This window comes from Diceros bicornis, chromosome 4 (assembly GCF_020826845.1).
Source record: "Diceros bicornis minor isolate mBicDic1 chromosome 4, mDicBic1.mat.cur, whole genome shotgun sequence".
Taxonomy (NCBI): domain Eukaryota; kingdom Metazoa; phylum Chordata; class Mammalia; order Perissodactyla; family Rhinocerotidae; genus Diceros; species Diceros bicornis.
In genome coordinates this window covers 21,380,387-21,439,495 of record NC_080743.1, presented here as the reverse complement: position 1 = coordinate 21,439,495, position 59,109 = coordinate 21,380,387, and the positions used below count along the sequence as shown (strand labels likewise).

The 59,109-nt window shown below is 42.5% G+C and overlaps 1 protein-coding gene across 3 annotated transcripts; it reads left to right on the top strand.

Moving 5' to 3' along the window:
* The first annotated feature begins 7,117 nt into the window (after positions 1–7,117).
* Positions 7,118–58,571, top strand: MCOLN2 (mucolipin TRP cation channel 2). Of its 3 annotated transcripts, none has more exons than XM_058538405.1 (14): positions 7,118–7,157; positions 22,202–22,361; positions 28,073–28,246; positions 29,987–30,140; positions 37,463–37,547; positions 37,652–37,748; positions 39,419–39,518; positions 44,175–44,287; positions 45,452–45,601; positions 47,052–47,153; positions 47,260–47,382; positions 54,442–54,648; positions 56,015–56,136; positions 57,745–58,571. In XM_058538405.1, the coding sequence occupies exons 2-14, from the start codon at positions 22,209–22,211 to the stop codon at positions 57,779–57,781; spliced, it is 1,617 nt and encodes a 538-aa protein (XP_058394388.1). In that variant the 5' UTR covers positions 7,118–7,157; positions 22,202–22,208; the 3' UTR covers positions 57,782–58,571. The 3 variants fall into 3 exon arrangements, with proteins under 3 accessions (XP_058394388.1, XP_058394387.1, XP_058394389.1); XM_058538404.1 differs by lacking the exon at positions 7,118–7,157 and adding an exon at positions 7,281–7,370; XM_058538406.1 differs by lacking the exons at positions 7,118–7,157; positions 56,015–56,136 and adding an exon at positions 7,281–7,370.
* Positions 58,572–59,109: the final 538 nt, after the last annotated feature.

Here is a 59,109-nt window from a genome sequence, read left to right as displayed (position 1 = left end):
GTTTTAATCTTTTTGTCCCAGAACACCACTTTCAAATTAAATTAATACATGCAAATAGTTGATGGATTAGAAGAAAAAAGATAAAATTCTCATTATTTGATGATATGATGATCTACATAGAAAACTTAATAGAAGTAACAAATTCTCAAAACTAATTAGAGGATTTGGCAAGGTTGTTGGATGTAAGATCAATTTAACAACTCTCTAAGCTTCCTCTCCACTATTAATCATCTAGAAAATATAAGAGAAATAATTCACAATAGAAACAAAAATTATAAATTATCCAGCAATTATCCTAAACTAGAAAGTACAAGGCCTTCCCAGAGAAAATTTCAAAAAACTCCATTACAGGACATAAAAGAAGATCCACATGATTGCAGAGATAACAATTCACAAATGGGGGCAACTTAGCTCAGAAAAGATTCAATTCTCTTCAAATTAATCTATAAATTCAGTGTAACAGTAACATAAATTCCACGTGCTTTTGTTGAAACTCAAAAACTGAATTCTAAAATTCACATCACAAGATCTATGTGAGGAAAACTACAAAACTCTTATGAAAGAAATAAAAGAAGAACTAAGTAATTAGAGAAATATTCCATGTTCATGGATAAGAAGACTCAATATTGTCAAGATATCAGTTCTTCCCAACTTGATTTATAGATTCAACACAATCTCAATCAAAATCCCGGTCTTATCTTTTGTGAATATTGACAAACTGATTCTAAAGTTTATATGGAGAGGCAAAAGACCCAGAATAACCAAGACAATATTGAAGAAGAACAAAGTTGAAACACTGACACTACCTAACATTAAGACTTACTATAAAGCTACAGTAATCAAGAAAGTGAAAGAGTAGTTAAACAGATAAATGGAATAGAATAGAGAACCCACAATTATACCCACACAAATATAGTCAAGTGATCTTTGACAAAGGAGCAAAGGCAGTACAATAAAGCAAAGATAGTCTTTTCAACAAATGATGCTGGAACAACTGGATATCTTCATGAAAAAAAAGAGAATCTAGACATAGACCTTACACCTGTCACAAAAATTAACTCAAAATGTGTCATAAATATATGCATAAAATGCAAAACTATAAAACTCCTAGAAGATAACATAGGAGAAAATCTAGATGACCTTGGGTTTGGTGACAACTTTTTAGATACAACACCAAATGCACAATCCATGAAAGACAAAGTTGTTAAGTTAGACTTTATTAAAGTAAGAACTTCTGCTCTGCAAAAGACACCATCACGAGAATGAGAAGACAAGCCACAGACTGGAAGAAAATATTTGCAAAAGACAAATCTGATGAGGACTGTTATACAAAATATACAAAGAACTCTTCAAAGTCAACAATAAGAAAACAAACAACCTGATTAAAATATAGGCCAAAGACTTCAATAGACACCTCACTAAAGAAGATATACAGATGGCAACTAAGCATATGAAAGGGTGTTCAACACCATACATCATTAAAGAATTGCAAATTAAAACAACAATGAGATACCACTACACACCTAGGAGAATGGCCCAAATCCAAAACGCTGACAACACCAAATGCTGCTGAGGATGTGGAGCAACAGGAACTCGCATTTGTTTCTGGTGGGAATGCAAAAGGGTAGAGCCACTTTAGAAGAGAGTTTGGCAGTTTCTTACAAAACTATCCCTTTAACCATACAATCCAGCTATTGTGCTCCTTGGTATTTATTAAAATGAGTTGAAAACTTATGTCCACACAAAGACCTGCACATGGATATGTATAGCAGCTTTATTCATAATTGCCAAAATTTGGAAGCAACCAAGATGTCCTTCAGTAGGTGAATGGATAAATAAACTGTGGTACATTCAGATAATAAAATATTATTTAGCACTAAAAAGAAATGAGCTATCAAGTCATGAAGAGACATGGAGGAAACTTAAATGCATATTATTAAGTGAAAGGAGCCAATCTGAAAAGGCTACACACTGTGTGATTTCAACTACATGACATTCTGGAAAAGGCAAAACTATGGAGACAGTAAAAAGATCAGTGGTTGTGAGGGGGTGGGGGAGGGGAAGAATGAATAGGCAGAGCACAGAGCATTATTAGTGCAGTGTCTTAATCCTTTTGGGCTGCTATAACAGAATACCATAAACTAGGTGGCTTATAAACAACAGAAATTTATTTCTTACAGTTGTGGAGGCGCCAGCAGTTTGGTGACTGGTGAGAGCCCACTTTCAGGTTCATAGACAGCTGTCTTTTTGCTGTGTTCTCACATGGTGACAGGGGGCAAGGGAGCTCTCTGGGACCTCTTCTATAAGGACACTAATCCCATTCATGAGGGCTCAACCATTGTGACCTAATCATCTCCCAAAGGTTCCACTTCCAAATACCATCACATTGGGCATAAGGATTTAACATATGAATTTGGGGGGAACACAAACATTCAGTCTATAGCAGGTAGTGAAACTATTTTATATGATACTATAATGGTAGATATACACATCATTATACATTTGTCAAAACCCATAGACTGCACAGCAACCCATTAGGAGTGAACCCTAATGTAAAGTATGGACTTTGGGTGATGATATGACAATGTAGGTTCAGCAACTGGAACAAATGTTACCACTCTCGTGTGGGATGGTGATATTAGGGGAGACTGTGTATGTGTGGGGCAGGGAGGATATGGGAACTCGCTGTACTTTCTGCTCAATTTTGCTGTGAACCTAAAATTGCGCTAAAAAATAAAGTCTATTAATAAAAATTAAAGTATGAATAATATTTCATGACATGTAACACAATCACTCTTTTTTGTTTACATATTGTCTGCAACTGCCTTCACACTACAATGGTGGAGTTAAGTAGTTGCAACAGAGAGAGCACAGCCTCCAAAGCCCAAAATACTTACTATCTGGCCCTTTACAGAGAAGGCTTGCCAACTCCTGATTCATAAGATAGTTCGCTGAAAACTGACTTAGATATGTAGAAAAACTGAGCTGCCTTCCTATCTCCCGCCATATGTAAGTTCAAGGTACAATGGACTTTGATATGCAGGATCAAAGTAAAATACTATAGAAAACACAGAAGAATATTTGTGACCTAGGGGTAGAGAAAGACTTCTTAAGATCAGAAAAGCACAAGCCAGAAGGTTTAATATCCTTAATTTTGTTTCACAAGATCAAAATTAAGGTCTTCTATCCAAGGAAGAACACCATGGACAAAGTTAAGAGGTAGGTGAAGACTGGAAGAAGACATTGATAATGTCTAAAACTGGGACTGATATCTAGAATATACAAAGACGACCTGCACATTAATAAAACCTACAAAGGATGTCAACAGTAAGTAAATAAAAGGCTCTATATTTTTTTTTTTTTGTGAGGAAGACCAGCCCTGAGCTAACATCTGATGCCAATCCTCCTCTTTTTTCTGAGGAAGACTGGCCCTGAGCTAACATCTGTACCCATCTTCCTCTGCTTTATATGGGATGCCCCCACAGCATGGCTCGGCAAGCAGTTCGTTGGTGTGCGCCCAGGATCCTACCGGGGAACCCCAGGCTGCCGCATTGGAGCGCACGCACTTAACCGCTTGCGCCACCCGGCTGGCCCCCAAGCCTCCATTTTTTTTATCCTATTTTATTCTGTTCTTCCTCCACATAAACTTCACAGTGAATACTGTTCTTGCCCACCTATCCCAGAAAATTGTTGCATGTTTACTATTAGCCTGTCTTACATTTTCTAGTCTTTTTTTTTAAGTCCCCTTTAACACCGTAAATCACTGAAACTTTCATATGAAGGGAACCTGCTAGAGAAATTCAAGGCTTCTGGTGTGTAAATTTAAAATGCCATGTTATAGTATACTATTGAGCAAAAGATTCTTGTGTTATTTGGTTACTGGTCATTACAAATTTGAGCCAGGGCACATAACTTTTTGTTATGATAAACAGATAAACTATGATAAACAGAGCAGAACACAGACGTTTGAAAGGAACAAAGCATAGCACAAAACAATGACCATTACTGCCCAGTGAGAAATGAGCCAGGATCTTTACTATAAACAAGTGGCTTTCTGAAACTGAAAAATTGAATGCCCACTGTGAACTATTTACTAATTTAGAATGGTTAGATTAGGTGCCTAGAAACTGTAATTCATATCTCTTAGCACGTGTGATATTCACAGCTTACAGCCATCTAACTCCACTGGTTTTCCATTCTCACTCTCCTCTCCTCTTCCCCACCCTCAATTCTCTCACACACTCAGATTAAATATTTTCTAGAAACTTGCTACTTAAAGAGTGGTGCATGGACCAGCAGCATCAGCAACACTTTCTGGTTAGAAATGCAAAACCTCAAGTCCTATTCCAGACCTACTGAACCAGAGTCTGCTTCAATAAGATCCCCTGGTGTTTCATTTGCACATTAAAATTTGACACTTGCAGCTCTCTTTTGCAACTATTTCTCCCTCTACAGTGTTCTATAGGAATTTACTTACTGTTTATTTTTTAAATGATACTTTTATACCTATTGATAATATATGCATCACCAACTACAGCTATTTATATACATGTACCTCTTCTCCATTTAGTGAAACTGTTTATAGATTGTTACAGATGTGAAACTTTGCAGAAACTTCTCCAGATCCGTAAAGCTACTGCAGGGCAGCAACTGTTAATCACCTCTCGATCAGTGTATCTGTGTGGTGAGAATAAAGATTTTGGAGACTCAAAGACCTGAATAGAAATCTTGGACCTACTGAAATTCTGTGGGTGACCTCAGGGAAGCAACTTAAACCTCTCTGAACCCATTTCCTCTTTTCAAAAGGGAGACAACATACACAGAGTACTGAGCCTTCACTGAGATAACATCTAAATCAACCTTCCTACCTAGTAGGCTCTCAGTGTTACTTCTGGCCCCTTTGAAGCACAGAGACCTGGCACATGGCAGATGTTATTAATAAACGCAATGGCAACTATGAATTTTCTTTTTAACTACCCACTGGTAAGCTATTCAGTAGAATTGCCCTGGCTTCAGAAAACACTTAAAATGGGAAGTTTACTGATAACGGAAAACGTTATCCCAGTTTACAATCCCCTTCTAAAGGGGTTGTTGCCCTTAGTGGAGTCCTAGCATTTTGAGGTTGATAGGGTTGTCCCTTCATGGTGGCTTTTCTTCGAATTAAAAGGCTTTAAAATTCTTTAGCATAAACTTTGTGCATGCTAAAGAATTTTAAATACATATAATTTCTTACAATATACCTCGTCAAACACTCTCCAGTCAAGCCACAGTCTGCTTCCTTGACCAGAGTCTACATTCTCCCCACAAGAACGGCGCTGTAACGTTTCCTCTTTTCTCTAAAAAGGAACCTGACCACAACACTGTTGCACCCACCTGCGGAGACTGACTACACGAACCAGATCTTCCAAGCCTGTCTCTACCCAGTGGACACCTCTGAGGAAAGGGGCTCTAAAATAAGGCATTTTTGCCTAATAGCCTATTGGAAGTGACTTTCAAAAGAGGGTCAATTATGCTCTGTCCAACTGCTTTTGCCTGGAGATGCATATTAAAACAATTACCTGGCAGAATATTCTTTACCCTAGCTAAACCCAGAGACCTTTTAAACACTTGCTGATCCAAACAGCTTGGAACTCGGGTCTTTCTCTGATGCTGTTGCTGCTACCACGTGAGTAGGAGGGATATGACTCCCTCAGAAAGAGGCTGTCGGCCGGGTCCAAACTGCCAAGTCGACATCATCCTCAGCTGAACATGGCATTTGCGCATGTGCCCACGACCCTCATCTCTAAGATTCATGGTGGGTGACCGATGGTCTTGTCCAGTTTCCCACAGGCGTCTTGCTTTCGTGCACCAGGAGGGCAGAGCAGCGGCGCGGCAGCTGGGCGCGTGGGCTTACCGAGTCCCGCGGGTCTGCGCCATCCCTCTTCGCGGCCCCGGCCACCCGGACACTCTCTTCCCGCACGGGAGGCCTGCTCCAGCTTCCGACGCGAGCGAAAGGCGACTCATGTTTCTTTTCCTTTTGCGCCAGTAGCACTTTTAACATCTCCGAAACATGAGACTTGTCACAGAGTTTAGTGATCGTGCACTTCAGAATAAAAATAAGCCAGAATGAATCAACTTGTCCGAATGAACTTGTCAGTTTAACGTGAAGTCCTAGAGGGAAAGGACCATGCCTTTCTTGTCCCGGTGTCCACGGTACCCAGCTCTTGGCTTGGCACTCAGCGAATGTGTCCTGAACACGTCCAAATAGAAACGACTAAGGAAATGGACAAATGAACGGAGGTAGAAAACAAGGGAAGAATGGAGAAATCAAGGAAGGAACGAAGAAAATCCGGAGCCCCGGAGGGAGGGGAGTGCGCAGCCCTGCCGCCCGGGGGCGGTGTAGAGGGCGCGCGCCCGCACCAGCGCCCCACGGCCCTGTTCCCTTTAAAGGGCGCTTCCCCGCAGCCCTACCTCCCCGCAGACACCCAGGAGCCGGCCGCAGCGCTGGGCACCCGAGACGTGAGCGCGGGAGCCCCCAGCCGGTACCCCGGGGCGAGGCAGGTGCAGCTGTCCCGCCTTCGGCCTCCTCCTCCTCCTGCACCCGGGGCCGCGCCATGCCTCGCGGCGTGGAGGCGCTGGACCTGCCGGTGCGGAACGGAGCCTCAGGCCCGTCCCGGGGGCCCTACCGCAGGTCGGTACCCAGGGGCTCTCGGCTCCGCCTACTGGGCCTCCGTGGGGCCCCCTCCATCCACAGTCCCTCCCCGGGGCCCCACCGCGCCCCCTCCCAGGGCTGCTTTCCTCCCTGGGTCTTCTCGCGTACCCCCTCCGCTCCATCTGCCACCGCCCCCACCTGGCTCCGCTTCGCTAGCTCCCTCCTCCAGCCTCCCGGGGCTTGGAGAGGCCAGCTCGCTGACACGTGGAAAAAGTCCCCCAGGACACCAATTTAAGAAGCTCTCCTCCGGCTCCCGGCTCACCCAGCCGGGCGGGAGGCGACGGGGCGGAGGTGGGGACTCGGGGGCGGGGCGGGAACGCCTGGCCACGCGCCGCTTCCCGCCTGGCGCCCGCAGATCCGCCGTGCAGCCCGGCCCGACGCCGCCCGAGCCGTGCCCGCCGCACCCGGGACCCGCCGCGCCTGGTCTCGGCCGCGGTCTGCGCGCACCGGGCGGCTGGCAGGAAGGGTAAGAGAAGGGGGGCCCGGCTGGAAGGGCTCCAGCTGCCGGGGAGGCGTTCCCGGCCACGCCAAAATGCGTGTGCACTGAATCGTTTTTCCTGCCCGGAATCCCGGGAGCCGTGGAAAGTTTCGAAGGCGGAGGCATGGCCCGGCAGCCTTGTCGTCTCCCCCAGAACAGCAAGCCAGAGAGAGGATCAGGGGTTTTCAGGTTAACGGTCAGGTGAGGCGCCTGAGCTGCATCTTTCTGAATGTGGGACTCGGGAGAAATCCTCATCAAGTGGATGGCTTTACTGTTCTAGACTAGAGCTTTCTTGCTGCCTTGAGAATGCTTATATTAACTGCTTGCATTTAGTTAAATAAGGCTGGGCTTCGCCTTCCGGAACAAACAGGCCTTTTCCTCAGGTGGGGGCGTTATAGTGTGGTTAACCCCGATTCTCTGCCTTTATGAAAAGGCGTACAGTTCAGCCTGATGGTGCTGCCAAGGGGCGCCACCTCCGTGCTCAAAGGCCCAACCACCCAGCTGCGCCGCGGAGCCGGGGTGGGGAGTACAAGCAGGCCTTGGCTCCCCCTTCCCTGCTCAAAAACAAATATAGAGGTGGGCCGTTAAACCTTCTTAAAATAGTGTAGAGACTTTCCTTCCTTTCCTGCATGGCGCTCTCAACATTATAAATGGACTTAATGCTAGCAAGGAAAGCCAGAATTCTAGAGGAGAATTTACTTGATCTCTAAGTGTGCCATATATTTTTTTAGACCAATTTTGAATTAGCAGACATAACTTTGGTGCAAATTTTTTGACAACTGGATACATGTTAATGTTACACCAAAATGACTATGTATCATGCAACTTATAAACCATCTCTCTTATTGGTAGGTGTCTGTTTTTAATGGAGCAGATGGGTAGAAGGTATACATTCCTTCCATCTGCCTTAGCCCTAAAAGGTAGGCGCAAATTGACTCTGGGTTTATTTACTGTCTTCTGCTTGGATTGATAAATAGGCATGTGTTCATGATGGGTGTGGTGTATAATCTTTCTGTTATTTATCTTGACTCCAGTATTTTTCTTAGCACATTTCCTTTAGGACTTAAATGGTTTTTATCCTATCCAGTGAGTGTCTTCAGAAGCTCCCTTTCTTACAGTAGAGGACGCACATTTGTGTGCACACATAATAGCTTTTGAAGAGAAACTGATTTGAAATATATATGTCTGGTTGTACGATACCATTGGGAAACAGAGGATTGTGTCTTTGTAAACTGAGAACAGAAGAAAGGGTCAGTAAGAGAGAGGTGGGAGATGTCCGTGGATGTCAGGATGCGAATGCTGGTATTTTATACTGAAGGGAACAACTACATCGTTGTCCCCAGATGAGGGATGTGGACTTCACACTTTCAGGAACTGTTCACCACCTCTCTGATGCACTAACATGAGGTTTGGGGAATCCGGTGGTTTCTTCCTGCTGAGTCACCAGTGTTGAGATTTTTTGGCTCATCTTCCTCTTCATACTTTAAGACGAGTCAAACTATTACTGTGAACTTTCCACAGACACACCCTTCTCCATAAACCAGCTTCTGTGGCCTGGACCCTGGAAACAAGCACGTTTCCCACATGTCCCTTGACCATTCCCATGCAGAGGCCATCATAATAGTGCCAATTTTATTTTGTCTCCTGCACCTAAAAACTGGTAAATCCTGGTGAAGTGTTTGAGGAGGCCATGTTCTTTTCTCCCAAGGAGGAACAGATCAAAAGTGTTGTTTTTAACAATAGAATAATACCTATAAATATTTTAAGCAAGTAGGAAGAGTAGGGAGATAAATTTTGAACACCGTGGCGGAGAATACAGAACTAAGTCAGGGATGATCCTATTCACAAGCTAATCTCTGGCTAGGTCTCTATGAGTGAGGTGAAACCCAGAGAAAGAGAATTTTTGAAACTTAGTGGAAAAACAGGTGGCTTCTTGTGGCTACAATTTTCAAAGTAGAAATAGTGGCCAAGGAAATCCCTTTTGGCTATGAAATTCAAAAGAAGGATCTTCCCTGAGGCTGGGCTGTTCTCTTGAGCTGAGGCCTGCGGTCCCGCTTCCCGGTATCAGTTGTGAAGAATGAAACCACCTTAGTGAGCTCTCACGTCACGCATTATGGGTTTCATAGAGAAGAGCAATTTTATTTCCAAACCGCAATTCTTTTTTCAATATCAAATGTTTAAAGCCATGTTTTAGTTTATTTTTTGTTTGCACTGGCAGTCGTCTGAGGTTTTTTCTTCCCACGTTCCTCAGCCTACCTCTGTCTGAGCTTTCCCTTCCATTTTGAGCTTGGGCCCCTGGCCCGTTCTCACTGGTGTGGCAAGACAGCTTTGGGGGTATGTTGCTGGTATTTCTTTCCCCTCAGCTGGGGGGACTGTTTCCTTTCTTCTCTTCTGAAGGTTACATTTTGTTATCTCCCCTTGAATACATCTGGTGGTTTCAGCCTAAAATATCTGTCAGGCAATAATTGGTGACTAGTGAGGCTAAACATTCTGGAAAATTGTCCTTGCTGTAATTCCAGAAGACCCACAATTAAAAAAAAAAAATCATATCACCTCTAGCATCTGGAGGGAATTGCTAGAGATAGGGTAAATCTAGGGATTCCCCAACTGACATTGAGGTGGTCTTGTCCAAAAATAAGGTAAACTCATTCAATAGTTTGAGGAAAAAATTGTTAATTATAACTTTGTAACTTCTTTTAATTTTCCTGTTCCTTAGGAAGAGTCATCAGCATGACCCTGTTAACTTGGGCACATATTGAAAATGTTAGAGAAAGCAAAATATAAGGAATGCCATAATTCCCGTCGTCTTCTCCAGCTTTTGGAATCCTGTATTGCTGAAATATGGACTTTTTCTTTACTTGTCTCTGCCCCAGAGAGCTGAGTCTTCAGGATGTGTTTTCCAAGGGGGTATGGCTTGTTCAGAACAAGCACTTTTAAAATGTGCAGCCCTAGTTCTGCTTTCCTGCTGGCCTGAGGCAGCAAAGTGGTGATGGGAGATGATTTTATAGGAACTTGGTGGCACGGTTGTCTTTAGGGAAATTCCTGAAAGTTGTAGCATGCTCATCTTTTATGAGTGGCTCTAGTAGAAAATGAAAACCCCCTTTACAGTCTTTTCTCCGGGGGATGCTTCTCAGGATTAGAATGACCGTGTCATTTAGATTCCGAGAGCTGTGCTGAGAAGGTACCCAAGATTTCCTTCTTTGACTTTTTATTTCTTAACTTCCTTTAGTTGGGGCCCAACTACCCCAGAGCTAAATGTTCAGCTATCTGGACATTTTTTTCTCTCTCTCTTTTGTGAAATTAGCAAATCATGAGAAAATCAGTTTGTTGTAGGAATTGGAGTGAAAAAAAAAAACTAATGTGGGAGTTGTTGGGCTTGGTCTAAAGTCTTCCATCTGCCAGATTGTCCTGTGACGCTCACCCTGGGGCCAACGTGGTTACTGCTGTAGAAACACTGAATTTTACTCTCTGCATTTGCTTGATTACCTGATACGTATTCTTAGATCCTTTCTTTTTGAAATAGCTTGTTTTAACTCATAAAGATACCTCAGGAATTCATATATTAATCACCAGAAATCAAAAAAATATGGAAAACTTGAAGGAAAAAATTAAGATTATCTATAATACTACTTCACAGAGATTACCAAGATTTTTTTTTTCTCGTTTATGCACTTCCAGACTCCTAAAATGTCTACATACAGATGTAAATGTCAACATTTTTGGAAAAATGGAATCTCAATATATTTACTTTATAACTTAAAAAAAGTTTAACAGGGGGCTGGCCCGGTGCCATAGTGGGTACATTTGCGTGCTCTTTTCCTTTGGCCCAGGGTTCGAGGGTTTGCATCCTGGGGTCAAGCCGTGCTGTGAGGGCGTCCCATATATAAAGTGGAGGAGGATGTTAGCTCAGGGCCAATCTTCCTCAACAAAAAACGTTTAACAGTATGTCATAGGCATCCTTAAGTCAATACAAAGTTAGAAATAGGGTTGCAATGAACATTTTTGTAACCATCTTACTAACTGGTTATTTAAACATTTGTGGTATAAATCCATAGAGGTGTGATTCCTAGATCATAGATATTCTTAGATACTGCCAAAGTGCCCTTCAAAAATTTACATTTCCTTCAATAAGGTTTTTTCATTATTGATAAATAAAAATTAAGATAGCTCTCACCAATATGATTGTTAGTAAATTTTTGTTGTTGTTGTTAAGTATTCACTGGCCTGTTCAGATCCTTTGCTGATTATAATATTGGTTTTTTGTTTTTGTTTTTGTTTTTTTTTGTTTTTGCTGAGCGAGATTACTCCCTAACCAACATCTGTTGCCAATTTTCCTCTTTTTTTGCTTGAGGAAGATTAGCCCCAAGCTAACATCTGTGCCGGTCTTCTTCCACTTTATATGTGGGTCGCTGCCACAGTGTGGCTGACTAGTGGTGTAGGTCCACACCAGGGATCCAAATCCACAAACCCCAGGCCGCTGAAGCGGAGTATGTCGAACCTAATCGCTATACCACAGGGCTGGCCCGTTGGGTTGTTTTTTCTTATTAATAATTTGGAGCTCTTTACAGGTAATAGATAGTAACTTTTTTTGGCTTTTTAAGTATATTGCAGACCCTTTTTTACCCAGTCTCTGTTTTAACTTTTTGAAGTTTTAAATTTTTGTAAGATCTGTCAGTCATTTTCATGGCTTCTGAATTTTGACATACTTAGAAAGGCATGTTAAATCATATTTTAAAAAATTCTGTGTCTTATGCTTCAATCAGCTTTTTTAATGTGTCTAAATTTTATTTGCATTTGGTTTGAGAGAGGACTCTAACTTTTTCTCTCCCCATTGGATTACAAGTTTTCGTGAAAACAATTCACTGAATAACTCATTCTTTGCAAAGACTTTGGGAATAGTGAATGAAACAGAATAGGGTTTCTATCAGCAAACCAAGCAACTAAATTACCTAAAACCCTCTAATGTATCTTGCCTAAGTAAGACTTTTTAGTATGTTTTTAATTCAGTTTTTCATATCAAAATTTAGGCTATTATTATTGTTATTGTTATTATTTTTAATATTATTAAAAATTAGTAATTAGAAAGTAATTACTTTCTATTATTATTATTGTTTTTGTTTTTATTATATTTGTTGTTGTCGTTATTATCTGATCTTAACAGTTACTGGCCAAGGAAAAGTTCATGTAATCAGGGTTGTTATCTCATTTCTTTTTTCCACAAATATTTATTGAATACCTATTATGTGTTAGGTACTGTGCTATATGCTGGGGGATATAGTGATAAACAAAACCGGACCTTCATTGTGATCTCAGTTATGAAGGAAGTTAAGTGGTGAGAGAGGCAGTGGGGAAGGCCACATTTGATGGAATGGTCCAGGAACCCTTTCTAAAGAGGTGACACTTGATCTGAAAGGTGAAGGACAATAAGGAGCAAGACATGCAGAGAGTTGGGGAAATCGCAGCAGAGCAGATCAAACAAGCAGATCAAGCAAGTGCAAATGCCCAGAGCAGGGAATGTTCCAGGGCCAGGAAGGAGGTGTGAGGGAGTGAGGAAGGGGAAGAGAAGGGCTAGGAAGGAGTGGACAGGAGACTCTTAGGCAATGGTAGGAGAAATGGATTTTAGTCTGAGAGCAGGGGAAAGCCACTAATGGGTTTTAAGCAGGGAAGTGATAACTGATTTACCCTTTAAAATTACCCCTCTGGCTATTGTGTAGAGAATTGGGAGGTGAGCGATTATGCTTGGATCAGGGAGGCTGCTGTTGATATAGAGAGATGGGGACCACTCCATGATGTGGTTTTTTTTTTTTTTTTTGGTGAGGAAGATCAGCCCTGAGCTAACATCCATGCCAATCCTCCTCTTTTTGCTGAGGAAGACTGGCCCTGAGCTAACAGCTATTGCCAATCTTCCTCCTTTTTTTCCCCCCCTTTTTCTCCCCAAAGCCCCAGTAGATAGTTGTATGCCATAGTTGCACATCCTTCTAGTAGCTGTATGTGGGACGCGGCCTCAGCATGGCTGGACAAGCGGTGTGTGGGTGCACGCCCCGGATCCGAACCTGGGCTGCCAGTAGCGGAGAGCGCGCACTTAACTGCTAAGCCACGGGGCCGGTCCCCCCATGATGTGTTTTGAAGGAAGACTTGATCTATTGGTTGTGAGGGTTGAGGAAGAGGAGAAATCAAAGCATGACTCTGGAGCAAAAGTTCTTGTACTTTGCTACACGTTAGAATCACCTGGAAAGTTTTATCAGAATCTCAATGCTCAGCTCATACCTGGGCACCAATTAAATCAGAATGTCTAGGGGCTGGAAGCCAGATGCTGAAACCTTTAAAAAATCTCCAGGTGATTCTGTTGTGCAGCCAAGGTGGAAAGCCACTGACAGGATGAGGAATTACAGCTGAAACATCTGGAAGAACGTGTGTGATCACTGTGTTGAGCAGGTGGCTGGAGGGTTGTTTTCAGAAACCTATTAGACACATGGGTAGAGTTTCAAGCAAGAGGTTAGAGAAGGAAGTCTGTTTAAGAAAGAGATTTGCTGGAGATGCAGGTGTGAAAGTCCACATCACATGGGTAGTATTTAAAGCCACAGGAATGGACGAACTCTTCTAGAAGGGAGGATAGAGGATAGAAGAGCCCTGGACTGTGTCCCGAGGCACTCTGGCATCTGAGTCAGATGGAAGAGGGGCCAGCAAAGGAGACTGAGAGATGCCCAGTGAGGTAGAAAGAAAACCAAGGGATGGGGTGTCCTAGAAGCAGAGAGACGAGATTGTCCCGGGGCTGTAGTGGTCAGCTGTACCAAATGCTACTGGGCCACTAAGCGGAGGCCTGAGAAGTGGCCGTTGGAATCTGCAGCAGGAGATGGTTCACTCTGAGCAGTTTCAGTGGAGGTGAACGAATGGAAACCCAGCATTTGCTCTAGAGAATCGGAAGCACAAAGTTACTGTGAGGAAGGTAAATGTTGGGTTCATTCCGTCAGATGGCTCTACTTGCTTTTTCCTTGTCACATCAATAACGTGACCATTTAGAAGACTGCTGAATTTATGGGCTAGAATGCTGTTGCCTGCCAAATTATCATACGTTTTTAAATATGAGAAATTATGTTTGAAATATTAGTTTATTTGAACATAACATCTTTTTATTCCTTCGTGACCATCTTACAGGCCATTATTCCTTAAGAAGTATTAACTCAGGGATCAAGAAGGAACTTTGGACAAGGGGGTCAGTAAAATTGGATTCTTATAGTTGGGGGCAAGTTGCAACCTCAGAGTATCAGTTGCCTCACTGGTAAAATGAGGAATTCCGAACAGGTAACCTCTAAGGTGGTGGACTTCAAACTTGAGTGCATATTAGAATCACCTGGGGATCTTTTTTAAAACCCCAGTTCCCAGGCTGCGTCCAGACCAATTAGGCCAGAATCTCTGAGGGTGGAATCTGAGCATCGGTATTCTTGAAGCTTCCCCGGTGATCCAATGTGCAGCCACGTTTGAAAACAACGGCCCTGCATTCTTGTCTAGCTCTAGTATGGAATTTTTCTATCCTTGGGTATTAATATATTCCTTGCCTTCAACAAAATTGGGAAGAAGGGAGGAATGGATACTGGGCAGGCAACTAGCAGTGTCTGCCATGGGAGGTCTCAGAATTTACCTTCTAGGCTTCCTTTCACAGGAAGAGATTGAAGGACACTCTCCACAAAATGAGGAAGCAAAGAAAGAGGTGGAGATGGGATCAGGAAACTCAGAATCCAATTTAAGAAGGAGGTGAAGGGAATTCCCAAACTGATGGCCTGAAGAGGGATTAGAAAGCAACCAGTGTAGGTTGGAGCAGGGGGATGAGGGCTCCAGGAATGATGTCTCTGGAAAAGAAAGGAATGGACAGGATATACAACTCGTTTGTATTGAAGGGAGCTGGCAGATTCAGCCAGAGTGTGGCGATAAAATCCTGGTTGGTAGGTAGAAAACTAAGCAAACAGGAAAAAAGGCAATTAACTCCAGAAAAAATTTTTCTTACTGGAAAGAATATGAGATCACGATGTACTATTGGCTCAACTGTGAAGAGTATTTGCATATTCACTTTGTAAATTCTGAATGTTAATTTATCCAAAATTTTTATTAAAACTTTATTGGGAAGATGAGTGGGGAGGTGAAATGTGTACGTTTGTTGGTGGGGGCAGATGTATGACCTAAATCTATGTTTTCCAAAGGAGGACATAAATTGATAATGCCTAAAAAAGGGAAAAAAGTAGTGGGATACTATTATTTAGAAATATTAAAGTAAATATCTGGAAAAAAAGATAAAAATAGTTGCCTATAAGGAACAGAAATCAGGGGTGGGGTTGGTTATAGTCCATTTAAAATTGTGTACACAATTAAGTTTGAGGGAAAAAATGATGGTAGTGGGGAGGCAGGTGGGACCAGATGATGCGGAGCTACAGGAATGCAGGTTCCTGATTTGGGTTCTGGAAAGCTAGTGGTACCGTTCACTACGATAAGAGACAGGAAGAAGGACAGATTTGGAAAGTGGTTTGTCCTCCCTCCCCTGCCCCATCTTCTGTGACTAGTAAGAGAGAGTCATGAATTCGAAAAAACATTCTGTTCCAGTGTGGCTACATCAATACGAGATACCTCAACAGTTCTGATAGGGAAAGGAGCTGGGGGAACAAACATCCCTTTCTCCCAGGCTAAGGAGTTTAGTATCAGCTGGGATAACCAAAGAACAACCACATCTAAGGTGTGGTTGGAGCTCTTGAATACTAGAGAAGTAGTCCCGAATATTTTTGATAACATATTCCCAACAGTTAAAAGAATATCCACCTTCTCTGAATGTATATTTATTTATATATTGTATGCAGAACCATCTATACTGTAAAACAGGTAAAATGAACATTTTAAGGGATGAGGTAGATGAGGATGTTAAAATGAATTGCTAAATGCAATAACTTTATAATGTCATTATAACTTCATAGTATCATTACCTTATGTCTTAGGGTACTACGTATACACTTAGGGCCAGGCTCGTTATTTAACAATAGTAGATTTAACCAATATTTTAAATAATTTTCTTGATACATCTTTTTTTTTTTTCCATCTTCTTTTCAAATCGAGTTCGCTTTTCATCTTTTTTTAGCTCATGGCCAACCAAGTTAATATTAGGAGAATGTTAGCTTTCCCAGTTTCCTGATATTATTTTAGGCTTTAGGCTTTAGGTTTTATGATGTCTCATTTTTTAAAAAGATCTTTATGTCCCTTGCGCATTTGGTGAGGGTTAGCTAAACTGGATAATATACTCTAAAAAATGCTTAAATGGGCCCACCTAAATCCTAAGTGGTGGGAGTATGCTGAAACCCAGTGAGGGCATCACCATCAACCCCCTACTTTGGGGAGCTGCATTCTTCTCCCTGGATGCCTTGCATACTGAAGTGAAACAGGCATCTGGCATTCTGACCAAGTGAGGGCATCTTAGGTGTGATATATAATAACGCATACATTAAAACTTGCAAATCTTAACTTCTCTCTTTGCTAGGTTAAATACAGTTAGAAGCCCTAACCCTTTCTTCTTGCAAAGCAGCAAATGATCTTGTATACCCCCTTGCGTGCACGCACCCACTTTGGAGGCCACAGGAATGGAAAGCAAAGTTTCATGCCTCTTTTTGAGTAAATTAAGGGTCACGCAAGCTGAAAAGCAATAGCAGCCTGGGCTGGTTAGCTTACTTGCTGAGCAGATTGTGCTAACAGGAACAAGGTACCATCGTTGAAACTGGTGTGTGCATTTTTCTGAAGCAAAGGTCAAAAGCCTTCACACATTCTCATAGGAGTTTATGACCCCAATGAGGTTAAGAATTGCTGATAACTTGTTTTTTTTCTTTTTTCAAAACTTTAAGCTCTGCAGGATCTTTTAGTCATTGATTTGATAAAGCCGGAATTGCCCTTGGTCATATGAGAGGCTTGAAATTAGCCAACATCACACGGTCCTGATGGTCAGGGGAAAGAGTAAGTTTTCTTAGTAACCGACTAGCTTTCATGTGCTTCCTGCCTGACTTCTCACCCCAGTACCAGTCTCAGGCTTCGTTCTTACAGCCCATTTAGTTTTCAGTTGCAGCTTCTCTAGCTTTTATTTAGCCCACTGTGTGGGTGACTTTCCATTCTATTCCAGAGCTTGGTTTTATGCTTACAAACACTGTGCTTTTTTCCTTTGATATTTTGGTCCTTAACGGTGCCATTTATTAAGCTTATACAAATCCAGGTCATATATTTCCTGTAGTTGAGTGAGACAATTCATGAGTCATGATTGCTTTTATTTATTTCATGCAATTTCAACTGCCTGACTGCCCTGCAGTTGATGGGTCAGTGACATTTAGATCTTCATTGATTCCTGTTCCTTAGCTGTTTTATGGTGTGGTGACTTTCACTTCCGCTCGGTTGTGTTACCACAAGTTAGCAGCTCTCTGTGCTTTTCTAAACCCGCTGGTGATTTTCATCATTTGTGATGGAAGTTGCAGTATTTCTGCTGCTGACTTCATTCTTGCTTATGAAGTTGTGGCTTCAGCTTTCAAGCCTCTTGTACCAAACACAAACGCCTGCCCAGCACTAGAGGATGTTGGATAAGTATGTGTCAAAAGCAGGAAGGTTTTAGTCCTACGATATTGTCCTGTCTCTTATTTTTTTGGTTTTCCTATCTTTTCACTTTGCACTTTTTTTTTGCACTTTTCACTTTGCATTTTATTTTTGTTACAGCAACAAGATGTCTGGTTGTGTGTGTGTGTGTTTAATACCCTTCACCTACCAAGGAACTAGGGCAAATCTACAAATTGGGAAGAGGGGAGCAAAAGAGCCCTCAGAAAAGTAAAGTTTAGAAAGCTTATATATTTACATTTTCCTTGAGATATCAGAACTTTTGGAGCAAAATATCATTACTTTTTCTTCCAAACTTTAGATGTTATTTCTAAACCTAAGTTAGACTTATTAAAAACCAGCCATCTATGGGGGCTGGCCCGGTGGTGTAGTGGTTAAGTTTACGTGCTCCACTTTGGCGGTCTGGGGTTGGCGAGTTCGGATCCTGGGTGCAGACCTATGCACCACTTATCAAGCCATGATGTGGTGGCGTCCCACATACAAAATAAAGGAGATTGGCACAGATGTTACTCAGGGCCAATCTTTATCACCAAAAAAAAGCCATCTCATCATGTAACTTTATTATTCACATTAATACATTTTCTGTATTTCTATCATTCTTTTATCAGTTGATCACATTTGACCAGTACTATCCTATATTTCACCTAGTGGCTCCTGTACACTTGAGGGGAAAGTTTTTCATGCTAGCTTTTTCGTTTTTCTTTTTATTCTTCACAGTGCCAGAAGTATTGCAACTGCTCTGTCAATACCTGCATGAAGAACTTTTGGAAGATACAATAGAATAAATAATTTAACACAATAAGTGATCCTGATGTTCATTTTCTGCTATATTGCCATTTCTTTTTGACCTGAGACTTATCTTCTTAATCAGGTTTCCTAGGGTAATGTTAACATCATTTATTGTTTCTTGAACACTTGGCCCTATAGTCGGGGAAACCAGCAGCTGGAAGGATTATTTGAAGCCTCTTGAAGCTATTGGGCTGCATCAGGCACGCTCTTCTCTCTGGTCCCAGGGTGTCAATGCGTACTTCGATTATAGCACTGAACACGTTTTATTATACTTTTATCCATTCGCATCTGCCCTTCCAGTGGACTGAGCTCCTGGAAGGCAGGAAAATGTCTCTGGCAGAGCTTGGCTCGCAAAGTGTTCACTAAGCATGTAACTTCATGCCTTGGGTTTCACATCACTGTTTTCGAGAAAACAACCTCTTCTTTCTTCACTACGGTGGTTCTCACTTTAGAGGCCAGGGGTGGGGTGTGTGTGTGTGGGGGGGGGAGGAGTTTCTGTGGCCTTATTCTCAGGGTTCTATCACAACTTTTCAGATACCCTTTTCGTTTTACTAAATGAAAAGATATTGTGAATCATCAGGATGAATACACTGGCAACACTGATCTACTAAGTGATGGTGGTTAACTCTAAATTAGGTATTGCTCAGACGTGCCCACGAAGGCTTCTGTGCGCATGTTCTCAGGGATCTGGAGGTTCACGTTGGAGGATGTTGCTCTTAGGCACAGTTAAGATGCCACCTTCTTGGAACTGCCTGCCTCCATGTTCCTCGTCTAGTGCCCCACAGCACTTACCACTCTGTGTATTACGACGTGCTATGGGATTTCCCCTCTGACTCTCTGAGCCCCTCTCCCAGAGTTCGCCTCTGCTTCCATAATGCTTTTTACACTTACAGGACAGCATTTACTGAGCTGTTTGATAACCTGTGAATATGTACTCGTAAGTCTGTCTCTCCTGCCAGACACTGAGCATCTGACGTTCAGGGAACCCATCAGCTTTGTGTCCTGAGCACCTGGCCCAGTCGCTCAGCACAGTCAGTGTTCAGTAAGTTGGTGAGATCGAATCAAGAGGTTACTGCAGCAGGTGCAGGGCAAACACATTTTAAAAGTCTTCTCATTCTTTTGAAATGAAACTCATTGTGGTCATTGATTTTTCATTTCTAAAAGTTTTTTTGTGTTTCCCAAGTTTTTCTTGTAGATATTTTTACCTGTGTTTGTCTTTAAATATGGTAAGCGTGGTTGTTTTCTGTTTGGTGTCTGATTCCGATGGGCTTAGCCCTGTTTCTGCTATATTGCTAACCTGACTGTCTCACATTAGTTACTTTGTTTCCTCGGGTGCTTGGTCATGTTTTACTAGCTGCCAGCCAATGTATTTTATGAGTTATTTGCTAGAATGCCCCCAGTCCTGGGAGGAACACCTGGAGAGGTCTGTGGTGTTTGCTGGGGGACGGAGGGCAGTCCCACTCTGGAGCCCCATGACCCCAGGAGGCTCACAGTTTGACATTCCCTGGCTGAACCCTCAAAGGGCTGGGTTGTGGCCATCATTTCTCAGGATGGGTCTATTTTTCTATTTCCTTTTCCTTTTTTTTCATTTGGGACCACTCTGGCCTTCTCTGGAGTCCTCCAGGTGTGGGGGCGAGCGGTTTTCATGCTGGTTATTTTTCTGAGGGACTAGCTCTTTGGGTTCCCCGTCTGAATGTGAGGAGGATCTCCTCTCCCATCTTGGATGGCCTTTGGGCCTTGAGTCTTGGCTCCCTGGCTCCCCTTTCCTGGGCCCGCAGAATGGAAGCCTAAGTGTGCACGGACGGTGATGGCTCCTGCTTCTCCAGGGTCCCCCAACATGGCCAGGGAGTTCCTTTCTCTCTTTTAATGATTCAATCTTTAGGTGCTTCAAAAGTACTTTGGTACTTTTTGGTACTTGATACTTATTTCTCAGTCTTTTACAGGCACTTTCTCCACCTCCCCAAAAGAGAAGGATGCATTTTATCCAGCATCTTTCATCTTTTTCTTTCCCTTTTTCTTTCTCTTTCTCTGCCTCCTCCCTTTCCTTCTTCCCTCCCTCTTTCTCCTTCCTTCCTTCCTTCTTTCCTATCCAGCAGGAGAATTCTGAATAACCTGGCCTACTAATTCTGGAAATAGGAGGTCCAAAAATCAATTTAAAAAGACAAAATTGTTAACAACTGAGTATAAGCCATAAGTAGTCTTAAGATAAGCCTTAAAATAGTCTTTCCCTTTTGAACTTCTTTTAAACTCATTAGCTAAGGTAGATAACATAGATCATAAGTCAGTATAAAAATATGTCATTTAGATATTTCAGGTGAAAACATTCCCAAGAGTGACTCCCAGTTATTTAAAAAAAAAAAAAAAAAAAAAAAAGACTTCCCAAGAATGAGTAGCTTGAATGATTGGCTGAACTTAATGGAATTTATTCATTAAACTTTCCATTGAGACACTTCCTGTTGCAAGAAACAGAAATCTAACTCAAACTAGCTTAAGCCCCAATTTATTGGCTCAAATTAAAAGTCTTGGGATGGATGGCTTCAGGCACAGCTGCATCTAGGAACTCAAACATTGTCATTAGACTTAGTTCTTTCTCTTGTCTGTTATTCTATATTAGTTCCACTTTCTGGCAAGTTCTCCTATGATGGCAAGATGGCCTCCAGGAACTCCAGACTTATAGCCTATGCTTTAAGTGTATAATCTCCAAACTTTGTCGATTATGTATCCAACAGTAAAAGTTAAGCACATATCCCCAATGTGTATATATTTATTTAAAATTATATGCTACTACATACTACTCTTATTGTGTATGTTTTATTAATTACTAGTAGAGTTCAACTTTTTAGTTTTCAAGATAAAGAATAAAATAGAAATACCAATATTTTCTATAATCCCAGTGGATTGTTTTGCACACCCTCCTTTGGAGACTACTTCGTGGAAAGACCACTTCTCTCCCATCAATTAGAATCATAGTCCTGTGGGTGCATCTCGTTGATTCTTTTTGGCCTAGCTTAAGTCATGTGCCCATTCCTGAGTCCAGAGCCCTTGAAATAGTAAAAGCAAAATTTTACTAATATAAGGCAGTACGAATATCTGACTAGGCATAAATAGAAAGATGCTATTTTAAATTTTTAAAGCTATTTTGTTTTGGAACTTATAATCACTGATCTGTTGTCCCCAAAAATGGGATGTAATTCTTGTTTCAGTACAGAGTTATAGAACAAGGATTCTGTATTTCCACACAACTTGATTCCATTAGTCTATGCTAAATATCTGTGATTTCACACCGTGGGTATCATGAAAGTATCCCATCTAGTTTTTGTTAATACTCCAGTGACAGGTGAATGCTATATGTTAAGATGCAGGAATTGTCAAGACTTGCAAATAAAATCCTATTTTTATAACTTTTGAGAATGGCCATTTTGAATAAGATGGGTAGCTGTGTGGAAAGGCAGGTGATAGAGGGTCCTGAATAATTTTCAGATCTCTAAAGAGAAAAGGAGTTCACTGGTTGGAGGGTTTTGCTTGTAAGAATGGGTGAAGCATGTAAACGGAGAGTATTATTCAGGAACTTCTGATGGACACGCTGTTCTGTGTATTTAAAAATTGGTTTTGTGTGGCAGGAATACAATGGCTCATCTTGATTCTGAGGTGAATGAAGAATGTCTGAGGCAAGACCTGAAGTTTTACTTCATGAGCCCTTGTGAAAAATACCGAGCCAGACACCAGATTCCGTGGAAACTGGGTTTGCAGATTTTGAAGATAGTCATGGTCACCGCACAGGTAATTTTATGATATCGGTTCATTTGGTTTTTTTCGTTACTCTGAGATGAAACTGTTTTGACATGTTCTGCCACTTGACTTTTGATCTGAAAAGTCCACACTCAAGCTCATAAAACTGAGATTATGTTGACTATGGAGGGCAGATGGTAGGTGGAGGTTCAGTTTAGATGGCGACCCTGCTTTAGTAATGGATTATGAGGTCATCTCTCACAGGTTCTGTAAATGTAGGGAAATAGAAGATCTGGTTTGTGGGGGGTGGGTTTCTATATCTGAATGAGGCACATGGGCTGGTGAAGGCTGCTTAAGTTGAGGTGATTTTTGTTCTTGAAGTCTCTCATCTTTATTCAAATGCACTTGATTTAAATACACTTTGGAAATCTGCATTGTTGTCTGTTTTGACTTTAGATTTATAGAATGCTAAATTTCCCTTCCATCAGTGGCTAAGTGCCCTAAGTAAACACTAACCCCCTGGCACTCTCGGGACCGCACAAAGGCTACATTGGGACCTTTTGTCTAAGTTCACGTTGTTGAGCACTTTGTCAACAGTATCACAATAGCTGTCACAGCTGTCATTTAGTTTTGAGGCTTGTGGTACTGAACCAGTTCTAGAGCGGCTTCTCTGTGGGTAACAGCATTTGAAACACACGCCCTTTTAAAACATTACTGGTTTACGGTATTTGGCTCCATTGGCAAATAATCATTCTGTTATCAATGTAAAAATATTTGTAAAGATGTTACTTCTGGAACACAAAAATAAATACCTTTCTAAAAATAACTCCATATAGTTTTAGGAATGAGAAGATGTTCCTGCCATAACTGAAATTGCATCTTTGTTCTGTGTTCATAAAGAGGTCTTTTCATTGTATGGCGTGCTGTACCAGCTCATCGAGTTTTAGGGTAACCAAGTTCCTTCAAAAGAAACAAGGTTGAGATGCAGGGCCCCTATTAAATGTGCAGGCTTAGCTTTTTTCTTTTTTAAATTTTAATTCTTTGTTTGGAAGTTTTAATTTTGGCAACCTATGAAGTAGATGCATTGTTAGTATCACTTGGAAGAAGGAGAAATAATATCCCCTTTTGTCATTTGGTTAATTTTAATTGTTCCCCTGTTTCTTCTTTTGCCAAATCAGCTTTCACTTCAACTTTTTGATCTATTAATGTTACTAAAATTCTAACTTACCTGGGCATGAAACATCATTACCATCTTTGACCTACCTTTGTCCTGATATCTACTAAATCACATGGATTCTTCCTTCAAAAGTACGTCTACTTACGTTTTGGCATACTTGCTATCTTCTCTCTAGCACAGACTCTTATCTCATTAGTTAGTGGAAAGTATGTAGGAAGCTCCTCGGATGCCGTGCATTCTGTTGGGAATACAGCTGTGAACACGTTCCTGCCGCCAACAGCTAACACCCAACATAGCCTTTGCTATGTGCTGGGCACGGGCATGGTGAGTGCTTTATGTGTGTTAATTCATTTCATCCTCGCTGAACCCTGGGAGGTAGGCTCAGCTATCAACTCCTTTTTACGGATGAGGAAACTGGGCTGAAGAGAGTTAAGTAATTTGCTTACAGCCATTCAGTTAGTGACTGGCAGAGCTGGGATTTGAGCCCCAGCCGTCTGGTATGGAGTCTGCACTCTCATTCTCAATATTGCTTCTCTTGTAGATATAGGTCCTCAGAGTTTGCGGTCTTGGAACACAGGTCAGTAACTAGGCCGCTTCTAGTCTTCATCTTATGCCTACCTTTCTTATCCACACACATACCAGTCCACCCAGTGCTAGCATCAGATTAGTTTTTCGTAGAATGCCTTTGTTGTGTCACTCTCCTGCTCAGAAACTTCTGTAGAACCGTATTTCCCACAGAAGAAAATCTTGACTCTCTAGCCTGGAATTCACAGATTTCCATAGTCTCCTTCAACTTGCTTTTTCCACAGGTTTTCGTCTACTATTTCCTTCCCAAATCCCAGTCAGATGGACCCAGCCAGTGATTCTCATCCCCGCTCTGTTTGTTCCTCCAAGTCCAGAGTGATTCTTTTTCTCCCTCATCTTGTGGGTACTCTTTGAAGTCCATCTCCCCCAAAGGCCTTGTCTGACCACTCAACACATGGTTTTCCTTAGTACGCTATGACACCTTGCTGTCTACAACACTAATTCCACTTTTAACAGAATATTTCTGGGAATTAATAATTTACTTTGTGTGTGGGTATACCCTGTCTCCCTTAACAAAATTGGGAGAGATTAAACTTTTGTTACCCTGTAGGATCATTCTAAAAAATTTTGCTACTTGGGTGATAGCTAATTGGAGCAGATTTCTCAAATACCTTTCTTTCCTTCAAATCCCACTTTTCCGTCCTCCTCTTCTTATGTGCCTTTTAGTACTCCATCCTCAAGTCTATGGGATGGGTAGTATTTTATCAGGGTTGATGAGAAGGAAACTTTTTTTAGACATTCCTATTCTGTGTTCTGCAGTAATTTATAATCTTGAGAGAGGCGTCTGCATTCTTTTGCTAGTTTTGCTCCTTCCTCCCATATTCTTTGTACATCGTTAGAGTGGTATCTTGTTTTTACCTGGTACAGAATATTTTCTCCTACATTGATTTCATAATCAGGTCTTAAATTCAGTCTTTGCCAGGCTGCACTTAATGTATTTTTCTGTCTTACATCATATTTTCAGCAAATCTTAAGATCTAGTTAGTGGGGTTAGGATGCATTTTCTATCAACTCCTTTTTAAAAATAAAGTCATTTGACCAATCCCATCATCTCCTTACTCTTGTTCTGTAGGGAGTATGGTTCTGCCATTGCAGGAAGAGGGCTTCATGGTCTCCTCCCCAAGGTGTCTCTCCTCTACTGAGAGATGCTTTGAAAATCCCAACGCTGACCTGATGCTGGGCCATACATGTGGATCTTAGCTTGTTCTATGAACCATAGAATGGAGAAAATTTCTTTTTCCTGATGCCAGATAGGGGCGGTTCCAAGCAGAGATTACACCTTCATGTTCTCTCATTCCCAAAGTTGAGGGGATGAGCTTTGAGTTTAAATAAGGTGGTAGCTTACAATATCAGCAAATTGTATGCCACTTTCTTGGTCAAATTATCCATTCCCCATTCAGATATTTTTGTGTTTCTTTCGCTTAACTATGAGTTTGGGAGGAATGGGTCTAATATTCCCACTTCTACAGTTAAGTTGGCAGCATTTCAGTTTGAGAGGTAGCGTGGCCAAGTGGTCAGGAGAACGAACAGGCGAGTCAAATAGAGCTGGTTCAGATCCTCACTCTGACACTTTCTAGCTGTTCCAACCTGGGTAAGTTACTTAACTTCAGGTTGCACATGTGTAAAATGGGATTATATTCATCAGCAGATTCGGTATTTGACTCTGACATTGTGATGGGCACTATTCCAGTTCCTGAGTATACAGTGGTGGGGAGAAAAGAAAAAAAATCCCTGTCCTTGTGGAGCCCAGTGTATTATCTCCCTCATAGAGTATTGGGGAATTAAGTGAAAAATAAAAATTATAAATTTTAGGCCCAGTACCTGGCACACAGTGGATAAGAGTTGTTATTCAATACTATGCAGTGTTGGCCTTGCCCACACTGTCCCCAGCTTGCAGAGAGCAAGCACTAAGAAAACTTAGATTGAAGAACTTAATTCATGTGTGTGTGCCAGTTGTTGCATTTGTGCGTCAGTATTTTAAATACAACTTTCAAACAATCATATGTGTGTTGGTTCCCTGGTTTATTTTCTCAGCTTTCAAGAAGCAACATGCCCTTTTCCGGTGTCTCCTACAGACACCATTGACAGACTTGCTTGGAGAGCCTTTAGTCTTCTGTTGCTTATTTTCAGCCCAGGTTAGATGATGTGGAACTTCTTATCTGATGTTTTTTGAGAATGGCTGGATTTTAGCAATTGCTCAATCCTTTGACTTGGTATTTGAGGAATGTGGCTTGGAGAGGCACAGATGCTAAAGAGTGTCATCTATGTACATTCTCATACAATAGTTGCAATTCTGAAAAGCTAGCACTTAAATTCTTTTCTGTAAGAAAAGTCCCAAAGACAAATTTTTTAACAGAAGGGAATTGTATAGCATAATAAAAATGACTTTGGAGTTAGACCTAACTTTCGTTCTAGGTAGGTGACTTAGGGCAATTTAATGAGGCTGAATCTCAGTGCACATATGTAAAGCGGGGATAACAGTAGTAACATTTTCATAGGATTGTTGTGTTAGTAAATGAGATAATCCATGTAAAGCAGTTGGTACAGTGCCTGGAGTATAATCATTGCTGAAAATGGTAGTTATTATTTTTAATTATTCAGCCTTTTAAAAAAGTCAAATGAAATTTAAAAGCTAAAAAATATAAATCACTAAAGTATGTAAGTTTGCATAGGCATATTAACATTTGTTTCATGGGAAAGATTCAAGAGTTGATGTCTTGTTTAGTGCCATGCAGTATATCATATTAACCCTGGAATGATAGCAAATAACAAACATCAGGGTCACCTAGTTGAACTTACTGATTTCACACATGGTGAAACAGAGTCCCAAATTGTTTTGGTGACTTAGTGGGGTGAAGATTTGGGGCAAACTGGATTCTCATTGTTTTATAACAGATGAGGAGATAAAGTGGATAGATGGGGAAGGGGGTGTGGGACAAGGCTTATAAAGGTTTGACTTCTCTTCTACCACTGTGTGAGTGTGTCTGCGTGTGTGTGAGAAAGAGAATGTGTGTGTGAGAGAGAGTGCATGCATGTTTGAGGGAGTGTGTGTGAGAGGGAGTGTGCATGAGACTGTATACGAGAGAGTGTATCAGAGTGTGTATGAGAGTGAGAGAGTGTGCATGTAAGTGTGTGTGTGCGAGAGAGAGAGGTTGTTTGTGTGTGTAATTTCCTGGGTTTTTCGGGTAAACATTTAGTGCCTGGATTCCAAGAAGAAAACTTTAGGGCAGAAAGAATACATTCACTCCTGGTGAAGAGAGCCCATGGGGCTAACCTTGTACTGGATACCATGTAAGGGGGAAATAAGTAGAAGTTTTATCACGAGGAAGTGGGTGCTTGGTGACAATGAGTGGTGACAATGAACATCACATAGGTGAAGTGAGCCCTGTTGTTCTTTCTGGTGCTTTGATGCTGTAGTTCTTGGAGTGGGGAGCTCTTGGGTATAAACCTTATATAAGAATTCCTCCAGAGCTGGAGTAACTGAATTCCTTTGACAACTATTACCTCTTAGCTGGAGTAAGTATTGTATCAGCCACTTTTTAAAACATTGTCAAAAGCTACATGCAAAACATAGTTGTGATTTTAAAAAATGCTTATAATTTTTAAATGCTAAATCAATAAAACATGACTTCTTGCTTTACTAAGTACATCAGTTTTTAAAACAATTAATTTGAAATCCAAGTATAATAAGAAAAATGTATTCAGACTTAACTGATTTGAGTTTCTCCTTCTCCTTCTCCTGCATTCAAGGCCAGTAAGGTTGTTAGTCATTGGGAGTGGTAATTTCTTCTAATTTCATGCTATTTCGAATTCCTGATGTAGCTCGATGATGTTAGTCTTCTTTGGGACTTGTTTTGACGTTAATGTGATTAGTAAAAACCAAAGCAGTGAGATTTTTCTTGCCAATGTTTATAGATGAGGGTTGACAATAATAAGAAGGCATTTGCCTCCCCTGGTAAATGGTAAAATTCATATATTCCTATTTGATTTTCTTTTCTAGCTTGTTCGTTTTGGTTTAAGTAACCAGTTGGTGGTTGCTTTCAAAGAAGAAAACACTGTTGCTTTTAAGCACTTGTTTTTGAAAGGATATTCTGGCATAGATGAAGATGACTACAGTTACAGTATATACACTCAAGAGGACGCCTATGAGAGCATCTTTTTTGCTATTAATCAGGCAAGTGTTTTCTTGTGAATGACCTATACTTTAAGAATATGATACTTGACTTTGTTGTCTCAGCAAAAAAATTATACATATATTAAAATATTTTAACTTAAATTTTGCACAGTCTGCCAAAAAGTGTTTATTGCTATTTCTGTAGCTATATTTCTACACAATAGATTTTGCCTATTCACAATTTTTCAGGATTTATATATTTTGTTTATCCCTTCACACCAACTACTTTGGGAGATTACTTTACCCCAGATCAGATAGCCAAGAGTAGATTGATAATCTCAGAAGGTTTGATGAATGAGATACAAATCTAAGATTCTAGAGTCTGGATTTTGATGTCTTAACATTAATAAGCCTAGCTGAATCTTAAGAATATGGAGTACTGATATAGTTATTTCTAGGCAGGTATTGAGAAACCAGATTGGTGGTCCTGAAGAAACTCCATTTAGGGGGGAGAAATTGTTATTCTTTCTCTTTCATTCATCCATTCAATAAATATTTGGGTACCTAGTATGTAGCAGGTACTGTTCTAGACATTGGAGATACAGCGTGAATAAAACAGACAAAACTGAATTTATAGAACTGAATTCTAGAGGGGAGAGCCAGACCAGTGAAAAGAAGTGAAATGTATAGTATTGAATGCTGACTCCCTGAAAACACCACCAAAAAACATGTTGATAAGCAAAGCTGAGCTTATAGCTTCAGTGGTCACGGAGATGCTACCATGACCATTCTCAGTAGTGCATTGGGTGGAGAGGGCAAAGTCCAGAAGGAGAGTTTGAAGTCTGGTTTAAGGCAGGTCTTTCAATGTGAGGGGTGCTCGATTGGAATTGGGTAAAGATCATGATATAATAGTTTAAGACTGGTGGACACAGCAAGGTGAGGGTTTGTGGGCAGAGTGGTTTCAAAGAGTCTTAGAATCATTAGACTAATCTTCAAATTGATTATCTGTTTAAATGAGTTTTTGGATGTTCCCCAAATAAACAATACAGTTATTTGCAACTTGCATGTTCCTGGGCAAAAGTTTCCTGGAATAATAAAGTCACCTTAATGAAGATGGGGCTAGTAGAGCCCAGTTAGCGCAGAGAGGCAGATGGTCAAGTTGTGTGAATGTAAGTTAATGTGAGCTAACGTAAGTCATGTTCATGTAAGCTGTGGGGTGTAGAGGGCTTGGGTCTGCAGGGGCACGTCGGGAAGTGATGACTGCTGTGGAATAGCAGGGGTGGAGCCTGGGGGTGCCTGATGCTGCCTGCACGCTGGTGATGGATGTTTCCAATTTTCAGAGTGGGAAGGGAAGCCCTCACTGACGTGGTAATATATGAGTCAAGACCCGAGGCAGTGAGCCCAGCAGATAGATAACCTGGGGTTCCAGGCAAAGAGAACAGCGAAGGGCCCAGGAAGGAAGGAGTGTGCCTGGCGAGCTGTGGGAACCACCTGGAGGCCAGTGTTGCTTTGGGAGGTGGGGTGGAGGCCGGGGCAGTGTCTGTGTGAGATCAGCGATATAGGCAGGACCTCAGCTCGGCTGAGAGAGGTGGAGCCTGTCAGCGTGTTTACTTCAGTTCCGAGTTCTGTGAGCGTGTTTCTGTCCAACCTGAGAAAATTCTCTTGTAGTATTTTATATCGGGGAGTTCTATTGAGGGATATGAAATAAACAATAAAAAAGAGCTAAAAGTGCATTCCATATGCTATAACTTCTGATGAAACTCTAAAAGCTAAGTGTTTTTATCCAACTATTTTTAATAGTATCATCATCTAAAGAATATATCCCTGGGGACCCTTGGTTATGGAGAAAATGAAGACAATAGGATTGGCTTAAAAGTCTGTAAGCGGCATTACAAGAAAGGGACCATGTTTCCTTCCAATGAGACACTGAATATTGACAGCGACATTGAAACAGGTAATGCAGTGATCATTTCATTATATGCCTTTATCATCTTCTGTGGTGAGAGCAGAAATGCCATCATGTGCTGGCACCCCAAATGAGACAACTGTGCTTTTGTGACAACTAACCTATTTGAGGCTTTAACATTTGCCTGCAGAGGGCTTTGGCTCGGGAAACTTCGGGTGTAAGTGACAGGACCAAGGAGCATTTGTGGATCTCTTTGGTGCAACTCAAGATTGTTGGTTTTGGGGTAAATGCACAGGTGTTTCCTGTTTGGTAGGTTTTTCCCTCCATGAGGGGGCGATTAGGCTTTTTGAAAAAAATGAGTCTGTATTTATTAACTGAAATAATGTGTATTCAAATGCTTTGTACTCTTGTTCTTTTTGTTTGTTTGTTTTTGGTGAGAAGGATTAGCCCTGAGCTGACATCCGTTGCCAGTCTTCCTCTTTTTGCTGAGAAAGATTGGCCCTGAGCTAACATCTGTGCCCATCTTCTTCTATTTTATGTATGGGATGCTGCCACAGCATGGCTTGATGAGGGATGTGTAGGTCCGCACCCGGGATCCGAACCTCCGAACCTCGGGCCACCAAAGCAGAGTGCGCAAACCTAATCACTGCGCCACCAGTCCGGCCCCTGTAGTCTTGTTTTTATTATTTTTAAAATATGTTAATACTCTTCAAAGGTAAATTGTGATTAGCAACTCATTTTCCCTTTTAGGATATCACTTGGCAGAAAGTTAACATCTAATCACGTAGAATTGTTTTCTGCCCTTCTGTTAAGAATTTAAAAGCACACAATATGTAAATGTAAAGTGTTTGACTTAAAGCTCTGGGAGTTTGTCATTCATTCAGCAAACCTCTGGTGTACACCTGCTGTGCCCAAGGCACTCACTATTTCATATACTGGGGTTGCAAAGATTAATTAGTCAGGGTTCCTCAAGTAGCTAACAGTTCAGGAGTAGGGGTCTGAGTAGCAGTTTAAATTTGGCATGGTTTTGTTACAATGAGAGTGTCACACAGTTCATTTGACCGTATTTCCTATAATCCGATTTAAGGTGCCTTGGTAATAAATAGGCGAACACATCTGTAAGACAGAGGTCCTGGCTCTTGTTTCCACAGGCTCCCTGCTTAGACTCTCTTTATGAGTAAACGTGTCCCCTGCCCTTGACTCTGAAAGAAACAGCCCAGAAGCCAGCACCATCAGAGGCCGCGGTTGCTTTCAGAAACCATCTAGGTGTCAGTGGCTTGGTCCTGTGGCCAGCAGCCTTGAAATGTCACTTGTCTTAGTGCCCTGCAGGCTTCTGGTATCCTGGGACCTGTTTGGTATCCAGCCTCCAGGGGCTAATCCTGTTTCACTCTGAATCTTCTTCCTGAGGCCGTCAGCTCTGCTCCTCCCCGGGGTGTTCTGTTACTGTGATAGGAGAGCCTGAGAGGTGGAGCCGAAAGCTGTGTAGTGACCCTCTGCTTCGAGTAAGCCACGGGTCACTTGTCCTCTTAAAAACGTGCGACTCAGTTAGATGCATCATATGACTATTTTCCAGTGATTCATGTGTTGTTTTCCTCAATTGATTTTTCTTGGAAAATCAATTCAAGAAATGTGGCCAAAGTCAATATCAGTGGCTTGGTAGGACAGGCAGTGCCAGAAAGCAGGATTTATTTCCTGACCACTGGACAGTGGTGCCCTTGTTCATTTCTTTTCTATCAGAATATGGAAGCTTTTTACCAAATGGAGAGAAGTTGATTATTAATTTGATGTTAAGAGAGACTGCATAAGCAAGTTAATTGTATATTTTGACTTATTAAATATAACTTGTCAAAGAGAACATTTTGATGTATCTATTTAAAAGGTATAAAGAATTGTCTTAAAATACTTGATACTGGATTTTAGACTTTCTTTTCTTGGACACATTGGAGGAAGCCTGAGGATGATGTAAATAGGAATTGAGTTTGACTTCTTAGGTGTGGTTATAGTTCAAGTGGTGAATTAGCAGAAGCTGTTCTAGATTACCTATTCATGAAGTTTGCATTTTATTTACTATTAAGAGAGTCATCCTTCAGTGGGCTCAATGCAGAGATCTGCCTGCAAGCCCGCTTCCCACGGGGTTTATATTTAGTTGCACGGTTGATTGTGCAGTTCAAGCTAAGGGTTTCCCTTAATTCATGCTGTGGGCATATCCTTCTGTTCCTGCCTCTGGACCTGTAGCTTTACAGTTTAGCCCCATCTGGGGGACTTTTTGGAATCCTGTTTAAAAAACATATCTTTTTTTACAACCTTTAGAAGGCTATCATTCTAATACAGTGTTTCGTTTTCTGTAACACAGATTTTGAATTTCTTATGTTCTCCTTTCCACATGTCCTTAGCATGAGACATTATGACCATTTCATCATTTTCCCTGTTGTTTCAAGAACGTTTCTCATCCACTTTCCTTTTGTCTCATTTGCTGGAGTCTTCTGCCCGGTAAATGAGACTCATTTGAGTGACGAGGCTGCCACTCCCATACCAGTTTGTTCTGTCTGAGGTTTGATGTTTTATTCAGGGCTTTTGCCATCCTTTTCAAAAAATCTCAGTTCTTAGGTTTTGCTGCCACCAGGTGCCTGGTACCCACGTCAGCAACGACTGTAGCAGAAGGGCGGCCAGACTCCAGAGAGTTCTGAATGTGTATTTTGTTTGTTTGTTTGTTTGTGAGGAAAATCAGCCCTGAGCTAGCATCTGCCAATCCTCCTCTTTTTGCTGAGGAAGACTGGCCCTGGGCTAACATCCGTGCCCATCTTCCTCCACTTTATATGGGATGCCGCCACAGCATAGCTTGCCAAGTGGTGCGTCGGGGCGCGCCCAGGATCCGAACCAGCGAACCCCGGGCCGCTGCAGTGAAGCACGAGCACTTAACTGCTTACGCCACCAGGCCGGCCCCCGTGAATGTGTATTTAGATGACGTGTGACTCTATAATTACAAATGCAAAATTTGAATAACCAAATAGACTTTTATATGGCATATTTTCATATAGTGTAAAATTAACTAAAAAATGCTGTCATATTTCTCTGAATCTAAGATGCCATCAATTTTTTTGAAGACTCATCTGGTTTTTTTTTTTTTATTTTTTTTATTTTTTGTGAGGAAGATCAGTGCTGAGCTAACATCCGTGCTAATCCTCCTCTTTTTGCTGAGGAAGACCGGCTCTCAGCTAACATCTATTGGCAATCCTCCTCCTTTTTCTTCCCCAAAGCCCCAGTAGATAGTTGTATGTCATAGTTGCACATCCTTCTAGTTGCTGTATGTGGGACGCAGCCTCAGCATGGCCGGAGAAGCGGTGCGTCGGTGCACTCCCGGGATCCGAACCTGGGCTGCCAGTAGCAGAGCGTGCGCACTTAACGGCTAAGCCATGGGGCCGGCCCGAGACTCATCTATTTTTGAGACATTAAAAAGTGAAAAAATAAACACCTTAGCATGAATGAAATACAGGAGAAAAGAACTAGGACAGTGTCTGGCACATAGATTTTGAACATGTTACATCTTTCAGAATATAGTCATTTACTCAGATCAGTTTAGTTTAAATGTTTTTTTTCTTTGTTTCTTTCTTTTGTCTTTTACTTCACCTTAGAATAAGAATGTTAGAGGGCTGACCCCGTGGCTCAGCCGTTGGGTGCGCGCGCTCCGCTGCTGGTGGCCCGGGTTCGGGTCCCGGGCGCGCACCGACGCACCGCTTCTCCGGCCATGCTGAGGCTGTGTCCCACGTGCAGCAACTGGAAGGATGTGCAGCTATGACATACAACTGTCTACTGGGGCTTTGGGGGAAAAAATAAAATAAATAAAAATTTAAAAAAAAAGAATAAAAATGTTAGAGGAAGAGAGACCTTAAATGTCATCAGTTTGGCCTTCATTTTACAGTTGAGGAAACTGGAACTCAGTCAAGCTGGGTGACTTAGCCAAGGTCCCATAATGATTTAGTGACAGTAGGGCTTTGCTACTCTGAGCCCAGTAACATGGGCGTCACCTGGGAGCTTGTGAGAAATGCAAAATCTCAGGCCCACCCTGGAGCTGCCGGATCCAAATTTGCATCGTCACAGGCTCCTTAAGTGATCCACGTGCCTAATGAACTTTGGAAGCCCTGGTGCAGTGCTCTCCAGGTGGAGACCTTGGACTGCACACAGACCTCTCTTTTACTGACCTCACCACAATTTCCACTGTCCTCACCACCTGCCTTCAGTGTCTCCTGCTCCCAGCTTAGACACCTCTCTCCCTCAGCATCTCTCCCTTACAAAAGCTGGTAAGGGCTCGCCTCTCCCTTCTGTGTCACTGGCTCCCCCTCTCAGCCATCCCTAGGCCCTTCCATACCTGTGCCCCAGTGCCCCCACAGCTGATGCGTACTGGGCAAGCGTGCCCGAGCAGAACACGCTTGTCTTGCCACTACATCTTCCCTCCACTCCCTTTCACCCTCGTGTTACAAAAGAATACAGAGCGAGGCCACAGTCAGGGCCTCACCCGAGCACCAGGGCTCACCACTTTCAGCTTCTGAGAAGTCAAGCTCCTCTTTTCTGCACCCAAATTTACTCCTCTGAGCTGAATTCCTCCCTGAGCCCCAGATTCCTATATTCAATTGGCTAATTGACAAGCCCACTGTGACATCTCATAAGGATTTCAAACCCGCTGTGTCCAAAACAACATTTCACACCTCCCTCTTCCCTACCCCTGGCTCAACCTGTTTCTTTCTTAGTCTTCCTCATCTCAGAAAAGGATACCAATATTTTCATATCATGCTATAATATCCCCAGCTGCTCAAACTCCAAACTTGAATCTGTTGATTTCTCTATTTGCATTGCCACCACGGTAGTCCAGGCCACTAGCATCTCTTGTTTAGTCTGGTCTCCCTGCCTCTAGTGTTGACTCCTCTACCCCTGCCCTGCCCCCCAGCAACCAGAATGATATTTTTTGTAAATTAGGTCATATCATCCCTGGCCTAAAATCCATGAGTGGCTTCCCATTCCATTTGGAATAAAACCCACGAGGCCCTATAGGAGCTGGCCGCCACCTTCCTCTCCAAGCCCCTCACCCCTGCCCCCACTGCCCTGTCCTAGCATCCTTATTTGATGAACAAGCCAAGCTCTTTCTTGTCTGGTACGTAGTGCTTGCTTTTGCTCTACCCCCGGGCCCCCTCCCTCCAATCTATGCCCAGCTGGTTCTTGTTCCTCCTTCAAGTGTCGGTGCAAATGCCCCAGCCCTGAGGGCCCCTCTCTGACCACCTGTCCCCAGGGAGGGCCGCCCCACCCAGCTGTTCTCCATCCCTTCACTCTGTCTTCGCAGTACTTCTCACACTGTGAAATCATCTCGTATATGTTTTCACTCTTGGTTTATCTCCCCGACTACAATGTGAGCTCCACCAAGACCTTGTCTGTCTTGTTCATTGCTTTACCTTCAGTGCCTACCACAATGCCTGGCCTATAACAGCTCTCAGCAAATATTTACTGAATAAATGAATGAGTAGGGTAGGGAGCCTGGATCTTTTGATGTGCTGAAATAGGCGCCCCGAGGTCAGCCTTGTCAGTGTACTGGTGAGGAGCTCAGGCTCTGGAACTGAGCACATGTGGATTTAAATCCTAATTTGCCACCAGCTAGCTGTGTGACCTTGAGGAAGTTTCTTGGCTTCTCTGTGCCTTGGTTTGTCCATCTGTAAAATGGCAGCAATAGTGCCTATCTCACAAGGTTCCTTTGGGGATTAAACAGGACAGTATGTTAAGTGAGAGAACGTATAAAGGCCCTCGCACAGTGCCTGGCAGAGAGGAAGTGCCCTGTGTGTTTTGGCCATTTTTATCATCATCAGTCTTTTCCTATAGAAAACAAATTTCTTTCGATTAACAGCCCTCACTGTATAATCACGGTCCAGTCAGGAACACCAACCTTGAGTTGTTTCTTGACACTAATAGTCCATTTGCCAGACACAGGGAGGTGCCCCCTCTGACGCCTGCCTTTCTTCAATAATGTGCCTGTTGAGTTGTCCATTCAGCTCTGTGTCCTCGTTTTTTGGCCCAGGACACCTAGTTTTCATAAAATGTAAGTGTGTCTTACATATTTTGCATGCCAGCTGTATGCTGGGCAACGGGTGTTTAACAACACACAGCATAATTGTGCTCCTGCTCACAAAGACCTTGTCCTCTGCTTGAGGGGAGAGATAAGCAAATAAGAATCGCAATTGTGGGACAAGATTCTCAAAGAAGTCGCCATTGAGTCACCCAGATTCTCTGATACCCTCCGAGTATCAGGTGCTGCAGGAGGCCCCGGCTTTTCCATTCCAAAGGCAGCACGAAGGGGCAGCACAGCCTGGCCGAGAGTCATCCGAGAGGCTGGTTCACACCAGTTCTGTCGTCAGGGCTCTGTGACCTTGAAAGGCGTTCACCAGGCGTGGCTTTCACGGTCTCTAGACCTCCTCGGGGTCCTGCCAAGGTGCTGTGCTACACAGTCATGAGACTCATTTTTACGTGAGGCTCTTGGAATCATTCTTTTATAGTTTACAGCTCATAATTTGTTTTTACTTGTGTATAACCTAAGCTCCTTTCCTTTATTTTTTATTTTGAAAAAGCGTCAGACTTAACAGAAAAGTTGCAAAATACACAGATTTCCCAAATGCTTATGTTTTACCACATTTGCTTTATCATTCTTCCTAGTATGAACATTTCTCCTGAACTGTGTGAAGATAAGGTGCAGACACGATGTCTCTTTACCTCTAAATACTTCAGTGTGCATTTCCCAAAAACAAGAACATTCTCCTACATAACCACCGCACGTGCTCAGAAGCATGAACGAACATTGATGCAATACTGCAATCTGCAAATCCTCTTCACATTTCATCAATTGGCCTAATGTTTATAGCAAAAGAAACGCCCCCACCTCCCCAGTCCAGGATCACATATTGCATTTAGTTGTCATGTGTCTTGAGTCTTCTCTAACCTGGAGCAAAATAAAGTTCATTGCCTTTTCCTTTTTTTAATGACCTGGACATTTTTAAAGAGTGGAATGTCCCTCACTTGGGTTTTTCTGTTTCTTTGTGACTACATTGAGGTTATGCATTTGGGCAGGAATGCCACACAAGTGGTACATTATTTCACGAGGTACATGATGTCTGTTTATCTCATTACTGGTGATGTTAACTTTAATCACGGTTAGGATGTTAGCTGCCAGGTTCTCCACTGTAAAGTTACTGGTCTTCCTGTTGTGATTAACAAATATTTTGGGGGGAGATCCTTTGGCACTTTGTAAGTATCCTGCTCCACATCGCTTGTTGGCCCACCAGTTTCAGCATCTGATTCTTGCCTGAAACCATCACTGTTTTCTTTCATTGCGCTAGATTGCCTTCACATAGATCTCCAGGCCCTCTCCAAGAACCCTCAGGACTGGAAGAACTCATCATTCTTCAGACTGGAATTTTATCGGTAAATAAATTTTTAAGTCTTATTTTCTAGGAGACAGGGATGGGGAAAGGAGAGTAGGATGGTAAGACTGTGATAATTTATATCTTGTGATATTTTTTATTCAGGCTGTTACAAGTTGAAATCTCCTTTCACCTCAAAGGCATTGACCTACAGACGATTCATTTCCGAGAGTTACCAGACTGTTACGTCTTTCAGAATACGGCAAGTGTCTATGTTACTAAGCCCCTTTTTATTATTTTTCTCTCCTCCTTCTGTAGATGCAGAGTGTAAAACACATCAGCCTAGAGATGTGTTAGATGCAGTTGTGTTTAAAACAGTTTTAGTGACACTTCTATAGCATTGTTGATCCAGAGACCATTACTTCTGAAAATGAAGCAAACTCATTCCAACTTCTTAAAACTAGATTTCTGGGATGAAAAGAGGAGTTTTCAAAATTGACTTTGACCTCCTACTCTCCTAATACTTTTCAAAAAAGAAAGTTTATGACAAGTTTGTTAAGTGTCTATAATGTTTTTCCCACTTTCAAAGCAAGGTCTTTGCAAATGTTGTAGCAAATGTTTTCAAGCCTCGAGGCAGAAACCGCCCCCTTGATCTGGAGGCCTGTCTACAAAGGATCGGTCGTTGCTTCTTTTATTGTGGGAGGGGGCATGTGCAGGAGGAGAGACTGCTCACTTTTGTGGGGACAGTAACCTACCTTCTCACTTCCATGAAGCCTTTCTTTCTTTCTTTCTTTTTCCCTGAGGGGCTAAACTGAATGCTAAGCTGAAAGCCGTATGGGACAGTTTTGCAGCAGTTCAGAAGGGTCCTTTATGCAACAACAGTCAATAAATGCTTACTGAGTTCCTACCACCCACCAGACACGTTGCCACGCTCTAGAGGTACAGTGGCCCTCAGGAAGCTTATAGCCTAGTGGAAGGGAGAGAAAACAAGTAAACCAAGAAATAAAAGTAATTATAAACTGTGACATGTGGTAAGGGAAGAATGTCTCCAGCAGAGAAGAACTTATTTACCCTGGGGTGACCTACACATCATGAACCATGTTAGGAAATCCAAAAAATTCACGGGCAAAGAGCTTGGAGAGCTGAATGTGTAGGTGATCTTTGATTAAATCCAAAAGCACCTGAGCATCTCTAGGACACAAGCCACACACACTCTGTGTGATCCAAGAATGTCACGATGACCAACCAGAGGTTCAAGAATTAAACCATACAGGCTTCATTTCTATACTTATCAGCTATGACTAACCTCCACTCACCCCGGTGCTCAAAGTGTCATTTCCCCCCAGGAAAGCCCCTAAAATACTTCTCTCAAACCCTAGAATACTCAGCATATATCACTTAAACTTTAAATGATTAAACATATTGTGGAAGATGGAGGGCACTTGGAAATCTTAAATTCAGCCTGCAGCCTCAGAATAATCCTTGCATTTCTGAAAGTACTATATGTAGCACTTGAAGCAAATAGAAAAATAATTTCCAGCCTAGCAAACATCTAGAATTTCATACTCAGAGGATAAATTGAAGCAAATGCTTTTAAATTCCATTCAGTGTAATAAACAAGGTCATTGTGTTCTCTTGTCAAAGACTGATGAATTCTCATTTTTGTTCCTGGAACTGGTTATCTGTTTTGCTCTAAGATTGCTGTGAACCCCAATGTGGATTTAGGAGGACTTCATGTATTCACCCTTTGGACCATATGGTTCATTAATAATAGAAAGTCGTGAAGGAATCTTGAGATGAGGACATTTTCATCAGTATAATTCTCTTTGGCTCAGCACACTGTTTGGATGCCATTGATATTTTAAGCGGAGTTGATCTCTCAAGTCACACTTTCTGCTGGGCTATAACCTCTCCAAACATTTGTGTCTGCAGATTACCTTTGACAATAAAGCTCACAGTGGCAAAATCAAAATCTATTTTGACAGTGACGCTCACATCGAAGAATGTAAAGACTTGAACATATCTGGATCTAGTAAGTATGTTATTTGCTTGCCCATTGCGGATTATGGATGATTTTTAACATTTTATTTTGGGATTTAGGGTCTTTAAATGATTTATTTGGATGATGGTAGGAAGAAAGAGTTCCAGAAAACCACATTTTGAGCCTTCAATTCTGTATAGCATATTCAATTCTGTATAGCGTATACAATTCTGTGTAGCATAGCTCTGCATTTTTGTTCAATTCAGCAAATGTTGATTACATACGTCTTAGGAGAGGCAGTGTTTCCCAGTGGTTAGGAGCAGTTTCTGGAGTCAGACTGCCTGGCTTTGGGTCTTGGTTCTGTTTACTACGCCTGTGACCTTGGACAAATTACTTAACCTCTCTCTGTCTCAGTATCTTTCTCTGCAAGCTGAGGGTAATAACAGTACTTTACTTTCCAGAATGTAAGCTATTAAATGAATTCGTATGTAAAGCAAAACACTGAGAATAGGAGTTGGCACGTAGTAATTGCTAGGCACTCTGGAAAAGAAAGAAAACCCCTCAGAGAGGAAGACTGACATGCTTATAGACGCTCTAGTGTGTCACAGGTAGGAGTAAGTGGTGGAGCTACAGAAGGGGACCAAGAACGCGAAGGTTCATTTTGACTGGGGCGGAGTGGGAAATAAAACCTCACAGTGATTCTTGGGGAAGGTACACTTTAATCTGAGCCTTTGACAATGGAGAGGGGTCCAGGCCTTCAGAGCCCAGAGAGCAACCTGTGCAAACACTGGGTCATTTACTCATTCATTGCTCGGAAAACACCTCTTAATCCACAGTGCGAAATGGGCTGCAGGGACCCTATTCTCACTGAGTGGTCGGGATGATGTTAATGGTGGCAGGTCAATATTTCCTAATTTGCAAGTTTCGTTTAACTGAATTTGTGTATGACCAGATTATCAGAACAAAATAAAATGTGAAATGCCTGTGGGTCCTAACTATTTTCGATTTGTTTTAAAATACATCTGATTTGTGGCCTGTTGCTTGTGGGTCGTATAATACGTCCTGATGATTCTGAAGTTTTGGTTTCACTGTTTCAATTGACTGACTCAAGCCTCTGATTAGAATACACAGTTTTGGTTTCTGTCAAAGAGTGATTCCTGTTCCCCAGGAGACACACAGATCAGACGCATATTTTCCAAAGCTAACCTTTGTCACGTATGAAATATGGTTTGAAACAGTCATTGGGATCGAAGGAGTGAGTCAGTCAAACATGTTGGCAGAACTCGGTCGTTCCCCCCACCCCACGCCGGGCTCCTCAGAACACTGGGGAGTTTCGCTTGCCTGTACTCAGAGCAAAGAGCTCTGGCCCCCCCCTGTGGCCAGGGGGAGAAACACAAACCTCACAGATGGCTGAGTAAAAACGTTAACATTTATGGTTTCTCTCAGGGCTGCGTCCTAAGAAACGAGATTCTGTCACCAGGAGGATACGAATTTAAAATAAAATGATGTGATGTGAAAGCCTTGAAAAGCTGAAGTTTGGAAACTAGCTTAGGAAATGGATATTTTTTTTTTCTGCTTATGAAGCTGTCTGGAGGATTGATTGCCCCGGGGAAGTGGAGGGCGGGGCGGTGGGACAAAGGCAAGGGTGACATCTGGGGGATCCTTGCACTGTTTCCAAGAAGTTCTGTTGTTGGTTCACATCCATACACTTAACTTGAGGCTTCTCTCTCCTTCTCGTCATTACCTATGTTATCTCAAGGTGAAATAGGAGGGAATATCCATTTCCACATACCAACCTCTTGCTGCGTGTTGCCTTTTATGACTTCTAATCCCATCCCCAAATGGGCCACTAAATCTTCATTTTAACTTGATTTTGTAAATGTAGCAATTGGAGCACGAGGGGCTGGAGGAGGTATTGATGAGCGGGACTCCCCATTGATGGGTTTTGCGAGTGGGTGTCGCGGGGGGGTGGTTAGTGAGTGTGGGCAGCCCTGGGTTAGAGTCATGCAGGCGGGCAGTGGTGGTGTGGGGGGCACCTCAGGGCCTCTGGAAGGACTGGGTGGTATGTAGGACTTCCCTAACCAGGTTGGCAGGGGCAGCTGTCTGAACTGGTGTTTTACAAGCCCAGGTTTAGGAAATGTTCCTGTGGGGGTAACATAGTTTCAATACAGTAAGAAAGCAATTATGATGTTCATAAGAAACTTTTTGTAGCACACCAAACTAGTCTTCTCAATAAATAGAATTAAAACAGACTCCAATACTGGTTTCTCTGTTAGGAGGGATGGTGTATCTTTCTAGTTCTGGGCCTCAGTTTTCCCATCTGTAAATAAGGCCCGTTACAAGCCATCTTAACAGATTTTGTTCTAGTTATAGGTCAGAGAGGAAGGTACAGATGCTGTTCTTGCATTTCATGAGATTTTAGTCCCCTCCTCCCCAGAACTGCCCCTGCTCCCTCTGCCCCATTCCGTGGGTCTAAAAAAAAAACTGGTCTTGTGTTCTGGTTAAGTTGTTTCCTCACCTACCCATTAGATGATACCTCGAGGTAACCTAAACTCATGGGTATAAAATGGCTAAGGTAAACACAAGCGCTAGGTGCCAGGCACGGTTCTAACAAGCGCTCAGCGTGCATAGTTTCAGCTGATCTCCTGACAGCCCGGGAAGCAGGTACAGTTGCACCCCCTACTTCATAGCTGAGGCATCTGAAGCTTAGCAAGGCGAAATAATGCGCTCCGTGAATGACATGTACTAGCTGGCTCTGCTCATAACCCACTGGATGAGCTGCTTTGCCCTCAGACACTCATGCCATTGTCGCCCACGCCCTTGTTATTAATAAATCCACGGCCACTTGGATTATTAAACGCCTTCTCCGCAGAGATGTTGCTGCGGAGCACCTGGACTTTAGACTCTCCCCTGAAGGCTGCCTGTCCGCGGCCCTGTTTCCTTCTCCTCTGGCCTTTCTCCTCCTCGTTCCCGAGCTCATCTCTTCTCATTCTCAGACATTGCTGTCCCTCCTCCCCCAGTCCTTCCTGGCCTGCGTTTCTCTCTGCAGTCTCTCTGAGTGGCTGTGTCCACGTGCGTGGCTTTGGCAGCCACCGAGTCGTCCTCTTGTGCCATGAATGTCCAGACTGAGCTCAGTTTACCCAACAGAAAACCAGGAGTCATTCTCGGTCAGTCCCTCTTCCTTCTTCCCTAGGTCCCATTGCAGACCAGGTTGACTCTCTCTTCATCTCTCACGTCTCTGTGCCTTCTTGTCTCCCTCTGTCTCTAACTTAGCTCAGACCTTCACAAGTTCTAACTGAGCTTATTCAGTGGTCTTCTCATGTTCTGTGGAGTCTCTGCACTTATTGGTAAGCACACTGAAGCATGGTGCTGAGCACAGGCTCTGTAGTGTGGTCCCTGCCTCCAGAGCCCATCATTTAGTGGGGAAGATGCACGTTGAATGATATAATAGTAACCACTGTACATGTTTGCTCTTGTTGTGTGCCTGGGGCCGTTCCAAGTGCTTTCATATATGGACTGTTTAATCCTCACAACGGCCCCATGATGTAGGTATTTTTTTTATTCTACCTATTTTTTGGATGAGGAAACTGAGGCAACTTCCCCAGGCTCCACAGCTCCTGAGTGCAGAGCCGAGATTCAGACCCAGGTTGTTAGGCTCCAGAGACAGCACTGTCACTGTGCTCCTTGCTGTGCTGTCTGAAGACATAATCACGAGTTCAGTGGCCATCAAGCCAAGGACAATAAAAAGGAGCTATGGGCGTGTGTACTTGTGGAGAGTGCTGTCAAAGAGTGTAGGAGGGGAATAATAGAGAGGGGCTCTAGGGAATGCTGTTCTGAGGAGGAAGATACTTAATCTGAAACTCGAGGCTGAAAAAGAATAACCTAAACGTGTGTGACGGGAGGGGTCCTGTTCCAGGCAGAGGGATCAGCATGTGCAAAGTCCCTGAGGCGAGAGAGAGAGAGAGCACCTGGTGGGAGCAGGGAAGGAGGAAGAATAGAGTAGCCTCAAAGTAGAGAAGATGCAGGAGAGTTGCTAGTGGCAGGTGATGAAGCCACAGGGGTGGGCAGGGGGCCAGGCAGGGGAGAACCATGGCTGGCATTTGGGATGCTACCATCAGGTCTGAGAGAAGCTAAGGTTATATAGTTCATCCTCCTCCAGTACATTCCTGTGCTCCTGTGTATTCCAAGGCAAAAATCTGACTACTGCTCTCCTTACTTCTACGCCCAGAGGTTGTCTTCTCCAGGTACAGGGAAAGCTTATTGAATTGGCACTCTTTGCTGGGAAAGTACACAGTGGGGTTGAGGAGCAGGAATGGGGATTCTGAGCGGTGGAGTTTTAAATGCTTTGTTCCCTCATTGATGGAGAACTTGATGTTTGTGTTTTTCTGTGAAAGAACTCAGAGTATGTCAAGTAGTTTTGCCTCTTTTAAATAGAGCCTAAATGGACCAGCTTCTGTTGAATTCTGTTCCATAGTACGTATTTATAAGTACATTTTAGTCCATTTGTTAAGGGTTTATATGTTCTTAAATGTCTAACTCAACATCAGGGAATGTTTTACCTTATGTGTGGACTTGTGAGTGGATGCAGTGTGATTTGTTGCTGATGCGTAAACATTTATTTGAACTTCTTTCCAGACTGCCATTTTGTTTGGAAATTATTCCCAGGTAAGGTGTGTTTAACATTTGCATTCTGTTTTTGTTCCTCAGTTCAGAAAAATACTCAGTATATCCTGGTGTTTGATGCATTTGTCATTGTGATTTGCTTGGCATCTCTTATTCTGTGCACAAGATCCATTGTTCTAGCCCTAAAGTTACGAAAGGTAAGTGTGTGTTTGAATGTTCTCCCTCCCCTCTTGGCCTCCGCCCTCAGTTTGTCCAAACAGTAGACCCCTGGCATGGGTCATCTTGCCCTTTCTGGAGCCCTTGGCTAAATGCTTTTGAGTGATTGCCCCCCTGCGAGGCGTTAATCACCCTGAGGGGTGGAGGGCGAGTGGAGGCTCCCGGCAGGTCAGGTGGGATCAGAGAATTATCCTGCTTAAGACTGAGCTAACAAGCACAGGTGCACAGTGGTGGCCTCTCAAGTTTTGAATGCTTCTAGGATAAACAAGACCCTTTTAAATTCAGGAGTGATCTTAAGAACAGAGTAATAGCATGTGTGAGTTTCTTCTTTTGTCTTCAAATCAGAGTTCGTTTTGACAGGGAGGCATGGTAAATGGGTTATAATGAGGCATAAAATACTTAATTCTATTTTTTAAAGAGTTTAAAAATTCTCCCCTGAGTTTCATTTTACCTTTTTACCCCCAGGGCTCTTGTGAATATATACTCCAGCTCCCGCACTTCTTATTCTGGTTTGTGGCATGTGTGTCGATGCAGACTGGGGTCAGGGGACATAGGAAGTCATCAGAATACCATTTGTGGAGCAATAGTCTACATTCGGTCTTTCTTATTCTTCACCTTTGTCAACTTATTTTGTAAAAATCCACTTTTCTTAGCTGTCCCCCAAGTGCCTTGATATTCTGAATCCAAGGTTGGGTCCTGGTTCTGCCAAAGTGAGGGGAGGGGACACGGGGAGCACACACTGGAGCTGGACTGCCTGGGCCCCAATCCTGGCACAGCCTCTCTGTGCCTCTGCTCCCTCCTCTGGGAGACAGGGCCAGTAGTGCCTAGTTCACGGGGCTGTTGTCTGGTTGAATGAGTTGATAATATGTGAAATATCTGGAATGGACTATGCGTTAGCTATTACGACAGGGGTCTGTTGGAGGTAGAGTGTAAGCATTTCATGTTTGGGTTAGTTTAGTAGACACCTGGGGTAGCTTATGGGGAAAACGTGGGCCATAATCTCCACCCTGGAAATGGATCTTTCAAGTTGGAAAAGGTAGTGATGCTGAATCATTTTGCAGGCGAGAGCACTGGTTTGCACTTGTCTTCTCCTTCCAGAGGGCAGTGTGGTTTGTAAGAAATGGTTTTTACAATGTTTGCCACAGAGATTTCTAAATTTCTTCCTGGAGAAGTACAAGCGACACGTGTGTAACGCTGACCGTTGGGAGTTCATCAACGGGTGGTATATCCTGGTGATTATCAGCGACCTGATGACAATAATTGGATCCATATTAAAAATGGAAATTAAAGCAAAGGTGAGGGGCAACCCATTTTAAATCTTTTGTTTCTATTCTTCTGCATGACCTCCCGTACTTTAAGAGACAAAATCCTTATGGAGACTTGTTTGATTCTCATGAGTTCTCTTTTCTCACACCCATAAAATTGAAGCCTCCTCTGACGTGATTCCTCGTGAAGGGAAAATAAGGAAGCTGATATTCTGTGGAAGACAATATTCCTAGGAATATCCCTCAGGAAACTTGGCAGCATCTTCAGAATAGGAACTGAAGTTTGAGAAGATTGGTTGTTTGGGTGGGCTTCATTTTTTTTTTTTTTTTAAGTTGCAAAAGGGGCAGCTGCCATATGAACCAATAACATCAAGAGCCAATGGTGCCCATCCACGACCGATGTGTGCTCTGAAGGATGGGAGGAGGGCAGGAATATTTGAGTGCCTACTAGGTGCCTGACACTTGGTGTAACGTAGTTGATTTTATCTCATGACGGTCTTGACTTCTACTTTACCCAGCCATTCTCCCCTCCGTGCTATGCTGCCAGTCAGCAAATCTTACCAACTTTACCTTCTGACCACTCAGGTACCTCCCTGTTGTCCATCCCGACTCCTTCTGGCTTCCTTCAGTCATCTTCCTCTCTGGCCTGGACAGCTACAGCAGTCTCCTCAGTGGTTGTCTCACCTTCAGCCTTATACCCCTCAGATCCGTCCACACAGCTGCCAGGGTCATTTCTCTGGAAGTATCTATCTTGCTGTTATGATCCTTTCTGCCTCCCAGGACTCCCTCTGGGATGAAGTGGCCTCCCTTAAGCGTGGCCTACAGGGCTTTTTTCACCTAGCTCTGCCTGCCTCTCCCGCCCTAGCTCTCACTGACCCATCAGTACTCGTCTCTAGAACATCTTGCCGGCTCTCAGCATTGTCTTTGTTCAGCCTTTGTCCATTTACCTGCAGTGCTCTCTCATAGCCTGTCCTCCAGGCCCAGCTCCCCTCTGGGGTGAAGCCCATGGGAAACCCTTTGTGACAAGCCAGGCATTGTGTGGCTCATTGCACTTAGCACAGTATATTAGAATTGTGTTTGTGTATTTGTCTTCTCAACTAGACCTGGAAGTCCTTGAGAGCAGGAACTATGTTAGCACATTACGCTCGAGCTTTCTTTCAAAAGTAGCTAAATGGTATTGTTTGATATTTAACAAAACACCATTAGTTTATGTTCTTTAATGCCTAGGTCAGTGGTGAGTGCAATTTCTATTTCAGGATATTATTTGAACAAAAAAATCCGTTGAACCAATTGAAATACTACAAGGAAATGAGAAAAACACATCTGGGATTGTGCTATTATTGTCTTCTTCAGTTTAAAAACTCTTAGCATCACCTTTAGAGAGGCAGGCTGTCATTCTCTTCCAGTCCATTTAAAGAGAGGTTAATAAGCTGAGTGGAGTAGAATATTTTACTCATACGTCTGTTTTTTCATTCCTTAGAATCTCACAAATTATGATCTGTGCAGCATTTTGCTTGGAACATCTACACTGTTGGTCTGGGTTGGAGTCATCAGATACCTGGGTTACTTTCAAACATATAATGTAAGTGTGTGGCATTGGGTAGTGCAACTGGGATTGAGATTCATTTCTTCTTTGGGGTCTAGTAAGCTACTTTGTAATTTTCCCCATTCTGTTGATTGTTTTTCAGGTGCTCATTTTAACAATGCAAGCCTCATTGCCGAAAGTTCTTCGCTTCTGCGCTTGTGCTGGCATGATCTATCTGGGTTACACGTTCTGCGGCTGGATTGTCTTAGGACCATATCATGACAAGGTGTGTAGCACTTATTCTTCCTTCCACACATCAGGCGCTCGAGACCCTTAAAAGTGGGTTTCCAGCGCTCACCTTCCTCCCACTTTTCTCCAGCACCTACCCTTCCTGTCAGTAAACGCGTATCTTCGCCTCGGTTTTCTTTTTCTTTTCCTTTTCAGGATGTTGAAGTGACTTCAGGATATTGAAACGAACTGTGAGAGACTAGAGAGCACATTTCATAGTCTGGAATGGCTTAAGGGGTCACATATAAACCCAGCCAATCATCAAATAAGAAACATTTGGACATGAGATTACTATAATAAAAATGGAAATTAAATGAGGAAAATTATTACAAAATCTTTCTAACTTAAAGTATTAGGGTTTTCATCGAAATTAACTGAGGAGCATGAAGGTGGACAAAGACTGACCACATGAGCTTTATGATTAAAACAATAACTCGTCTTGTCTTTGCAGGAGGCTTTGATTAGTGTCATCTTAGTGCCTTATTAAAGATCAGTATCTGAATTCTAAACTGTTACTGGGCTTCAGTCAGCATCATAATCTCGGGGACATCAAATTTATGTTCAGATGTTCTTGTTTTAAATGATAAATTTGACTGAAAGATACACCAGTAAATGAAATTAGGTAGGCCTTGTTTTCAGACCAAAAAAAAAGTAAAAGGAATTATTGCATCTTATGATTTTTCTTCCGTGGGCCTCTGGCAGTTGGAACAACAGAAACAACAAAAATAAAAATAATAGCAGCCCACTCTTGATGCTTGTGGGTTAGGCACTAGGCGAAGCATTTCTGTCACCTCTCTCATTTAATCTTCGCTGCAGCCCAGGGTACTGTTATCTTGCCTTACGTGCTCTGCAAGGATAAAAGAGGTAAAAGTGCAAAGGATTGCACCGAAGCTTGGCTAACAGCTCAGCCTTCAGTTTTGACCTTGATGGTTGCATTAAACAAAACATGTGATCAAATCTGGTTTACAAACGATTCACAAAAACTGAGCAGTCCACAAAGCTCAGACTTTGTGTTGTCCTACTAAAATAAATCCTAGTAACCTAGCACACACTCAGGCTTTGATTGTTACATTTAATATGTCCAAAGAGAATTACTGTTTTCCTATTTGAGAAACTGTATAATTAACAAAGTGACAATCTCTGGGTTAATAGTAAATCTTGGTAATCTTATTGTTTTTCCAATTCCATGCCACTGCTTTAAAGGTGACTCAAGAGTAAAAATTGTTCTTTGATATGATCTCTCTGATCTGGAGAACTTACTGCCTTAGTGCCCAGGAAAATTTACATTTTTCTTCCTTACCTGCCTCATGCTCTGACTGCTTCTCCACATTTTTGTCACTAGAGGGCAATGTTGCACTGTGTGGAGTAAATACTGAGCCTAAGGATTTTGGCTTTAATTCCCTGGCTCCAAGGCCTCAGGACAAGTGGTCCTATCTCCTCTGCCCTATCCCGTTATTATTCTGGAAGGTCCCCAGATAGTGATGCTTGAATTTTACTAAAATAACTGCTATTCTCGAGTGCTATGTGCTAGATAGATATGGTGCCTGAGTTCTTCACCTCAGTTGCTATATTAACCTTCCTGGTAGCCCTGTGGGGAAATATTATTATCCTTTTACAGAAAATAGGAATCTGAATATGTTAGCTAATTTTCCTGAGGTGACACAACTAGTAAATGGCAGAGATAGGATTCACACCCAGGTCTACCTGACCACAATAAACACGCTTTTACCAGTACCCCATAGGGCTTTTCTTGGTGTTATCTAAAACAGACCTTACGAAAGAGTATTTAGTTTTTTTTTTATAATTTTATTTATTTATTTATTTTTCCCCCAAAGCCCCAGCAGACAGCTGTATGCCATAGCTGCACGTCCCTCCAGCCGCTGCATGTGGGACGCGGCCCCAGCACGGCCGGAGAAGCAGTGCGTCAGTGTGCGCCCGGGATCCGAACCCGGGCCGCCAGCAGCGGAGCGCGCGCACCTAACCGCTAAGCCACGGGGCCAGCCCCAAGAGTATTTAGTTTGACCCCAAAATAGATCAGCTGTGAAAGGAGAGCCACGTAATCAGTCTTATTTCTCTTAAAGTGTGCCAAGTTTGCCTTGTGGAAAATGATGTTATTTGTTTTGTGTGTCTGACTGCATTTTTAGATGTTCAGTTCTGTCCTTTTAAAGGATCCGGGTGAGATTAGGATGCTCTGGACCAGCACTGTCCAGTAAAAATATGATGAGAGCTACGAATGAGAGCCGTGTGTGTATTTTACAATTTTCTAGAGGCCACATTAAAAAAAAAATTAAAAAAAAGAAACAAGTGAAATTGATTTTAATTATATATTTTATTTAACCCAATATATCCAAAATATTACTTCAGCATGTACTCGGTATAAAACATTGAGATATTTTACCTTCTGTTATTTTGGTACTAAGTCTTTGAAATCTATTTTATCCTGACAGCACAACTCAATTGGGAGTAGCTACATATTAGATGCTCAATAATCTTGTGGTTAGTGGCTACCATATTGGACTCTGGACCTCTACACTCGTGTCTCTCACTTAATGTCACCCATCCATCTCTCCCCCAGAAGAGCAGAGGGATAAGAGCTGTCTCTAGGGTTGTCTAGCAGGTCTGTTTATGTATCTCTCATCTCTGGCCAGGCTGATATATTGGGGAAATGCAGAGTTGAGTTAATTCAGTGAATGTACTCGTCAGTGGAGGGAGAAAACCTTCAGTCTGGTGCTGGACTTTCGTGCTTTCCTTCTCCATATTGCTGCTTCTTTGAATCTGAAGTTAGAAATGTTTACTGCCCCCTGCACCCTTCCTCCAAGCTGAATCCAGACTCAGAATTTTCTGGTTCTGCTCCTCAGTATCTATTGAATCAGAACTTTCAGTATTACCTGAAGCCTTGAAAAGCTGAGCACCACAGCAAGCATTTTCTAGGATTTCTAGAATCACAGTAACCTTGGGTGTAGAAGCTGACTCTTTCTTTAAACAGACAAAAAAACACTCTAAAGAAGAGGTATCAGGAAAACTAGAATTTTACCCTGCTATTTGGCAACAAGAGTCCCACATTTTAGCTCCTGTTTTCCTCTTGGACATTGGATTTCAGTAGTTCACCTGAAAGAGAGTGTATATTTCTACAAGAAGCGTCCTGCTGAAGTTGATTCCAGCACTAATGGACTTCGCACAGCGCCCTTTCAAATGTCTAGGTGCAGAGGGCTGGAGACTGCTGATGTTTAATAATTCAAGATGAGGTTTGGGAAGAATATTACTCTAATGTGGCTTTTACATTTCCAGAGGACTTGTTTACTGTGAGGAATAAATCATGGTCTGCATTGTGCCCATTTTTCAAATGAGAAGACCAAGGCATTGAAAAATTGTTGGACTTTGCTGATGACGTGGGTAAAAGCTCGGCAGAACCTGCATCACATCTTCGTGCTTTCAAAGCCTCTAATTTTAGCCCAGCACCTCTCTTATTCAGAATTATTAGCCAGTTAACACATTTTACTTGAATGTTGCATGAGGTTTTTAGCACCAGCTCTTGAAGCAAATTTTTATGTCATTCTCTGACATAAGCTGTTGCAGGTTATGTGTTCATTTCAATGAAAGTTCTTTTTGGCTCGATCACAAAATTATCATTTGTGGAGCCTACAGGGACTCTTTATGGAAATACCCATTTAATATTTGTTAAATATCTACCATGCAACAGACGTTGTCAGGTTTTTCTGGACCAAGTTCTTGGAGGGCCGTGACTATGGCTTATTGCTCTTTGCAATCCCATAGAACGTGGTAGGGGCTCAACAAGTTTGTTGAATGAAGAATAAACAGAGAGACAGCAGTACCTGCTTTTCAGGGGCTTACAAGCTCCTGAGAACCAAAGCAATTCCCTGTGAATGCAGTCCTTCTAGACTGGAAGTATATTAGGACCTTACTTCTCTTTACCTTGGGTGTTTTTAAAGTTCACTTCTACTATGGATTTTGGCCACTGAAACTGACTCTGGTTTGCAGTCACTTCTTGTGGTACAAAATGACCCAATCACTTACCTTATTGGGCCTCTGCTTTAACTTTTTGGTGGGTTAAAATAAATCTCTCATGCGTAGAAGAGAGGGAGTATAATGGTTGTGAATAACATTAATGTTGAGACAGGTATGGTGTCTAGACTGGTCCTAAGTAACTGCACAGGAGACTGAGGAGTGACTTTGATGCGTACGGACCAACTGGCTATTTGCAGTTCTGGAACCTGAAGCACAGACCGTTAGGGGTTCTTAAAACCAAAGAAGGAATTGTCCAGTTTCCAAAAGAAACTAGGAGAAATATGAGTTATTAATGGTGCTGTCAGAGTTGTAATTAATGTCCACAGAAACCGGCTTGAACCTCATAGTCTTAAGGCTGGTGGAGAAGATGGAAAATATTTACTGAGAACTGCCTGTCTTAAACTGTTAAATAATCTGCATATTGTTAAGTGATGTGCTCAACCAGATGTTCCCTCCAGATCTCTATGGAGAGCAGCTTTGGTCCAGCTCTCCAGTCGTTGCTGATGCAGCAAAGGCAGAGGCATGCTCCTTACCTGGCTTGCATTTGTGCACTCTCCCTTGGTTACAAACTTTACCCTGTGCATCCAGCGTGCAGCAGGGAGTGTAGGACATGGTGTTTTGCTATCTAGCTGGGGTTTGGAGAAGTGTGTATAAAACCAATTAGACGACCATCCAGTAGTTTCCTCTGTGGCTCTTACCGACCCAGAGAACAGAGAAGGAACTAGAGCTGCAAGAGCAGTCTGTCTTGAAGTAGACTTTGAAATAGTCCTTCAACGTTGGCTTGATTGGACACAGAAGAAGAAGATACCAGGTGAAGAGAATAAATCCCATGAGGAAAAGATGGAGAAATGGGCCTAATGTTGTGGGAGGAGACAAGCACAGGATGTTAATTTTGGCTATGAGGAGATGGAATGAGGCCACGTAAAGGAGGAACTTATCCCAAGCTTCTTGGTTTGGATTTTTACTTTGCATCCAGACTTTGTATATTCTTAAGCAAGAGGAATGACCTGAAGGCTGTATTCTGTGAAGTTTAGATTTGGCTGCAGCTTGGACTGGACGGTGAAGAGGTTGGCGTGAAGAAGACTTCCTTAGAGGTTTCTGTAATAATCCGGATGTAAGTGTTGACGAGTGAGTCATAAGTGAGTAGAGTAGAAAGGGTGGGTCAGAGAAACATCATAGGAACAGACAGACCCTAGAAGACTGAAGAGAGGGGCAGATTAATCAATTCAACACACAGTTTTAAGTACTTGATTATTTTGGAGTAAATGTTTCTTTGGTAGGAGATCGAAATCACTGTCAGAAATAGGGAAATTTGGAAGGAAAGCCCGTTTTCCGGGTTAGGGTGGTGGGAGGTTTTATTTTGTTGCGTGTGAATGAGTAGCATGACTTCCAAGTGGAAATGTCCCACAGACATTCATCAGGGACTTGGCCATCCCTAAAGCCATCCTGACTAAATGGACATACGGCCCCCACTGCTAAGGACAGAATTTGGTGTTTCTGAAAACTGTATTGTCTTTTGCCTAGTGGGTCATTGATGTTCTTTAGATAGAAGCTTTTCATATTCATCTAGTGTTTAACCCTCTGACCCTAGAGATATTAGTTTATTAAGCACCTGTTGTTTGTTTTTGGTTCATATGGCAGGAGTTTGTCAACCACTTAAGCCAGAAAGGCTGGGTATGGGATTCAAGTGGTGTTCCACACTAGCCTCTGCTCAGCTCGCATCCCCCAGGTGGACACCTCCAATCAACTTGCTCGTATCAACAAATCTACCTGGCACCTCAAACTCGCCTCGTCTAAAACTGAGTCCATTGTTAGTCCCTTCCCCTTGTCCCCTCCCAGGCTTATTCTCGCCTCAGTTTCCTCCTTTTCACAGTCTCCCCTGGACTCCTTGCAATCCGGGGCTCCTGCACTCACCTCTCACTGGCATCCCGGCCCCTGGGTTTTTCCCTTCTAGGAGATCTTCCGCATGCCATGGGTACCTTTTAGAAACACATGGTTGCCTTTTGGAAACATCATGTCACTCTTCTGGTTGCAGTTTTTTACTAGTTTCCTGTCATGGCCTGTATTGATATGAAGTATGTAGAAGACCACACAAGGCCCTGTGCAGCGTGGCACAGACACGCCTCTCCAGCCCCTTAGGCTCAGTGCTGTATTCCCGCCGTGTTCACTGAGCACATCCTTCCTTTCTCTTCTCACCGGTGAACTACTCAGCCTTCAGGCCCTAGTTCTGAGGGTCACTTTTCTTCTACAGCCCACCCTAGCTCTACCACTGGGTGTTACTGTATATCCTGGTTGTGGCCTGTCCACTGTTAGCTTGGGAGCCCTGAGAAGGCATTAGCCGTGATCATTCATCCTTTGGCACTTTCCCACCTCTAGTAATCTTTAGTTTTTAATGTGCTAAAATTACCCAGACCTGTGGTTGGAAAGGCTATCGTGAAACCATTCATTGAACATTTCTGGGGCCCGTACTGTGTCTCAGGCACGTCCCTGTTTGCTGGTGTTGAATACAGCTGCTACAGTTCTTTCAGAAAGCAGTTGGCAGACTGTAGCCTTAAAAATGTTAGTCGCTTAGACCCAATAACAGGTAAAAACATTATGGTTAGAAATGGTCATTACATTGTTCTTTATAATAGCAAACATTGGGATGTCCAGTGATGGGGAAATAGTTAAATTTGACATAGGTAAATTTGACAGTCCAAGGAATAGACTGTGTTCTCCAAGTGTGAATAACATCAGATGATGTTAAGTAGGAAAAAAAACTCAGGAGCCAAAATTGTTAGACGATATGACCGCAATAAAAAATGCCAAGGAAAAAACTGAGGGAAATAAGAGGTTATCTTTGTGACTGTGGAGGGGAGTTTTTAATAATGTTTTCCTACTTCTTGTGGTATTCTAGCTGTTTTAAAACGAATGTTACTCATAATAATAATAATGACAACAGCAACAACTTCAGCAAAAGAAACTAACTAGATACTCCTCTGCGTTTTTGGATAATACATCTCAAAAACTACTTTTTGCTTCCCTCCTACAGTTTGAAGATCTGGACACAGTTGCTGAGTGTCTGTTTTCTCTGGTCAACGGTGATGACATGTTTGCAACCTTTGCTCAAATCCAGAAGAAGAGCATCTTGGTGTGGCTCTTCAGTCGCCTGTATTTATATTCCTTCATCAGTCTTTTTATATATATGATTCTCAGCCTCTTCATTGCACTTATTACAGATTCTTATGACACCATTAAGGTAAGTAATTATCAGTGTTTGCTGCCCGAAAAATACTGCAAAGTCTATATAGATTGGAACGTAGGAAAACACTATATTTTTTATCTGTTTGAAATACTACAATTTTTACTTAGATTTTGAAGTTTTGTAGAAAAGAAACCTTTTAGATTCTGGAAGTTAATTTTAAATGTGCATTTAGGACATTGTCCCTGGTACCCAGATGGTTTGTAGGTGTGGGGAAAGAGAAAGGCACTGGGTAAGGATGGGCTGAGTTTGATAAACCAAGTAGTTAGGCTGTCCCTCTCAGCACTGACAGATGTACCTGCCTGTCCTGGGACTTGGACCCTGAGTAATAAGTTTCTGTGCTAAGGGTGACCACCACCCTGATAACTGTCCAGATATTGGCACACCTATGCCCTCGGTGATACAGCCATGAGTGTGGTGCAGGTTTCCTTTAAGTTATGAAAGGTAAGGTTTTTGCGGCTGTTGAGCTTCCTACCTTTCCAAGCCACCTGGTGGGCTCTGTATCCTTTCAGAATGGGTCCATTTAACAGATTTGTGGCTTGAAGGAAGCCTGGCTATCTTGGGTGGTGGTACCTCCACAGTGGATGGTCATGCTTGGAAAATCTGTTCCAGGGCCAGTGTTTGAGCAACCAAGGGTGCCATGTCCGTGCCCTGGAGTGTTGTCCTCCTTTTGAGCCCTTCTCAGACTAACTCAGAAGGAGCTAGTCCATTGGAAATACTCCTGAGCACTTTTTGTGTGTTGGGGAGGTTAGTGTTCATGTGGGAACACATGGTTGGCTCTACAGCAGGGCTGGGCATGGAGAGGGAGGCTGCACGCTCCTGCCCTGTGGGTTCCTGTCTCTGACATGGCAGTGTCCCTGTGGGTGGGCCAACCCTTGGTGATGTGGTGGATGACCTCAATAAGTGTGAAGTGGGGGGTCTCAGGGTCTTTGTGTCTGCTTGAAGGACCTGCTGTCTCTGCCCCACTAAGTGAGCAACTTCTATAAAGTTGGAATAGAGATTACTTCCCAGGCAGATTCTCCATTGGCAGTGTGGGAAGGAGAGATCTTGTCTGGTCTTGCAATTAGCATTAAAACTTTAGACATTTGACAATTTCCTTCATTCCTCTTATTGATACCTCTCCCCTTCCCCACCCTGACTTGCTTTCTGGGGTTTTCCATTGGATTGTTCTCTGTTCCCGTGGTGGCCCTGGCTTGGCCTTCTGGGACTGACAGGTTGATTCATCATTGTTAATATCGGTTTTGGACCTGAGCTAGCAGTGTGGGAGAGTTTTATTTTAGCAAAGGTGGGTTTGGTTTGTTGACAAAGGGAGCATTTTCTCATGCTCTATAAATTAGGTAATAACACTGTGTACTTTTTAAAGAAGTACCAACAGAATGGGTTTCCTGACACGGATCTTCAGGAATTCCTGAAGGAATGTAGTAGCAAAGAGAAGTATCAGAAAGAGTCCTCGGCCTTCCTGTCCCGCGTCTGCTGTCTGAGGAGGTCAGTATTGTGTTTGGTCAGGTCTCCATGCTCCTGAGATGAGCTGCCCTGCCGCCTTAACAAAGAGTCCTTCCAAGCTTAGCACCACACTCAGAAAGCAGCTTACTGTGGGAAAGAAGTCATCCACCTCTCATTTCTTTCCTCCCACTGAAATTGGCTTTAGAAATGAATTGTTTCTTATAAGACAGGGTAGAAAGCTCCATGACATGGTTGAAATCTCTTGGGAATATTATAAGACTATTATGAGATGGCATGAATTATGTCCCTAAAGTCAGGAGGATGAACTCTTAAGCAGCCAAAGTAAGAAGTCAGAGCTCTTATTTTTAGAGGTGGAGCTCTGGGAATGCCAAAGGCATTTTCCCTTTTCACGATACCTGGTACAAATAGCTTTTCTTGAGCAGAGCAGGAAACCTGCATGAGAGGAGGCCGTCCGTGGCGCTGGGTGGAAACGTCAGTCGCTCTTCACTGACCAACTGCGCTTTGCTTGCTGTTCGTCAGGACACTTATGAAAACGGTCTCGACTTCAGTGGCAAAGCGTCCACATCGTGGTTTGGGGGCTATAATGGGGGTCAGATGATGATAGTTTTCTTCACTGTACCCTTGTTCGTTTTCATCTGAAGTCAGGGGGTGTTAACTCAAAGTATCGCCTACTCATGTTTTTTGTGAAGAATTCTCTAAACCAGATTCTTGAAAGAAGAGAGAAGAACATAATTGCTACTTAAAACCACAGGATGTATTTTCTGTTAATCAATTCATACTGTATCTTGGGATTTGAAGTGATATGACTGAGCATTGCCAAAGAGTGTCTGGTAAATATGAAATGAGGTCTTCTCAGAAAAGTTAAGATTTTAAAATCACATTTCATCCTCTCAGAGCATTAAATTGTTGCCGTGGAAGCTGGGATAAAGGGAAATTAATTTTCTTAATAGGCAGCTGCCTCCTAAGAGGTGCCTTATATAAGGAAAGTCTCTCAGAGTTGCTTTTCAAATATGTAGTTAACTATAAAGAAAAAATATTCATCAGAGGATGTAGTTGTGAATTCTGTCAAGTAACCAATAGGATTTTGGTGTTTGATTTTTGGACCTTGGTTTGCACCGCAAACAGCCCCAGGAGGTTGTTAAATGTTTTCTTGTGCAGCCATATGGAACAAGTGAAAGATTTAAGGGGTAGACCAGAAGACTGAGTGATAAGATTGGGTCTGAGTGGTGAGAAGGGAGCAAAATCAGCAGACAGTTCACCATAAGGTGTGCTAAGGGTTGTCAAGAAGATGCCTGGTTCGAAGGAGGGTCTGCCCATCATAAGGAATGAAAGCATTAAATGGAACAAGCAAGTCCACCAAGGAAATCAACTGAGGAACTAAGATATTGCGGGTTTTGAAAAGAAGGGTATCAAAAAATAAAAACAGAAGTGGCTGTTACCAAAGATGGTCATGGGTGAAGTTAGCGAGAGCAGTTGTAGTTGAGTAATCAGATCAAAGCCTGGATCCCCAGGGGATGTGGATAGACCGCCGCAGATATAGACCCACACTATAGAGTATTCCTATTCCATCTCAAAGATTTTTAAACCATTGTTCTCTTTTCTCTTTCCTCCTCTCCCTTTCTGTTACAGGAAAGGAAGTGATGACCACTTGATACTTATTAACTAAAATCCTTCTGCTAAAGATAATCAAGTTCCAAGCCTCCTTATCCAGTGACAATGCAGAGGGACCCCAGACAGCTTGGACCAGCACTTCCAAAAATACTGACTTATTTCATTGTGGAGGGGGAGAGAGGACTGACTGTCAGCTGGCTACCACAACTAAGTTCTACAGTTCCTTTTTATAAACTTGGGTGATGAAGAATAGACTACAGTTAACTACTGGGCATTAGTGCAATAGAGCAATGATAAAGAAATTCTGTATTAGTCTTTTAATTTATGACATCATAATGTTGGGATGGAAATAATCATATTTCAGAGTGTGCAAAAACAGTGGCGTTTAAAGCCATGCATTTAGAGATGTGTGTTTGTCATCACATAAGGGTTCGTTTTAAAAGGGAGTCTTGGGTTAGAAGACACTTGTTAGTTGATGGTCTGCACAGAAATGAAGTTGGTTGCAATACCTAATTAGAGACTCCAAGCTGGAGAACTGGTAAGCCATGTAAAGATCACACTTAAAACAACAAAAAGACCTCTTGCAGTGGACATTCCTGGGCCTATTTTCCTGTGGTTTTCTTCTTCAGTGTGATATGAAGCAACTGTTGGCATCATCAGTGGGATGAACAGAAAACAGAGTCATTTGGATACCTTGTCATTGTGCTAATAGATTGTACACACATGACGTGGAAGGAAACTTAGCAGTGGTCACTCATTTTAACAATTGAACTCCACTATGGTGGGGACTTACCCTTGTCAAGCAAGGAAAGATGGTATTTTTATCCCAAATAAATTTATTTTTATCATAACATATGGAACTACTACTATTTTTTTAAATGTAGTATCTCTTAACATCTACCTAATGAAAAATTCCCATCACATCTCTATTAACTATCTGGTCTCCAAGAGGGTTTTCCCACTTTCTTAAAAGCAGTGAAGGAGATACAGGAGCTAGTATATAGACGTTATTCAATAAATATTGATGATGACTGCAGAGATTATGATCACTTCATGCATAGATTTATTCCATGCTTGAGCTATCTCAGGGGTCAGCTATTTTAAATTTATTGGTGAAGAGTAGAATTTGAATTAAGCAGGACCCTCATTCCACAGCTCTCCCTCTTTTTCCCCCTGCCCCTACTTGCCATGCCCCTTCCAGATTTTCCTTCTTGTGCCCCCCTCTTCTCTCCTTGTCCCCACACTTTTTTCACATGCTCACACCAAGTCTAGGCCAGGAAAGTCATCTAGTTAATACCATTAAAGTTTCTAAGTGACTCGTGTCTACACACAGAGTACTTTGCTAAAATTATCATTTTAGTTAACTTCTTTTCTTACAAAGAA

Excerpts from the sequence above, each read along its gene's own strand:
- MCOLN2 (XM_058538404.1), top strand. The coding sequence starts at position 7,294 with ATGGCCCGGCAGCCTTGTCGTCTCCCCCAGAACAGCAAGCCAGAGAGA. Across the intron at positions 28,247-29,986 it reads TCTTTTTTGCTATTAATCAG|TATCATCATCTAAAGAATAT; the intron begins GCAAGTGTTTTC and ends TATTTTTAATAG. Across the intron at positions 30,141-37,462 it reads TGACAGCGACATTGAAACAG|ATTGCCTTCACATAGATCTC; the intron begins GTAATGCAGTGA and ends TCATTGCGCTAG.